General features: G+C 34.1%; 8 protein-coding genes and 1 pseudogene across 18 annotated transcripts in view; 7 read left to right on the forward strand and 2 right to left on the reverse strand.

Annotated features, from left to right (window-relative positions):
* Positions 1-3582, forward strand: part of LOC110659341 (alpha/beta hydrolase domain-containing protein VTE7) — a 4352-nt gene extending 770 nt beyond the window's left edge. For 3 of the 4 annotated variants that reach the window (XM_058153430.1, XM_021817234.2, XM_021817232.2), the window contains exons 3-11: positions 1523-1617; positions 1718-1815; positions 1943-1992; positions 2085-2180; positions 2338-2427; positions 2523-2615; positions 2686-2781; positions 2871-2936; positions 3340-3582. In XM_058153430.1, coding sequence (XP_058009413.1) covers positions 1523-1617; positions 1718-1815; positions 1943-1992; positions 2085-2180; positions 2338-2427; positions 2523-2615; positions 2686-2781; positions 2871-2936; positions 3340-3492 — 837 coding nt within the window. In that variant the 3' untranslated portion in view covers positions 3493-3582. The remainder of the gene's footprint in view (positions 1-1522; positions 1618-1717; positions 1816-1942; positions 1993-2084; positions 2181-2337; positions 2428-2522; positions 2616-2685; positions 2782-2870; positions 2937-3339) is intronic. The other variant, XM_021817233.2, reaches the window with a different exon arrangement.
* Positions 3583-11600: 8018 nt separating this feature from the next.
* LOC110659342 (ribosome biogenesis protein WDR12 homolog) lies at positions 11601-18906 on the forward strand. Of its 2 annotated transcripts, none has more exons than XM_021817237.2 (14): positions 11601-11936; positions 12185-12285; positions 12692-12798; positions 13622-13657; positions 13801-13886; positions 14684-14742; positions 14818-14928; positions 15031-15156; positions 15633-15776; positions 15927-16035; positions 16144-16280; positions 16455-16490; positions 16576-16669; positions 18305-18906. In XM_021817237.2, exons 1-13 carry the CDS (start codon positions 11786-11788, stop codon positions 16666-16668), a joined length of 1296 nt encoding a protein of 431 aa, XP_021672929.2. In that variant the 5' UTR covers positions 11601-11785; the 3' UTR covers position 16669; positions 18305-18906. The 2 variants fall into 2 exon arrangements, with proteins under 2 accessions (XP_021672929.2, XP_021672928.2); XM_021817236.2 differs by lacking the exon at positions 18305-18906 and adding an exon at positions 17202-17517.
* Positions 18907-19764: 858 nt separating this feature from the next.
* LOC110643734 (F-box protein CPR1-like) lies at positions 19765-22146 on the forward strand. 5 transcript variants are annotated; one of them, XM_058153431.1, is made up of 4 exons: positions 19765-21022; positions 21187-21264; positions 21567-21642; positions 21861-22146. In XM_058153431.1, the coding sequence occupies exons 1-2, from the start codon at positions 19887-19889 to the stop codon at positions 21248-21250; spliced, it is 1200 nt and encodes a 399-aa protein (XP_058009414.1). In that variant the 5' UTR covers positions 19765-19886; the 3' UTR covers positions 21251-21264; positions 21567-21642; positions 21861-22146. The 5 variants fall into 5 exon arrangements, with proteins under 5 accessions (XP_058009414.1, XP_058009415.1, XP_058009417.1 ...); XM_058153432.1 differs by having other exon boundaries at positions 19766-21022; positions 21187-21260; XM_058153434.1 differs by having other exon boundaries at positions 19767-21022; positions 21207-21264.
* A 2048-nt stretch (positions 22147-24194) lies between these two features.
* On the forward strand, positions 24195-31712 carry LOC110659344 (uncharacterized). 3 transcript variants are annotated; one of them, XM_058153439.1, is made up of 10 exons: positions 24195-24610; positions 25409-25715; positions 25934-27951; positions 28041-28177; positions 28467-29436; positions 29545-30236; positions 30371-30419; positions 30505-30752; positions 30892-30999; positions 31114-31712. In XM_058153439.1, the coding sequence occupies exons 2-10, from the start codon at positions 25523-25525 to the stop codon at positions 31334-31336; spliced, it is 4638 nt and encodes a 1545-aa protein (XP_058009422.1). In that variant the 5' UTR covers positions 24195-24610; positions 25409-25522; the 3' UTR covers positions 31337-31712. The 3 variants fall into 3 exon arrangements, with proteins under 3 accessions (XP_058009422.1, XP_058009421.1, XP_058009420.1); XM_058153438.1 differs by having other exon boundaries at positions 24195-24635; positions 28467-30236; XM_058153437.1 differs by having other exon boundaries at positions 28467-30236.
* A 146-nt stretch (positions 31713-31858) lies between these two features.
* Positions 31859-34242, forward strand: LOC110659302 (transcription initiation factor IIB-like). The gene has a single exon (XM_058153440.1). The coding sequence runs from the start codon at positions 33026-33028 to the stop codon at positions 33875-33877; it is 852 nt and encodes a 283-aa protein (XP_058009423.1). The 5' UTR covers positions 31859-33025; the 3' UTR covers positions 33878-34242.
* Positions 34243-36806: 2564 nt separating this feature from the next.
* On the forward strand, positions 36807-37661 carry LOC131168934 (NEP1-interacting protein-like 1). The gene has a single exon (XM_058154165.1). It carries the CDS (start codon positions 36821-36823, stop codon positions 37508-37510), a length of 690 nt encoding a protein of 229 aa, XP_058010148.1. The 5' UTR covers positions 36807-36820; the 3' UTR covers positions 37511-37661.
* Positions 37662-37888: 227 nt separating this feature from the next.
* LOC110659314 (UDP-glycosyltransferase 83A1-like) lies at positions 37889-38961 on the forward strand (annotated as a pseudogene).
* A 9027-nt stretch (positions 38962-47988) lies between these two features.
* LOC110659303 (UDP-glycosyltransferase 83A1-like) lies at positions 47989-49754 on the reverse strand. Its single transcript, XM_021817186.2, has 2 exons — positions 49274-49754; positions 47989-48869 (listed from the first exon to the last, which is right to left on the reverse strand). The coding sequence occupies exons 1-2, from the start codon at positions 49752-49754 to the stop codon at positions 47989-47991; spliced, it is 1362 nt and encodes a 453-aa protein (XP_021672878.2).
* A 1237-nt stretch (positions 49755-50991) lies between these two features.
* LOC110659315 (UDP-glycosyltransferase 83A1-like) lies at positions 50992-51853 on the reverse strand. The gene is made up of 2 exons (XM_058152177.1): positions 51790-51853; positions 50992-51698 (listed from the first exon to the last, which is right to left on the reverse strand). The coding sequence occupies exons 1-2, from the start codon at positions 51851-51853 to the stop codon at positions 50992-50994; spliced, it is 771 nt and encodes a 256-aa protein (XP_058008160.1).
* Positions 51854-60948: the final 9095 nt, after the last annotated feature.

Consider the following 60948-nt stretch of genomic DNA (forward strand, 5'->3'; position numbering starts at 1 on the left):
CATTTCTTGAAAAAAAAGGAAAAAAAACAATTTCCAATAGTTATTAAATATCTAAAATTATTATTTTTTTGATATTATTTGTTATAATTAACTTTGATTATGAATTGAATTATTATATAGGCCAATTGAAAAATAAAATATTAATTTTATTTTAATATGTCAATTTTTATTTTGGTATTCTAATTGGGTGTAATTATATTTAATTTTTAAAATCAAATTTACAATTGAACATAAAAGTCAAACAATTGCTATATTTTATAATTATATTCAAACATTTTAATTTTAAATCATAAATCTAAACCTTTAACAATTATAATCATAACTCAAAATTGATTTAGAGAAATTTAAATTTTATACGCTAAATTTACAATTATAATAATCAAACATTTTAAACTTTAAATTTTATTACTCAAATTTATAGAAATCTATTTATATATGTCTTAAATGAGCTACTGCTTTTGATTGATGTGGTCATCATTTAAATAATTAATTAATTTAATTATCAATGTATAAATTTTTTTTAAAGTGTTAAGTTATCATAATTATAAATTTAAGACATGTAGTTATGTAATTATAAATTTAATAGATAAAATTTAATTTTCTTTAAATTAATTATAAGTTTCGACTATAATAGCATCCAACCTCAAAGATTGAGGTTAATCCTATCTAAAATTACAAAATTTGATTATAATTATAAATTACTATAAATACTTAATTTTTATGTCAAATTATGAATTTAATTTTAAAAATTAAATAAAATCGTGCCCAATAAAATAGATTCAGTTAACTGACTTTTTTTAATTTATCTGTAAAATATATTTTATTTCACATTGTAATCAATTAGGTTCGGTGGACGGATTGGATTTCGGTTATAAAATCGCTTAACTGACTCTCCAAAGACTGAGGATCTAGACAGTGATTTACAGGGATGAAAATAAATGTTTATTAAATAATTAATAAATATATAAAATACTATATTTATTTATAATTTTTTTAACTAAAAATAGTATAAAAATAAAAAAGAAAATACAATTTAACTCTTTATGTTTACCTACTTTTATAATTTCTTTGTCGTATTTTTTATGACACATGGATGCCGTGTCATTATCATTCATAAAGAAATAAAGACAATTTGCTGAAATGGTTTTTTTTTATTTAAAAAAAATATATATGTCAACCATTGGATCCAAATTAAAAATAGAAAACTCTAAAATTAAAAATTTTTAAATTAGTTACATGTTTGCTAAATCTGAAACTTATACATTAATTTTATTTTTATATTTTTAAAATTTATTTATATAGTTATTGTTATTTTGATAAACTTATAAATATAAAATATATAGATGAATCTATCTATTAAATACAGAAATATAATCAACCAAATTTAGGTAAGAGTTTCCCATATTGAGAATTTTTAGACCTTAGTTTTTGAGACGTCTAAGGAAGTCTTTAACAAATTACGTGCAATATGTTAATTAAATGGTATTCTGAGATAAATTTAAAATGCTTCCCAAAATTGCAGATGGGTTTTCCAGAGAAATGTATTATGAGTAGTTGTATTAAACCAGTAATACAAAGTAAACACAGTCCAGTGGTCCTGCTTCATTGCTTTGACAGGTTAGCTATAAATTTTAACCTACAAATCAAATCCTTATTAAAAAAAAAAAAGAAAGATGGTTAATTATTTAATTACAAGCCTATGTTTTGTTATTTTCAGCTCCTGTTTAGAGTGGAGATGCTCATACCCTTTGCTTGAGGAAGCTGGTTTGGAGGCTTGGGCTGTTGATGTTCTTGGATGGGGCTTTTCTGATTTAGGTTATAAACACATAAACCTCAAATCCCTTTATGCTATACTAATTTTTCACTTATCCCTAATTTCTTTACTTCTTGTCCCTCTAAGCAATATCTGCTTAAATATGATGACTATTGTTGCTTTTAATAGAAATGCGTCCACCATGTGATGTAGCATCTAAGCGTTATCACCTCTATCAGGTAAATTTTTATGTTCTTTTCAGAATTTTGAAGTGTTGTATCAAGCCCTAATGCCCTTCTTAACAAATGATTTTGTCCTTGAAATACTATAGCTGTGGAAGTCCTACATCAAAAGACCAATGATATTAGTTGGACCAAGCCTTGGCGCTTCTGTTGCAATGGATTTTACGGTCAATTATCCGGAAGCTGTAAGTTCAATTTTCTGAAAAGTTCCAAGTTTCTTGATTTGATGCTCGTCTTCTGCCAAATTTAGCTTATGTTCTTGCTTTTGATTTTGTTCTGTTTTTTGGTTAAAACTGATGATTTTTAGCTTATAAAAAAGCCATTTTAATTTGCATTTTACAGGTTGAAAAGCTGATTCTCATCAATCCAAATGCGTATGCTGAAGGCACAAGACGCCTAGCAAAGTTACCACCAGTAATAGCCTATGCAGGGGTATGTCTCTACCGTATTATTTTTCCATTGTGACTGCATTTTGCAATAGCTGAGCCCGAGAGTAGCTCCTGACCTTGATTATTTTCTTGGACCAGGTTTCTTTGTTGAAGAGCATTCCGCTTCGCCTTTATGCAAATGCATTGGCCTTCAATGGCACTTCATTCCATACAATTTTAGATTGGACTAATGTAAGATTTCATTTTTGTGTTTGATGAAATTCACTTTTGGTCAGAATCAATTGCTAAACTATGAATGTAGGTTGGCCGATTACACTGTATGCTGCCATGGTGGAAGGATGCAACTGTTAGTTTTATGTCTAGTGGAGGATATAATGTTGGTTCCCTAATAAAACAGGTAACTAGATTAAATTTAATAAAGAAACAAATAAATAAATATTCTTGGGTTATATTTGCTTTTAACGTTTGCCATTGCTTTAATTTCAGGTAAAACAGAGAACACTTATCATCTGTGGTGAAAATGATCAGATTGTCAACTACAAGCTCGCAGTGGTATTACTTAATTACATAATTAATTATTTTTTTATATAATTAAAATAGTATTATATTTTCTCCGTCTACTTTTATTTGTTATTTTTAAAAATTATTTTATCTATAATCATCTGTCTTTTAAAAAAAAAAAAAAGCATTAATTACTTATTTCTAATTTTACCCTTACATTTATTAAATATAACAATTATTTTTATAATTTTTTAAAATTTTATTTTAATATTTTTCTCTCTCTTAATTAAGTGAGATAAATTATAATTTAATAAAATTAAGAGTATCTCATTATAATTTAAATGATTTAATTATTTTTTAATTACTATAAAAAATTTTAAATGACAGGTAAATATGGATAGAGGGAGAAAATTTAAAATTTTTTATTTATTTATAATTTTAAAATGTCTTACAGAAGCTACATTGTGAACTACCAAATGCAATTATGCGACAAGTAGCAGACTCTGGTCATCTTCCTCATGTCGATAAACCCAATTGTGTGGCAAATTTGATTGCAGGTTTTGCTCTCTGTGACCAACCGTCTAAAGGGCTTTTGATTAAAAAATAAAATATTATAAATTGTAATTAATATGTTCATTTTGACCCTATGCTGTTACAGTAATTTTTAAAGCTAATAAAGTTTTAAATTTAAATTTCACTTAAAATTTAATAAATAAATCCATCAAAATTTATAAAAGTAATAATTTATTTTTTTATAAATTGTGAAGTTTTGAATTCTCTTTTTTTTTTTTTTTTTTTTTTATGGGACAAGTGTGTAATATGACTGCCCATATTGTGACAAGCAAGCATTCTCTGTGTATGATTTAATTGGTCTTACTTTAACCATGAAAGACTTATCCTTATATATGATAGAGCCAAATATCTTTCAAGACAAACCAATTAAAGAGGATTTCCAATGAGATAAGTATACTAACATGAGTTTGTCAAGTCAATTAGAAAAGATATTACAAGTATTATATATATATATATATATATATATATATACATATATATATCATAATCGAATTATTTTTTTCATTTATATATTACAATCCATATAATTGAATTAATTATCGTTATATCATTAATAAGTTTGGATGCTAATTAATTTGTTCTTATTGTTTTTTTTTTTGTTAATATTTTGAAAATTTAATCACATATCATTATTTAAAAAAAAACACAAAATTAGTTTTTTTTTTTAATAATTTGTGGATGGTTTTATTGGTGCGTTACTTCGATATTCAAGCTGGTGGTTAGGAGTCTTTGTCTATCAACAAGGAAAAATCACTCAAATCAATCAATATGAGTGTGTACAACCAAATCAATCGAATCTTTTTTTTTATTATTAAAAAAATAGAATGTAATATATTTTATTATTTATTTATCTTAGAGACGAAATTGTGTCGGCGGAGAATATTCCGTTCTCACTTAACTCTCTTTTAACATTTCTGTTAAGTTGTTTTTTCCTAGAATTTTCTGGGAAAAATCAATCATTAAAATTGCAGAGGGGATGGTTTCACTATTATGTTTTCCCTTTGTTTCGTAAAAAATATTTTTTTATTATTTAAAAATATTATAAAATATATAATATTAATTTAATATTATAATTAAATAATAAAAAAAATTTTATAATTTTTTTTTATATAAAAATTATTTTTTATAAAATAACAGAGCTTAAACATAAAATTTTTTAGATATAATTAAGTTTATAATTAAAATATTGTAAATAGCGCAACAAAATGCTAAAAAAGATTAGTACCATTCAACTTTATTAACAAAATTTGTCATTGCTTAAAAAATCAAAGAAAAAAATATATATATATTTCAGTTAAAATCAATTATATACATAGAGAGAGACAAGTGATTACATTTAAAAATTTTATATTTAAATATAAATATAGATTTTTTTTATATATATTATATGGCTTAGATGGGTTCAAAATTATTTTTTTTTTAATTTTGATATATTGCAAAATTTAATTTAAATATGAATATTTTTTTTAGAGGAAAAGAAGGATGTCATTCAAATAATATAAAATTCACTAATTATTTAAATATAAAATTAAACTTAATGAATTATTTTGTTAATAAAATAAAATTTCAAAGACCTAATTATTTCACATTTAAAATAGAATTAAAATATTTTAACATTTTTATTATAATTAATTGTAAATTAAATGAATGAATTAATTTATTAATAAAATAAAGAGTGAGAGATTAATTTATTTATATTAAAAAATAATAGATAAATTGTTAATTTTATGAAACATCAAAGAGTGTACGATAAATAGCTCCACATACATAGAAGTAGTGATTTCAGTGGCACTAATCTAACACAAAAAGCCAATCAAATCGACGGTTTTAGTATCTCGAATTGGTAAATGTATTGTTATTAAATGGGTCTGAAGATTGATGTGGGGAAGGGACTCTGTGATTTAATTAGTAGGTTAATGATTTAATTAGTGAGTAATTAAAAATTAATTAAATATATATATAAAATAATTAAATATTGTAACACTCTAATTTTTTTTAATAATTATTTTATGTATAAATTATAATATTTTATTATATTAAATATTATGAAAATTTAAATTGAAATTTTTCTCAATTTTCAAAATTAGGTTTCGATTTTCAGGATAATTAATTTCATCGATTTTTTAAAATTAATCTAAAAATTATGTGGTAAATTTAAAAATATATTTGAACTCTATAAAATTTTTTAGATTTTCTGTAATTTTTTTAAAATTTTCAGGCTTCATTTTGGATCCAAAGACAGAGTAAAAATCGAATTTCGTGTATCTTGAATCGAACCAATCAAATCGAATCGAATCAAATTAAACAGGTTGAATCGAACCAATTCATTTCTTTTTTCTTTCCCCCTCCCCTGCATGTCTGCCTATCTTCCTTCTCTCTAATTTTTTTTTTCTCTCTCCTTCCTTTCCCCACGCTTGCCAGCCAATCCCCCCCTGCTCCTCCCACGCTGACGCCCCTCTGAGTAGCTTCCTCACTGCCAGCCGCCTCCCCTATTGGCCGAAAAAAAGTGCCAAAAACTCTCCATTGCATAGCACGCTGTTTTACTCCTCGAGAGCTTTCCAAAGACACCAATAATACAAATTGTCATCGATCGGTTTGTCCGAATCAAACCTGAGAAGTTTTAGCCTATTTCAACTTTTGGGCTAAATTTCTCAAAAACCGGGAATCCCACGATGATTCTAAAACTACCGGCATGCTTTACTCGGCAAGAGTTTCGGGGTGATATAAATTTCAAATTTTTTCGATACCGAAATTTTGGTGGGTCCCAAAAACTTTGCAGTATTTTTTCGAGCCTTTTTATTGAGTTTGTTTAGTTAAATAAAGACTATATTCTAATTTATGGTGATATGGGCTTCGCATAGGTACTTTCTTTTAGCGTAAATTTCACCGGTGTCCGGATCTGCATTTTCAGGCTTAACATATGAGCTGTCGAATCCACATATTAGTTCATCTTACTATTTTCAGACGCCCCGGATGTATTCCAACTATCAGAATTAGCGTAGGTAAGCCCGAACTCTGAATTGTCTTATTTATCTAATGTCGAGTTTATAATAAAATTCATAAAATATTCATGGGTAGTTATAAAATTGTAATTTCTTTTGTAATAGTATTACAACATTGTTATGGACTACGGGGCATAATTTTAAAATTTTTAGAGCTAATTTGGATATTTTTGCAGAATATTAGTTTTAAAGATTATAGCTGAATTATCTGAATACTTGAGTTTAATCTGATTTGGTGGGCTCAGTAGGAGCCATGTGATGTTGATAATATGTGGGCTTGAGGCTTGTGGTCTTAAAAGTGTTGTTTGAACTACTTTACAGGTTGGATAGGTTCTAAATGTAAGTAAAACTCTGTCAAATTTTCAGCATAAATTATTATGTATTTGTCTCTTTAAATTCTTGATTTGAGTTAGTACTAATAAACTCATAATATAATTATTTAGGCGATCAGGGTCAGCCATCTTCCTCCACCCAGTCCTCCAGTAGTCTCTGGTTAATCTGTGAGTAGATATTAGTTTTATTTAAAATTTCAATATTATTATATATTCAAGACATGCCCATGCATTTACTTATACGTATATATATATAGCTAAATATTAGGCATAATTTATATTGCATTTTTATTTGCTAAAATTATTATGGGTGTCGTCTTAAGGTAATTTGGAGCTGTGTGCATATGTCGGTGTGCCTGTGGTGGAATATTGGATATGGCTATAACAGATAGAATGGCTAGAGCTTGACTCGCTAGAACTCTATCCATTTTGTGAATAAGTCGGGGTGAGTGCAGCTTTGAGTTGATCTTGCTAACCCCTGCCTTTGGATTATTAAGAGAAAATCCGGCTCGAGTAGATCTTACTGACAGGTATTGGATTAAGAGAGCTGTATAGGGAATCAGCTCCCATATTTACATACATTGATGTAACACACGGGTGTGTGAGTACTCCAAATTATCTTTTGTGTGAATATTGTTTGAATTTGGTTAAATATGTTTATGTATTTCACATTTTATACTTAGAGATGCATTAGTTTTAGATAGTTATAGAAACTGTATTTAAAATCAATTGTCACGGCCCAACCTATGGGCCGGACCGGCACTAGAACCTGGGCCAGCCTAAAGCCCCCGAGGCCCGTAGTAAGCCTAACTATTCATTTAACCCAACTCTAAGGCCCATTTGGGCCCAATTTCAAGAAATCAACCGGACGGAGTCTGGCCATAAAGTGGACCTTTCAACGGGGAGTTTTTGACTCACCCGACCTGTAAACAAAATATAACATCAATTGGGGAGCTCAGCTCACCCTCCACATACTTATCATCATAAAAATAAATGGGAGCTCAGCTCCCTCATCCAATCCATCAATCATGCATAGGATATTTTTACAGGTCCAAAATAATAATTTAGTTTACAGACCCAACTCAAATAAACATTTATAACACATGCGGAAATTCTAAGATTTAACAAGTTTATACAAACATTAGTAATCGACCTGCGAGGGAGAAAGCAGGTTAACCTCAAAAATATCCTCCTGTGGCCTGGAAAAATTTTTGAACAGGAGTGAGCGTTCGACTCAGAGAGTAAAATATCAATTTTAACCATAATCTCTATAACTATCTAAAACTAATGCACCCTCTAGAGTGAAATGCAACGTCAACAACATTTTCACATCATAACATCAAAAAGGTAATTTGGAGCACTCACGCACCCTGTAGCATCAATCATAATATATGGGAGCTGATCCCCTATACAGCTCTCTTAAATCCAACCTGGTGCCAGCGAAGAACTCAAGCCGGACTTTCGCTTAATAAACCAAATCGAGGGTCCCAGCGAAGAACTCAAGCCGTGACTACCCCTCGAAGGATCGGGTCCCAGCGAAGAACTCAAGCCGTGACTACCCGTCCTATCCATAGTCCACACCACATCACACGCACGCCAACGCACGCACACTGCTCCAAATTACCACAACAACATCCATGGCACTTTAACAGTTATCAATGCAACATAAATCGTGCCTAGAGTTTAACTACATAAATATATGCATATAAGTGATGCATGGGCATACGTGAATATATAATAATAGTGAAATTACAATTAAAATTAATATTTTACTCACAGACTTGACGACAATCACTGTGGTGGCTAGGCGGAGGAAGAAGGCTGTCCCGGCTTACCTGACAATTATATTACAATTATTTAATAAATTTGACTCAATACAAATAAAAAAAAGACCAATAAGTCCTAAGTCGTGCCGAAAATCCGGCAGAGTCTCCCCTATACCTAGGACCTACCCAACCTGCAAAAGGGCTCAAAACACACTTCTATATTCACAATCCATATGTCCACAACTCAATCACATCACACAGCCCCTCCTGGGCCCACCAAATCAATCATCCATCACAACATGTAAAATTTCAATTTAGTCCCTATAATTGACCATTTTTGCAAAAACTGCCCAAATAAGCTCTAAAAATTCTAAAACTTTGCCTCGCGGTCCTTAGCAATATTACTAAGCTATTGCAAAAAGAATCATAATTTTCTAAGCTACCACGAATATTTTATGGATTTTTAATCCTATTTAAGCACTAGAAAATTACGAAAAAGCAAGGTTCGGGTTTACCTTTGCCGATTACGACTTTGGGGACGCGCTCGGGACGTCTGACAATGGGGGGCTAACCAAAACTTCGGTCCAATTCGGAGACTTTTCCGGTAACAGGTCTGTCTGGCCAGAAATTCACAGACCCAGTCAACTGTCGAATTTCCACGAATTGAGGATACCTACATGAAGCCCACAACACGGGGGTTAGTACATAAATTTTTCAGAATTTTCTAAGCTCATTTAATGCTCGGAAAAACACTGCGAAGTTCCGTGGGACCCACCGAAAAGCGGTGTCGAAAAAATTCGAAATTTATGTCGCCGCGAAGCTCTCGACGAGTGGAGCGCTCTGGTACTCTCGGTTTTCTCGTGGGATTCACGGTTTGCGAGAAATCTAGCCCGAAAGTCAAAATGGACTAAAACTTCTCGAGCAAAAATTGGACAAACCGCTCGATGGATTTCAGCGTTCTTGGTGTCTATGGAAAGCTCTCGCCGAGTAGATGATTTTAGACACAGGACCCGGTCCAATTGGTGGCCGGATCGGCCAGATTTTAGCCGGGGAAGTCGAAACGCCGTGCGCACGAGGGAGGGAATTCGCGCGCGGTTTCCGACCGTTTAGGCGGCCGGGTTGGGAGGCTGGGTGGCGCCGTCTGTGGGGTGGGGGAGGTGGTGGCCGGCGGCGAGGAGGAGAGAGAAAACGGGAGGAAGAGAGAAGGGGGAAGGGACGCGCGCGGGAGGAAGAAAAAGGGAAGGGAGCCGGTCCGATTAGACCGGTCCGATCCGATCCGGTCCGGTTCGATTTGAAATACAAAATTTTGAATTTTTACTCTGCCTCGGGACCGAAAATGAGGTCCAAAAATTCCGAAAAAAATTTCAGAAAACTCAGAAAAATACGTAGACTCCAAATATATTTTTAGTTTTGCCACGTGGTCTTTAAATTAATTTTTAAAAATCATCAAAGTTTATATTTTGGAAAAATCGAACCCGATTTTTAAAATTTGAAAAATCTCAAAAAAATTCCTAAAATTTAAATAAAATTAAAATACCAAAAATGCTCATAAAATTTAAAATGCTCATAAAATTTAAAATTTTGGGGTGTTACATCAATATCTTACTTTATGAGTCGAACGCTCACTCTTATTCATCTTATTTTTTCAGGTTACCGGAGGATCTCTTTTTTGTGAGTAACCTACCTTCTTGTTGCTTAGTAAAAAAAGTTTAATTGTGTTCTCATTTTCCTTATTTTCATTCTAGAATTCTACATGTTTCAGCATTGTAATAATTATTTGGATTTGTAATAACTAAATTCTAGAGTTGTAATATTATTTATGTGAATGTGTATGGATACATGAGATAGATTGTGTTTGGATGTGGGAGCTGAGTTCCCATTTGATTATGTAGTTTGATTGAGGATTGTGAGGGTGAGTTGAGCTCCTCAATTTTATATATTTTGTGTTCACAGGTCGAGTGAACTAAGAACTCCCCGTTGGATAGTTCAATTTATGGCTGAACTCTGTCCGTTGGACTTATTGAAATTGGACTATAGTTATGGGCTTCATGCTTGGCCAAGGAATAGTTAGGCTGGCAATGGACTTTGAGGGCTTTATGCTGTTCTAGTGCTGGTTTAGCCCATAATTTGGATTGTGATAAATATAAATTTTATTAATATAAATAAATAAAATTAATTAAATTTAATTATTTAAAATAAAATTTTAACATTTATTAAATTATAAGTAATAAATTGTAATAGAGTTTTTAAATTTTATATAAAAAATATTCAAGTAATATGATGCATAAAAATTTTTATAAATGTATAATTCTTTTTAATATTTAAAAATATTAAGTATATATTAAAAAAATAAATATATTTAAATAAAAAACCTATTATTAAGTTAACTCAATTGATTTTAATTTTAAAAATTTTTGTGAATTTTGAGTTTAATTTTTTATGCTAATAATCAAATCAATCAGGATTCAACTATTGAATTGATCAATCACATCAAATTAATTTATTTATATAATTTAATTATAAATTTAAATTAATTTAAAAATTATTTTACCGATTCATTGATTTAACCAAATTTAATAACTATAGATAAATGCACAAGAAAATGCTGCAAAAATGCTACTTTAAACAGCATTTTCTTGTGCCATCAAAACCTGCTTCACGACCTTTTTTTCAATCAAGAAAATGTCAGTGACAATGGTATTGGTATTTTCTTGATTACCTTTGTCTCCTCTAAAACCTCACATTAATTTAGTAAACTAATTTAGTAAAATATTTAAATTTTGTATTACTTTAATTAAACGTTTTTTTATATTATTTTAATAATTAATCCTAAAAATGATTTTTATTAGAATATGTTTGATAAAAGTTAAAAATTCAAAATTAAATGTTTAATTTAAAAAATTAATTTAATAATTTTTAATATTTAAATAATATGAATATAATAATAATTATTCTTATTAATCGTGTAAAAAAAAAATAATAAAGATAATGGTAAAAATTATAGTTTTCTTACATTGAATTTATATTAAACTTAAATTGTTAAATTGCATTTTACTCCCAAACCTTGTCGGCAATTACAAGCACTTCCCTAAAACCCTAGTTGCGTCTCTGATTTTCTTACTCATCAGTAACATCACAAAACCCTAACATCATTTTCCTACTGTTCTCTTTTATCTGTTTCTGGTAGTATCATTTTGCCAGTGTTTGCAATTAGAGAATTGGAGAAAATGGAAGGGGATGCAGAAGAAAGGCAGATTCAAGCACGATTCGTTACGAAACTTAAGCCCCAATTCAAAGCCCCACCCCCTGCCATTACTATCCCAGCTAATCTCACCCGTCTCGGTCTCTCCACCATCGTCAATAGCCTCCTCAAAGCCGGTACTGTAAGATTAAAATTTATGTAAAGAAGGAAATTTTGAAAAAAAATATTATCTTTAATTTTCAGAAAAGCCATTTTGTATTTCACCATTAATTTTATGTCATTTTTTGTTTTTAGCTGATCTTTATATATATATATATATATATATATATATATATATATATATATATATATATATATTGCAATTTCAATATGTTTTTAACTTTGCTCTGTGGTGGCGTTAAAGTTTGAGAGGTGATTTTGGCAGGGAATCCTGATTGGGAGAATGAGCCATTTGATTTTCTTATTGATGGAGAGCTTGTTCGTATGTCACTTGAGCAGTTTCTTCTCGCCAAGGGCATTTCTGCGGTAATTAATTCGTCACTTTATATTTTGCAGCAACCCATTTCTTCCAATAATGTGTGACTTGTTTGAAACAAAAGAGACATGAGGAGCTGCAATAGAATGCTAAATACCTGGTATAATAAGATGTGCAATGCAATTATGGAAGCTTGATTTGTTGGCTATTCATTGGAGTCTAGAGTTAATTGTGCAAGTTGATAATGTTAGCTTTCTTTAGCAAATTTCAATGGCTTGAGACCCTTTAATTCTAAGAAATGCAATTGCTTGTAGCCTAGGTTGATGGAATTTTGTCATGTTAAGCAATTGTAGCTGAGCTTTCCCTCTCCCCCACAACCTCGCTCTCCCTTCTCCCCTCCACCCCCTTCTTTTTTTTGGGCCCTAATACTTTGCCTGGAATTATGACCTATTACAGGAGAAGATCTTGGAAATTGAATACATTAAAGCAGTGGTCTCTCGGAGACAGGAGGAGCCTTCTTTGCATGATGACTGGGTCAGTGCAGTTGATGGTTCTTGTCCTTGGTAAGCATGAGTTCTTTACCTCTTGATAGTATTACATAGCTGAACCCTTTTGATATCTGGGTTTTGTTAATGACCTTTCACTATTAATCTCAGGTGTGATTGTTTTTAAAGTAAACATACATTTGTTCTGTTTCTGCTGTATTGGATAAAGACATTATAACTGATGCCAGTTTATTTAATCTGGAACTAGATGTGAGGGATTCACGTAGCTCAAATATCAAGGCTTCTTATTGAATTTCTGTTCCTAATTCCTATATTATTTGTGCCTTAAGACTGCTGAGTGCTGAATTAGTTATTGCGCTTCATTTTACTTGGGCAGATTTAGAAGTAGGACTTTGCCTATTAGAAGAAATATGATATCAATACGTTATGAATTTGTGATTCACCATCTTTGAATTCAAATTATCAGAGTCAGCTTGTGGTTAAAGGCACTTTGCAGCACGGCCTGCAAAAAGATCAAATTTTTCCAGTTCAGCATTTATTTTATACATATCGAATGGTAATATTATGTTGAAGATGCAATCGTGCAACAATTTGAAGATAGCATACATGTTCCAATAAAGGTGGCAACCTTAGTGGAAAATGTTCATTTGAGTAGCTCTCATGTATGGAGGCTTGGAGTTTCTTCCCATGCTTTTAGCATATGATACTAGGTCATGGTGCATTGAGATAAAGACAATGCATCATAATCTTAAATTTGAATATCGAGCCATGATTTAAGAATCTTGTAATTACAGTTGTAAATTTCAATGCATCATTATAAACTGCTCTAAGTTGTGTCAATGTATCACTGGAAACTGCTTTAAGTTGTGGTTTTTGGCAGGTTCATTTTGACAGGGTGCTATGATGGTCTTGGAAGGTGAAGTGCAAACAGAGGCTTTATGTATCCTGTCTTGACATTGAACTTCAAAATGTTTTGTTATTGCATTTTCTTGATTTTGTTCTTCATCATAATGTATGAGGAAACCGATTTATGCCAGGTTTTTTGTTCATATTCTTTAGGGTATGGAAAACTGCTGGGCTGTGTACACATATACTAGAGGGACACAGTGATGCAATTACTTCTGTTAGTATCATTAGCCCCGTAGGTATGAACTAGAACTATTTATTCTTGCTGAAAGTGGCTTTATTAGCTGTTTTACTGCTACTTGTTTAAACATCATATAGTTGCTTTTCTATCTAATATTCTAATGTCAAACTCAAGGATCAATACACAGATTCTTTATAAACTATTTAATGTTAACCAACCTGTGATCGCTCATATATATTGTATACACAATTTCTTTCGAAGTTTCAATGAACCTACTTGCAACTCCATTCTGATGATCAAATGTCTTTCTAATAATTAACATCAAAGAATTGTTTACAAGAAAGAATCTAAAATATGAAGTTTGTTAAAGCTGGGGAAATAATTTTGTCATCATGCTAAAGTGGACTTGTACTTTAGTGCCTTAGATGTGGGCAGCTAATTCTTTTCCTTTTACTGTTTCTTCTCCATTAGATTTTTTTTAATCAAAATTTCTTTGTGACATCATTGATTCTTTTCATTTCTAGGTTCATTTTAATTTTCTTTTTGGCTGTCTAAATGTAGCTTTGTTTTATAACAAAAAGGAAAAAATTGCATTGACACATGTTTCGATATGTTGTTGTAAAACCTTTTACTGGGAATTCTGATCTTGAATCTTCTGCATGTTTCAAACACGAAGGGTTATATTCTGGTTAAAACACCACGTACATTTGTCTTTATTTGCTTGTTTATTGAGTGTGTACTTAATTATTTGTTTTATTCATGTAGTGGTTGACTGAAAGCTGTTCCTTTGTTGCTTCAAATTGTCGGTGTTAATCATTTATTCCTCCATTTATTAGACTGTATCTTAATTTGCAGGTGAGGATAGTGTTACAGTGGCCACTGGCTCAAAAGATCAAACACTCAGGCTTTGGAAGGTAATTGGACCAAAATTACTGTTTTATAATGCTGAAGTTGTCCCGTGACTTAGTGCATTCCCTTTCTCCTGAAAGTTTCATACAGAAGAACCTGAAAAATCTCCTGCAAAGATTAGGGCCTTCAAAATTTTGCGTGGACATAATGCATCTGTGCAAAGTGTTGCAGCTGAAACTTCTGGAAGCATGGTCTTTTCTATCACGTTTTTTCTTGTTGATGCTAATATTTACGTGGTTGACATTAAAACTTAAGCTCATTTCTTCCTTATTTATGGTTAATTGAAAGCTTAGATTTGTTCGGGCTCCTGGGATTGTACGATCAATTTATGGCGGACAAATGAGTCTGAAACAGAAGGTGATTTAGTGTCAGTTAAGAAGAGAAAAGTGAAAAACAAAGCTGAGGAATCTCAATTGGAGGTATTGGTTGCTTCTTTACTCTACGCTTCCATTTGTTTGCTTACATAATTGTGGTTTTCTCACCTGTTCCCAAAGCTTTTGATAACAAGTGAAATTTCAGTGGTCATTAACAATGTGAGTAGTTCAAGTCTGAAACAAGATGATGTTGAAAAGTATGATGTGTGTTACTTACTGAACTCATGTTTCTTAATTTGTTTTACCTTGCAAACACTTTAAAAAGTTCTGTTTATGAGACAAAATACTTCTCATGCTGTGAAAAAGGAAATGGGCTACTTTAGTGGTTTCATTTTGGAACCGTTACAGAAAAAGTATTTCCCGTTGAAGAGAACTTGAATGATTATTTCATCTTTTGGGTGAGGGCATGCTGTCAGTTACTTGTCTTCTTTCTTGCATTTGTGAGCATGAGATGTAGCATAAGAATTTATTTTTCCCCTCCAATTAATTTTGTTGTTATTCATGGCATCCATTGCATTCAGGGGGAGGCTATGTCTACACTTGTGGGCCATACACAACGTGTATCTTCTGTTGTTTGGCCAGAACGTGAAACAATGTACTCTGCATCATGGGATCATTCTATTAGACATTGGGATGTCGAGACAGGCAAAGATTCAATGAAAATAGTATGTGCAGATAATCTTACACTGCCTCTCTCTCTCTCTCTCTCTCTCTCCCAAAAAACAAGAAAAAAAACACTGATTTGCATGTTTGTCTTCATCTTTATGAAACTCCTATTAATGTTTTAAGAACTTAAATTTGTCCTTCTTATGCAGTTTTGTGGGAAAGCTCTCAACTGTGTACATGTTGGAGGTGAAGGTTCGGCTCTCATTGCTGCAGGAGGCTCTGATCCCATCCTTAGGATATGGGATCCACGAAAACCAGGTATTTTTAATTATGAAATTATCATCCCTTTCTCTCTCTCTCTCTCTCTCTCTCTCTCTCTCTCTCTCTCTCATATTCTCATTTGCATTTTTGTAAATATTCTTGTAGGAACTTCTGCCCCTATTTATCAGTTCTCTTCTCACACTTCTTGGATTTCGGGTTGCAAGTGGCATGATAAATCGTGGTTTCATTTACTTTCTGCATCCTATGATGGGAAGGTTATGTTGTGGGATCTAAGAACTGCGGTATTGTATACTCTTGCTCTTTTACTTTTAACTCTCCCTTTGGCTTTGCGTATACCAAATAAACAAGTAAAAGTGATTTAGGTGCACTCAATTGCATTCTGTTCTGAATAGCATAGACCTAGTAAAAAAAGCAGAGAGAGAAGTGGTGTTCTGAATAGTTTGTTGTTGTTGCAGTGGCCTCTGTCTGTTATTGAATCACATGAGGACAAGGTATGATACTCTGTTACACCTTTTTATATCTTTATCTTGGAATTTTTCAAATTTTATTTATGTGGGAGAATGTGCTATAATTCAGGTGCTGTGTGCTGACTGGTGGAAAGGGGACAGCGTGGTCAGTGGTGGGGTTGACTGCAAGCTATGCATTTCTTCTGACATTGGTGTTGTGTAAGGTAAGAATTGTAATACATATAATTGGCTATATTTATGTTATAAATTTAGTTTAAAACTGGCTTCCCATCCCATCCATAGGATCTGATGTTTTCTCCACTCTTATCTTCGCTTTCTCTGCATAAGGAGTGTGACAGTATTTGTGCCTCTGGTATAGTTTGGAAGAGGTCAGGCTATTAGAAGCTTTTTTTTTTCCTCCTCACTCTTAGAAAGAAAGAGTTAAAGCATTTTACTTGTTTTCCTTTGTGTTTTGAAAATATTGTTTGAAACCAGTCACCTGTGGCACACAGCGAGCTTTGTGTATGCGTAAGATACAACATGATCATTTTAGGTTTATTATTACATTATCTATCTATTGCTCAGTTCTTGATGAGTGTAGTTACAATCTCTAGATTGATAACTCCAGCAACTGAATCCATTGATTGCATACTGGAGTATGCTTATTTTTGAGACTGAAACTTTTATATTAGATGACTGAATAATGTTTAAATACATTTGGGGAATGACTAATTCGTTACCCACCAATGACTACAGTACCTGTGTCTTTTTCTAAAGTGGAAAATTATGGAGAAAGATGGAAGCAACTTCTGGAGAACATGGTTTTGCTACTGCAAGGAACATTTTCTAGGTCAGCCTTGAAAACTCTATAATCGGCAGTGAGATGGGAGAAACTTAATTCTCTCTATTAAATAAGGAGCTGAAGCTGATTGAAGGGCCCAAGTCAATTTTGCTCAAGACATTTTGTTGTAATGTGCATGCTGAATAGTGGCATTTCTTATATGAGTCGTTTCTGGGAGGATACTGCATAGAGAAATTTTTTTATAAAATTATTATATATTCTGAGAGAAAATTGATTTGCCCTTTTCCCTCTCTTTTTACCTGACTGAAACGTATGCCTTTCATGATGACGAAGTAGTTAACTCTTAAAAATATATTTTTTTAATGTAATAATTTTATTTATTTTGAAAATGACTTTTAATATTAGGGAATTAAAGTTCATTGATTTAAGAATATTTTTAATGATCAAGGTTTTGAATTTTAAATTAAATAATTATTATTAAAACTAAAAAAAAGTTACAATTAATTACATTTTTTTTCATTGTCAAGTATTTAAATTTTTTTATAAAAAATATTTAAAATTAATTTATGAATTATATAGGCCTCTTTTATAATTAATCAATAACATAAAAAAAAATTAATTAAATTATCATATAATTATATTTAATTTTTTTTTTAAAAATAAAAATTATTTTAAATTAAAGAAAATAAAATTTTTTATTTTAAATATAAAATCGATGAAAATGGATCAATTAAATTAAATTAATAAAACTGTAAAACAAAGCTCTCTTCTTTTGCTTCTCCAAGGTTAAGCCTCTGGTTTTCTGCCATTTTTCTATAGCCTTCCTCTGCCTCGTTCCAGTAGGGGAGGGGTTTCTCCTTGCCGCTTGGAGAGTGGGTTCACCCTTCTCACCTTTGGGTGGTTGCAAATAGCTTTTGTTTTCTTGTTTGCCGATAGATTGTGCTAAGGGAGGGGTTCTTTATGGTTCTGTTGTGGTTGTCCAAGTGCTAACTTCTCTGAAACTCGTTTGCTACTGGGGTTCTTTATGTTGTTCTTATATGGATCTACACGTCTGCAGATGTTTTCAAGAAAGCAAACTGACTGTTGGTTTGAGCTTCGGCTATGTATGGAGTGAGGACGAGATGCCTTGGTGGTGGTTTGCTCGTGGGATGTCGATAAAAGGTTGATCCGAAAGGAGCGAATGGGACGCCAAAGAGCCCCTCCTCCACCTCTGTTCTCGGCCATTCTTGATACTGACTTAATGCTTTCTACATGCTCTTGGCCGGGACTCTGTGCTTTGAGTATGATTGTGCTATGGGGGTGTTGTTTGCCTTGTCTATTAGAAAATGCTTCTGACCAAGCTAGAGTGTTCTTGTGTGCGGCGGTGCAGGGCTCTTTGCATCTGCTATGTTTGTGGTTCTTGACTGGTAGTGGAAGATTGGTAGCAGATCTGATGGGGGCTTCTCCTCTTGGTTAGGCAGTAGAGTTTGATTGTATTTTGGGTCTATGGGCTTTCCTTTGATTGCTTGTAGATAGGCATCGATACCCCTTTTTTAGCTAGTCTATTATATATGGGTCTGGGTCTTGACCTTTTACTGTATTGTGTGGGCTTTAAGCCCGTCTATATTCAACTTTTATATCTGACAAAAAAAATTTCATACAAAATTCTATTTGTCAAAAGGTGGATAATGAGATCTCTATATTTTTAATTTAGGTAGGTAAAAAATAAAAATAAAGCTTTTACATGACTATAGGGGCACAAATGTCCTTAAGGAGAAAAGGTCAACTGTCTGTCAAAATGATTCTCCGATCCCAAGGTTCAGTGCTTCACCGAGAGCTATAAATTAAGCGCGCTGATTACATCTCCGTCAAGCTTGCTTCAACATGCAAATCCAAGCACATTTTTGACTTTCTTAATGACAAACCTAAACCACGATGCTCCTTCCACCAATTTAATCCATTTGGGTAATTGGGTTCATTTTCCATTTAAAGCGATAGTGTTAGGTTGCTCATTTTCGTTCATCTACATGCACTCACGCATCTTCATTCATGTGCTTAGGATGGTGATGCAAGGTATTACTGATATTGTTGTACTCCTAAGCAATTGTCTTCTGTTCTGTTCAGGTTGTGTACTACTATATATTGTTCTAAATTTGCATATCATGTACATTAATGTTTCAAAAAAATTACTAATAAAATTTGATTGTTAATTCATCAACATAAAAAGTAAAAAAATTCTATAAATTTTATTGATTAACGTTCAAGTTATTATACGTCTTCAGACCTAGAACTTAGATATAGTTCTATGGAAGAACTGGAATAATGTAAACAGGAAATGCATTCCCATGATCTTCTTGTAAGTTTCAATTGCAGACTTTTGGCAAAATATAGGCACAAGTCCAAAATTTTTCGTTTTAACTTTACACATCTTGGCAATTAACAATAATTGTCTACATTTTAGTACTCAAAACATTTTAGTATTCATATATATATACATATACATAAATAGTTGGTGCTAGTAAATTAGGGTTAATTCCGTAAATACAATCACAGTATCACCTACGAGGCTACGAGCTTTAGTAAAGTAAAATCTCTCCCTCGAAATTTTAACCGGCCACCACGATCGCTTGAAGCGCCAAAACCCTCCACAAAACTCAACAATGCTCGACCGATTTCCCCCGGAAATAAAATCTGATATTCTAAGTCGACTTCCTGTCGATGACCTCCTGCGATTCCGATGCATATCCAAGTCATGGTGTGCCCAAATCGACGACGGTGCATTTATCAAAACCCATTTGAAAAAATTCTTCAACGTCTACTCTAGTCTCAATCTCATTTTCTCAGGCTGCTTCTACTTGGCAAGCTTTGAGTCGCTTGGCACAGCCGTTGAACTCGATAACCCTTTGAAGGGTCCCTCTGATGCACATCACGATATCAAGTTGGTGGATTCTTGTAATGGGTTGGTATGCTTTGGTGATGCTGTTGGAACCATTGCTTTGCTGAACCCATTAACCAGAAAGCACCACATTCTACCCTTTTTGCCCCTTGATTTCCAGCTTGAGGGAAAATCTACATGGGCTGCTTGGGCTTTTGGATTTGGGTATGACCCCATTAGTGATGATTACAAGGTGGTGAGGCTTGGGCAGTATCTTAGCTTGTCTGATCAGTTCTTTGACACAGAAACTAATGTTTACAATCTTAAAGCAAACACATGGAGGAAGATTCAAGGTATGTCTTATGTGCTTGGTTTTGATCAGAAGATGGGTGTACTTGCAGGAAATGCGTTGCATTGGCTAGTGGGTCGAAATCGGATCATGCGTAACCCCAACCTGATTGTTGCTTTTAATCTTGAGGTTGAGGACTTTAGGGAGGTGCCAGCGCCTGAGAGTATTGGTGAAAATCTTTCTATCGATTTGGGGGTCGTAGGAAAATGGCTATCGCTGACTGCAAATTATGAGTGTATGCGCCTGGATGTTTGGGTGATGAAGGAATATGGAGTGGAAGAATCTTGGACTAGACTCTTTGTGATCACACCCAACGAAGTAGCACCTTTAAAATGTTTGAGAACCTTAGCTTTCTCAAAGAATGGTGATGAACTTCTACTGGGTGTGCAGGCTGGAAACCTTGTCTGGTATAACCTGAAAGAAAAGAGTGTCAAGAGGGTGGAGAAACCTATTTCTGTGACTCCTTTTGCAGTGAAGGCTTTTCGTGGAAGCCTTGTTTCTCCCTGTGTTAGCAAAGAAAAAACTGATGCGAAGAAAGCCAGACCACGGAAGGGAAGGAAGAATAGGAAGAGGTATCTACAATGCAAAATATGCCAAGTTTACTCAATTTCGCATAATTTGCTTCTTTAGTTTCTTAGATTTGTTTATATTGATGCATGTAACTGGATACACAATTTAGCGTTCAAGTGTATTGTAGATTAGTGTTAATGCCATGATATTTATCTTGGTTGCTTAGGGCATGCCCTTGTTTCTCAGGGACGAATTCCTATCAGAGGGGTTTAAGTTGGCTTTGTAGGTAAATGGAACAGAGTAGGTAATCTGATTGACTTTCCTATAATACTAGATTATTGCTTTTGCATTTGGTTTGTTTCTCTTGATTTTAAAGTTGGTTGCATTGATTGATTTTGGCACAATTGTAATTTTTATATGCATAAATGTGAAGATTTTTCATTGTACACCTGACAACAAGCTTCATCTTAACTAAGTCGAATTTACCTTTTCTTTCATTTTTGTGCAATTTTGTATAATTTGCTTCTTTAGTTTCTTAGATTTGTTTATATTGATGCATGTAACTGGATACAACTTGGTTGCTTATGGTATGCCCTTGTTTCTCAGGGACGAATTCCTATCAGAGGGGTTTAAGTTGGCTTTGTAGGTAAATGGAGCAGAGTAGGATCAAGGATAGGTAGAGGTAATCTAATTGACTTTCCTATAATACTAGATTATTACTTTTGCATTTGGTTTGTTTCTCTTGATTTTAAAGTGGGTTGCATTGATTGATTTTGGCACAATTGTAATTTTTATATGCATAAATGGGAAGATTTTTTCATTGTACACCTGACAACAAGCTTCATCTTAACTAAATCGAATTTACCTTTTCTTTCATTTTTGTGCCTTTCTTTCTCTCAGTCCTCATACTGGTGGAATAAAGCTGTATTAGCACATGAGATGCTCTGATGGTGGAAGGAAGTGGGGTTAGACTTTGGCCATCTCTCTGCTTTGTAAAAAAATCTTTCTACATATGAATATCTGCTTTTTGTATAGCCAAAGACCTTTTTACTTGCAAGTTGTCCTGAAAGTAAAGGTTAGCATACACACTTGAAGGTTGTAAAAAAATGGTATGAATTGATAGTTTGAAGTTTGAACATTTTGCTTATATCCCATTATGCTAGTGCAAATTGAGGCTGTTTTGAAAGGGTGTGTTATTTTCTAATGAGTTATAGTGTAGAACAAACTTCTGCTTCTTTAGATGCCAGAATTTTGTTATGTCTTTAAGCTGCTGTGGATTAACAAACATCTATTATGTTTTGGATTTTGCATATGATTTTGTAAGTGCCATAGAGCTTGTGCTTGTTACATGTGCTGTTATGTGCACTTGTCAATGAAATTAATTAAGTGTCACTGTTGGTATTTGTGCTAAAATACAGAGAAAAATTAATAGCAGATGTCCAAGTCACAAAAATAAATGTAAGTCTTCCATCTTTCTCAAGCAAGTCTTTGCATGAGTCAATGTTTGTCCTTTAATGCATAAAAGCATTCATTCATGTGCTTTCCTTTCACCTGCTTTTTACTCTTAAGTCAAATCTCTCTCATTATTTTCTTTTATTTCCTTTGGAATTAGCCCAATAATTTGATAAAAGATTCAAGATTTGCAGAAGATATTACCTTTTTAGTACTATATATATATATATATATATATATATATATATATATATATATATATATATATATATATATATAAGAATATCTCATGCTTAGGCATGTAGGAATACTCCCAAAAGGGAATTTGATGTGCAATATATTCTATATACATACTATGTTCACATGCAAAAGTTCATTGACCTTAACCAATCCCGCTATAAAAATTATTTAATTTGAGATTTTATGGTTAGTTTAAGTTGGAGCTTGAAAATGACTAAAAATATTAAATTTCAATATTTGATTTACACTAAAATATTACATTCTTGAAAAATTTTCAATTCCTAAGTCTATGGATCTCAATTCTACTTTTCCATATACATACAAAATTACTTTTTTCACATAAAGTTGTGAAAAATTACTTTTTCATTAGTGGGAAATTATATATATATATATATATATATATATATATATATATATATATATATATATATATATATATATATATATATATATATATATATTTCATCATATTATTCTAATGCATTTAAAATTATTATTTAAAATAAATAATTATTGCATAAAGAATTTCCATTTGCTGCTCTTTAACTTTCATTAATTTGATATATGAAATAGCTATTCCTTTCATTTATGGATATGTAGATTAAGCATTCATAAACTTGAATTCATATATTTTTCCCATTAAAATAACTTAATTAAATGAACTTTTGATTAAAAAAAAAAAATCAAACATTAGATAAGATCATAAATGGCACCATTTAAAGCAACTATGAATGTTTTTAAAATTAGATTAAGGCCAAACCAATTCCATGATTATTTTGCTCTCATGTGGTTTCAATGCATTTATTTTCTAAAATATTATTTCTTTATTAAAATTTTTTTATTTTTAAAAAAATTATCTATTTCAATATTCAATTTCCATTTTTTCCCTCCAAAATTATATTAATTATTTTGGTTCACTCACTAATTATCATTCTTATTCTTTAATATCATCAATTGATCAATCATTTAAAGAGCTGATTTTGGGCCAATGGATTAAGCGCCCAGCCCAGTGTTATAAAATCATATTTTTTACTCTTTTATTCAATTTAAAAATAAAAAAAAATAAAATAAAATCCCTCTGCTATCTACAGAATTATGAAAAAAAAAAACTCCCATTAAAGCCAGCACAGAGAAAGCTCAGGCACGGAAAACTTAAAAAAAAATAAAAAATAGAAATTAAAATTAAAAAAAAAAAAGCCCACAAAAAGTTACTTAAAAAAAAAGGTATGTCACGCCACGCTTGACTAAAAGCGCGTGGAATCCGCATATCCCTTTTCCACTTTTTCTACGCCTTTGTCTGATACCCACCCGCTAAAGCGTTCCTCCGTCCTCAGATCTCTATTGTCCAACACACTAAATATCTCCATCCAACGATCCAAAACTAACAAATACATACACCCGAGAGAGTACGTAAAATTATCACCATCCGAGGCTAACTCCGCACCTGAGACACTCTGGTCCGAGCCTAAGGTTTGGAAAGAGAATTCTTTTTTTTTTTCCTCATTTTTCCTGCACATTTTAAAAGCTTATAATATGGAAATTATAATTTTTGGACAGCCACTGTGTCTATCGATCGCTCCGCTCCGCTGCTCTATCTTCGGCTCTCTGGTCCGACTTTCCAAATTTTCTCTTACTACTGTGTGCTTGCGTTTCTAGAGAGAGAAAGAAGGTGTTCAGCTGAGAGTTTTTTTTTTCTTTTTTTTCTTTGGAGAAAAAAGGGACTGAAAAATTGATCTTAAAAGCCAAAAGAAAATAAACATATCACACATCAAGTTTTGCGGTTTTTGGCTTCCTTTAATTGATCAGTCCGTTAAAAAACGGCTCGCCGTTTGCTTCATTGGTCGTCTATGCTCTTCTTTGCTTCAAAAGAACCCTAAATTCCTGCTTACTTAGATCACGCTGTGTCAAGTTTGGTAAACACTTTTGATGCTTCTGCTTGGGAGCCCTTTGGGTTTTTGGTAATTATACTTCTTTTAGCTGGAAGTGAGTGATTTTAGTGTTAATTCTGTATTTTTCTTCTTAATTGTACTGAAATTAGCTTGGAAATGGTTTCTTTTGCATGGTTGTTTCTGAGGAGGGGGGCGAGGGGTTGTTTGGTTGGTTGGTTTGTTTAGGGTTTTCTAAAGTTTAGGAGTTCGGTTTTAGTTTGCTTTAGTTTTATATTATTATGCTATGAATTTGTTTCTGTGTATTTTGTTAATTTACACGTGTTTATCTTCAATTCCTTAGCTTGGATTAGTTTACGAACTTCTGAATTGACCCTTTTTCTTTTTCATTGCTTTTGTGGTTTTGGGTGTGTGTCTGGTTTTTGGTTAGATTTTTATTTTTAATTTTATTTCTGCGCGAGTAGTTGCGTTGAATACTTTACTTATACAGTATCTTCAAAGGTCTCTGTGCAATTAAAGGGAAAAAAGGTTGAAACTGAGTTAGTATGTTGTTCCTTTGGTTAACAACAATTAACCTGAGTTCTTTTAAGATTCCAACGGTATTATTTTGTCTACTAAGCACTCAAATCGAGATATTTTGGATTCTTTAGAGCACTCGTAGATGGAATGCTTGACTGTGATACTGCAAAGGGTTTGTTTGTGTTATGTTTGTTATAAATGCTGTCTATTAACTTGCATTTTAGGAAGTTTTAATGAATGTTGTTGTTCAATTTATCCAGTATGCACATTTATGGCCTCGAAGTGTTTCTAGTTTTTTCATGTATATGTTTCTAGTTTTCTAGCTTCATTCATTTGAATGAACTTTTGCAGGATATCAATTTGAGGCGCCATATGGAGTGGTCTGACTAAATATTGATCATTTGTATGGATAGACCTAAAATTTACACAAAAAATTAGCTGGAAAGTTTTTATTTTTTATTTTTAATGCCTGGTAACAAACCTGAAGAGGGGATCTGCAATCTATACAAGCTAGACAACTCTTCCCAGGGTCGGCATCTATCTCAAGCCGTTGGTGGCAGTTGGCCAGTACTTGATTACGATCAGTGGGTTGGAAAGCCAACACGGATTGGGGCAACACAGTATTTCAATCGCAAGAACTACAACTTACGGCAATTAGGTATCAATGATATACACTGCTTATGATATTCTTTTAGCACATCTTCTCAATCACTAAAATGTTTACACTGCTTCCTGATATAGCATAAGTGCTTTCCCTTCTCTGTCGCAAAATGAGAAAAATAAACTTTTTTTATGAAACTCCGTTATTAATTGCAGTTTGAGACACTTCTTTCGTGCTTATGCGAACTCATGCTATACTTGTTTTGGTATTTGCAGATTGTTTGAAAGGAAATGATGTTGAGTCTCTAAATGTGGCATTTGACCCAAACTATATGCAATTGACTCCAAGACCAGAGTATTCCAGAAGTCTTACCATCAACAATCCACTGGATGCAAATGAATTTTTGCGTGGATACCATAACTTCCAGTCAAATCAGAATCAGCCTGGAATTTTCAGTGAAAGCACCTGTTATGACCAGCGAATTTTGACTTCAAAAGGTTTTTCTGTCTTTAAATCACAGCCAGAAAATGAGTGTGCAGACAGTCCCACCTTGACAACAAATTCAGAAAAGTCAGAGATTACTGAAGCTTCTAGTGATTTCAACTTTCTCAGAGGGCAGCATCAATTTGTGAAGGACCAACAGCTGAGTTCTCCACAGACTCACCCAATGCAGCAGCCTGGGTTTAATGACTTGCAGTTGTTGCAGCAACACATAATGTTCAAGCAGCTGCAAGAATTTCAGAGACAGCAGCAGCTTCAGCAGCTAGGTGATTTGAGGCAACAGAGCTCCTTAAACCAGTTTTCTGCTGTTTCAAGACCGGCAGCTGGGGGTCAGTTTTCACCTCTCATCAGTGGAACACCTGTTCCTGATGCGTCGCAAATGCTTAAGAACTGGATGCAGCGTGGGGCATCTCCTGCTGTGCAAGGAGCATCAAATAAAGTCGTGTTCTCCCAAGAGCAAGTTCAGGCTTTGCGTTCCACAGGTCTTACTCCTCAGCTGCTTGATGTCTCTTTATATGGTACTCCTATTTCTAACACAAGAGGCAACATGGGTCAATATCCTCATCTCCAAGGAACATCTCATGATTCTGTCAATTTGTTGGCCCAGGCTAGCGGTCAAGTACAAAAATCAGTAATGCGGTCATCTGGGTTTGGCAATCCCTTTGTAGGAGATCAGCCTGCTGTTCCTCTAGACCTGGCAGGCTTATCCCAAGGAGCTTTGATATCCAAGCAGGAACTTCAGACGAAAAATAGTTTTGGACAAGTTCCCATTCAGGGTTTAAATAGTGGAGTTTTTCCTGGAAATCTTCTGGAGGGTAATACTCCACAGGGCAATACAGCTGTGAAGGAATTTAATGGGAGACAAGAACAAGCTGATTGGCCTACAAGGCAGCAAACAAAACAACTTGGCCCTTCTCAAGGTTTGGTTCCTCTAGATCCAATGGAAGCAAAGATATTGTATAATATGGATGACAACATTTGGGATGCTTTTGGAAGTCGCCCTGAGGCAAGTGCTGGAGGCTTGGGCAACACATTGGAACATCCAGACTCATCTTATGCTTTTCCTTCTATTCAGAGTGGGAGCTGGAGTGCACTTATGCAGTCTGCTGTGGCAGAGGCTTCTAGCAGTGATACTGGCGTACAGGAGGAGTGGAGTAGTTTGACTTTTCAAAACACAGAGCACTCAACTGATAACCAAATTTCAAACTTCGTTGACAGTGAGAAGCAACATGCTGGCTGGGTTGATAACAACTTGCAGAGTGCCTCCTCCTTTAGTTCAAAACCTTTTCCTATGATTACTGATTCTAGCATGAGCTCTAGCTTCCCTGGCTTCCAGCTGCCAGGAATTCAGTTATCAGTTGAACAGAGAGAGGATATTTGCCATGGTGGTTCTCATGAGTCCATTGAGAATTACAACTCTCAGCAGAAGACATCAATTGACAATGGTCAAAAGGTTCTAACATTTATGCATTCAGACAATGCATGGCCTAGACAAATGTTTGAGCACCCACAAAGTGCTGCACAGCATCAGAAAATAGCCTCAAGTAATAATATATCTATGGAAAAGGGCAGTGAGAGCATTGTAAAAAGTCAACATCAGATGAGTAATGGCCCTAAAGTTGCTCTCAACTCTTACGAGGGAGCCAATGACACACATGAAAAGAAGCAAAATTGCCACCAAAAGGAAAATTCTAGTGACTTCTTAAAAGGCTCAGGTGGTCATGAGCAAGGACATCTTGAGCAGTTAAAGTTTTTGGGTGATATTTCCAGCAGCTTAATGAATGTAGATAAGGTGAATGAGCTTCCAGTGTTCATCAAGGATACTTATTGTGGTTGCTTTTTACCAGTCATTAATTAGTGATACACTCTGTTTATTCCCAGGCATCCTTACCCAATTTTCAAGGAAATTCAAGAATATCAGAGGAGGTACCTTCTGGAGTTGATTGTGTCTCTAACACGTCTACTACCTTTCATGGATCAGTTCTCCCTGATGGCTCAAATGTTTCTACTCAGACAAGGTAGTTGGTTATGAATACTTTTGATGAATTGGAAGCTTAGAATTTGTGTTTAATCTTGTTATTATTACTGATTATCATGTTGCTTTACTCTGTCAAAATTGTCCGTATAGTCAATGAATTTTTTACAGAACTGTGAAGGCCTGCATTGTTTTCTGGCTTTCTGCATATTTTCTTTCCAATTTTTTAGCAAAACTTTATACTAAAAGTTGTTACTTTGAGTCAGAAGCTGCTCCTATGTCCCATTTATTCAAGTGCTGCATATTTACTTTGACTAACATAAACATGGCAGTGAACATATGCTTGAGCTGCTTCACAAGGTTGACCAATCAAAGGATGATAGCTCCACAAAACAGTTTGGATCTGCTGATGGTAGTCCTTTGACTGAAATGCCTGGAGCAGATTCACATGATACATCTGTCTCTCAACTTTATACTCAGCCTTCTGATTCCCAAGGTTTTGGTTTGAGGTTGGCTCCTCCTACTCAAAGGCTGGCCAATTCAAACAGTTTTCTCTTTGCTTCAGGTTTACCACAGACTATAAACAATTTGAATCCTAGGCAAGTTAATCCTGAACTGGGAGAGAAAAATCAAGCTTGGTTAACTCCATCTTCATTTCAGTCTTCACCTCAATCACATGAGCTGCCTCAAAGAGCACACTGGGAAAACAAATCTGGTACTCTGGGACCCAAAAGTTCCTCTCCATATGTGAATATGCTCGGAAACTCTGCTGCATCATTTTCACCGAGTCCTTCACAAACAAGAAATCAACTTCTAATGCATCCCTTATCCAATGTACCTGTATCAACTCAATCTTTGCAGGCAACCTTACCTGCTGGAAATGGCAGATTCCCACCTTTTAACCAAGCCCCTTCTCAAGATACTTCCCAACAGATGCACACCAATCTGGTCGGTCAACAATTTCCAGTTTTGGAGGCTGCCCCTGTGTCTCGGCCTTCAGTCATGTCTCAACAGGGTGAGAATTCAGCAAGGCCATATAATGTTTGGAGAAACGTACCAACTCAGCGACAATCATTTGTTGGATATAAGTCATCAGAAGTTGGTGCTTCTTCTAATTCACAAGGCTTTGGACATGGGGAAGACAATCCTGGAAAAGAGGTGTTGCAACAACGAATGTCATCTAAGATGCTTGATACTTCTCAGTCAGGTGGCGTGTCTCTAGGGCCACAACCTGTTTCTGATGAAACTGCTCTCACATCTGGCTCATTGATGTCTCATGCTCAGTGGCAGGACCTTGTTAAAGTAAGGCATAGCAACGACCTTGCTCAAGCTTCTTCTCAAAGAAATATTGAATCCTTCAGCCATTCACATAATGATCACCACAATTACTCTCTTTTGCAACAAGTGCAGGGGATGACGACGAATAATGGTGCCGACAGTGCTTTGGATGTTCAACATGCTACTGCCTTGGGGGGACAGCAGCTACATGAGAACATTTCAAGGTTCAGACACCTTGTGGATGGTACGCCAAATTCAACATCTCAAACCAGTTCATTTCCATCTGGGGATAACCAAATGCTTAGTTTATTGGGAGAAGCAAGAGATGGTCCAACTGTAAAAGCTCCTCAGCAACCTGCCCTTCAATGTAGAAGTTCTCAGGAAATGGTCACATTTGCTTGTACTGACCCTCATACTCAATCTAGCAGCAGCAATGTGCTATCTAATCATACAGATCTTGGCCATGGTAATCAGCATATGGCATCCTCCTGGCCCAAGCAATACGGAGCTCTTAGAAATGGACAGATGGTGCCAATTTTTGATGCTAGACTCGCAAAATCTGTTGCCTCACAGTTCTCTCTTGGAAAGCCTTCTCAGAATGTGCATATGCATAGCTCTTCGGAACAGTTAGATGCTGCTGATGCTGGTCAGGGTGGCAGGGTTTGGCCAAGTAGTCAGCAGTTGTCATCCCCCTATATGTTGCCTTCAGAAGTCACCAATCAAGAGGCTATTATGAGACCAAAGAAGCGAAAAATCACATCATCTGAGCTTCTACCGTGGCATAAAGAGGTGACTCAAGATTCCAACAGGCTTCAGAATATCAGGTGCTTGCTTAATATCCATGGCTGTGGGTTGTAGATTTTTCCCCCCTGCTTTTCCTTGGATTTATATTACCTAAACTGGGATGTTAGTTTCTTTTACTGTTTGATCTGTTGATGACAAGGTATTGTCTTTGCAGTGTCACAGAACAAGACTGGGCAAAAGCCTTAAACCGACTGACTGAGAAGGTGTGCTTCTAGTAAAAACAATCTCTATGATTAAACTTTGTATCACTGTCAATTGTTTTTAATTTCCTTAACTTTAAATCAGCAGGTGGAAGATGAGGTTGAAATGATTGATGATTTGCAGCCAATGCATCGATCAAAGAGAAGGCTTATATTGACAACACAGCTTCTACAGCAATTGTTTCATCCTGCACCAGCATCCATTTTATCTGTAGATGCGGCTTCAAGCTATGATATCATATCATACTTCTCTTCTAGGTTGTCACTGGGAGACGCATGTAGCCTTGCTTACAGCATGAGAAATGGGTTTCTTGCACCTGTAAACAATAGTGATGTGTGAGTATTATTCTTCAATCTGTAAGAAACTAAGTTAAGCAAAAAAATAAAGAATGTTCTTTTTTACTTATGAAGTAGTATGGTTTTGACTTGGATGTTTTTCACAATCCAAAACTTATTATCCATTGATATTGTCCAGGAATTCTCAAAAGCTAAAAAACTCTGAAAGAAGTGGTAACCGACAATTTTTGGCAGTTGTGGAAGAGTTCATTGATAGAGCAAAGAAGCTGGAGAATGACTTCCAAAGGTATCAACAAGTTTTTGCTAGTCAGAAGAACATTTTGATCCTTTTGGATATAAATTGTTGATATTAACTCCATGTGCACAATTTCCTCTAAAATTATTCTATTTGATAATGCAGATTGGACAAGACAGCATCAGTTGTAGACGTAAGAGCGGAGTTTCAAGAGTTGGAAAGGTTTGCTGTCATTAATCGTTTTGCGAAGTTTCATGTTCGGGGACAAATAGATGCCTCTGGAACCTCAACCTCCTCTGCTTCTCCAAAACCAATTCCACAGAGACACATCACAGCATTTCCTATGCCTCGAAATCTACCGGAGGGAGTACAATGTCTTTCACTATGACTATCAACTATTTATCACAAACTGAATCCTCTTTCTGCTTCATTCTGCATTCTATAGTGTTGCCTGTGCCCCTACCAATATGACACTTTATTAACTTGAAACACTGGCATGCAAGAAAGGAGTAATGCAAAATGGAACGGACAGATCAACTCCAAGTAACCACGGCCGCTTATTCATTTTGAATTGGGGCCAATTATTATCATTTTTGAGGAAGTATATATTGTTTCTTGTATATGTTAATGAATTTCCAAGGAGAATAGGGAGTAATTAACTTTTTATAGAGCAAGAGGATCAGTAGTGTGGATGTTCTTTAGTGCTTGTTACATAAATTAGTTGAATTTAGCTTATATAATCTGTGGCTGCAATTCTTTTGCAACATCTTGGTGGTATTATCTCCCCTTTCCCTGTTCTTTTTTTTTTCTTCTTCTTTTTTATTTAACCTCCCTTTCAGGTCTCTCCTGAGTTGAGAGTTGAAGATTTATATTTAACTGAAATTACACGGCCTGGGATTTCTCACAGGAGCTTCCACTGAGGGATTGGTTATTGGATTTTGATGATGGTGGGGCAAAAGCCATCAATGACTTGGACATTTGTTAAAGATATCTTGCCCTCTTTGTCACATGTGTGTGTTGTCATCTTGACTTTTCCATTTTATTGGGGGCATCAAAAGATCTCACTGAAAAGGATGCAGAAACTTCTATAATAACTTTATAACCATTTGTTTTCTTTGAAAAGTACAAGGTATCAAACATTGATTCTATTGACCTTCGATGTCCCCAAAGGATATAATGCATATGATGTAGTAAAAGACAAGAGAAGCCTTTTTATGACAAAAAGAAAGCAGGTTGTTAGTGGGTTGGAAGAATTCTAGGTGCTCACTATATATTTATTTATTTATTTTTGCATAAATTTGACTGAAAGAAGCAGTGACACGTCAGTTGTTTTCTGATACTGTCGTCTTAATAACCAACTTGTATCCACCCTGTCTGTCAGTATCAGCATCTGGTTCCCCTTGCATGATTTGGAAAGTGATGTGAGAGGGCATCATAACTGAAAATTCTTTTCTTATGTAGACGCTGAATCAATAAAGGAGGAAACAATAACTGGTCAATTTTTATACATAAATAATAAATAACCCCTTTGTGGGGTTAGCTACATATGTGCCACATGACTTCCAATTGGACTTGGCGCCCACACAACAAGCCCTGGCTGGCAATATCAGGTGTGGGTGTGTTCATGTTTTCAAACATCCAAATATTCTTTAATGAAAATTAATAATAACAAAACAAAAGATTTTTTTTTTTCTCATGTAATTCCACCGTCATCACACGACCTTTTACCCTCAGCGTAGGTGGGTCCCAGCAGAAATCACCCTGGCCAATGAAAGGGCAAGTCTTGATATATTGATTTTTTAAATATTTTATTCTTCCCCTTTGGATTTTGCAATTATGACGGTGCACTTGTTGTTTGCTGAGTGGATCTTTAATTTGTTCCTATGCAGTGGTGTTTTCCTTCTATAACTTGGAACTAAATTCTGAGTCCTTGTCAAGAAAGGATTCCTTGACTTAATTGCCTTCCCATCTCTATATAAAGACGGAGACCACTCTGGCTTTCCTTGCTCATATTCTTTAACACAATCGCTAACAAGAGAAAAAGAAGTCTCACAACAACTCCAAGAAATCCAAGAAGATGGATAATCTCAACTATTGCACGGATTGCAAGGGGAACACTGAAGTTATTCTCGATCACACAACAGGGGACTCAATCTGCTCCCAATGTGGATTAGTTCTGGAAGATCACTTCATCGATGAGAGGTCTGAATGGCGAACTTTTGCCGACAATGATGACGACGAAGATCCCAATCGTGTTGGCGCTGCCTCTGATCCTCTCTTAACCTGTGGAAACCTGTCAACCATAGTTTCCTATAAGACTAGTGGTGGTGGAGGTGGTGCTAAGTCTGAGGGTATGGGCATAAATTGGAGGACACATTCGCTGATAAACCCAGATAGGGCTCTCACCAAAGGCTTTGAAGCGATAGCTTCTATGGCAGATGGTCTAAGCATTGTCCAACCGGTGAAGATTAGGGCTAATGAGATATACAAGAATGTGGTTGAACAAAAATCTTGCAAAGGCAGGAACCTGAACGTTATATTGGCTGCTTGCTTGTTCATTGCCTGCAGAGAGAGTAAATCTCCGAGGACATTAAAGGAGATATGCAGTGTTGCGGATAGGGTTTCAAGGAAGGAACTTAATAGAACTATAGAGACTATAAAAAAGCATCTGGAGATTGGTACTGGGACTTTGCACGCTAGTGAACTTGTGAGACGTTTCTGTTCCCATCTTGGCATGAAAAATCAAGCCATGAAAGCTGTTCAAGAAGCTGTTGAAAACTCTGAAGAGATTGATATCAGGAGAAACCCAAAATCCATCTTGGCAGCCATTATTTACATAGTCGCTCAACTTTCAAACGAGAAAATACCTCTTCGAGGTCTGAATTTCTCTCTGACATTTACTTTTTATACAGAAATTTTCACAAATTAACCACTTGCCTATCGCTGATTTTAGAAAAGACCCTTTTTTTGAACACAGGAAATTTACCAAACGAAATCTTTCTTGAATCATTACAAATAGAACTTTGCTTGAATTGGGATTTCTCTTTTTTCCTTTTTTTTTGTGTATATTCTTTGACATAATTGATAGACCATCTGATTTTGAAGATGAGAATTTCCCAAAAGAAATCTTTTCTTGAATCATTACAAATTGAACATTCCTTGTATTGCGATTTCTTTTTATATACTCAAAAAGCTTGTATCTTTGACAATTGATAGAAAATTATTGTTTTCAAGTCATAATATGTTAGATTTTTCACATAATTAAAAAAAGGCAAGAGAGAGAGAGAGAGAGAGAGAGAGAGAGAGAGAGAGAGGGGAATGCATGTAACTCTTAAGTTATATATATGGCATGTATATGGGAGGTGTGATCCTTGATGGATTTAACTGAAAGTAGTGAGGATGCAGATATTGCAATGGTTGCTGAAGTTGCAGAAGAAACAATCAAGAAGGCATATAGAGATATTCATCCCCATGCTTCGAGGCTCATACCCAATTGGTATGCCAAGGAGGAGGACATCCACAAACTCTGCCAACCTTCAATTTGTGGTGCCAAACAAAGCAATATCAAACAAATTTCTGTTTCGGCTCAAGCCTAATTAATTAGGATTAAAATTCCATAGTTGAGGACCATTTGTAATTTTTTATTCAAATCTCTATTTTTTTTTTTTTTTTTGTGCCAAGGTAATCACTCTAATTGAACAGGGATTTTGTTGTTTGAAGGAGTAGTTCAGGCATAAGGTGGATTCTTGTCTTTCAATTACAATTTGAATCTTGCAGTGTTGCCACCTCTGAGCTGCTTTAATCAACAAGCTTCAAGCCCATACTATTTCTACCAATATAAATATTGAATAGTAAGCTTTCAAGTTATAATTAGCCTTTTCTTTTTAATTTTTTTTTTATCAATAACCGTTTAATTATTAATTTTAAATAATACTCTTTCTACATATCTATAAAGTATGAACTTCCCTCCATGCTTTTTTTCAAGGAAAAATTGGCCTGCATTAATTAAGATGAATAAATTTAAAATTATAAATAAAAATACAAGATGAATTTAATGAATCATAAAGGATAATTTAGTCTAATAATTAAAATAATATTGAAGAAGTTATGATATTATCATTATAATTGTGAGAATAGACTCACCCAAAATTCTATTAATTATATGTTTTGTAATAATTATTATGATTATTGGCATGTATTGTAGTCTCTCATGTACACTAACTATATGAAATTGCCTATATTTTTGCAAGTAGCTGATAATAATTTTAATATATAAATAATTTTAATTTAATATTTTAATTTTAATATAAGAAATAAAATAATATTTTAAATTTATTATTAATTACTCCATATTTTATTTTTATTACTTTTAGTGCAAACTAAACTTTTTATCTCTCAATTTTTTTTAATAAAAATTTCGTAATAAAAATAATTTAAAAATATAACAATATAATAGAATAAAGATAAGGAAAATTTTTTAAATTGGTTAAGATCTTTAAAATATCAAAATTTTTTATATATTCTTAATATATTAAAATATTATATTTATTTAATAATATTAAAATAATATTGATAATATGAAAAATATAAAAGCATTGCAAAACAGGGAAAAAAAAATTATATATATATACTGTAAATAAAATTATCTGTATAAAACTCAAATTCAAATTTGAGCTCATTTCAAATTCAATTACATACTCGGCAAATCCTATTTTATTAGGATTGGATCGGATCAAACATCTAAAAATACTTTAATCTATTACCATTTCTAATTTTGGGAATACTATATATATATAGTATGAAATATATATAGTTATAGGTATCCTCTACAAGCGATTTTAAAACACACTATCTCATTTCTGCTATGTTTATCCAGAACTTTTGGAATAATCTCATAGTGATTTCAAAAAGAGTCCAATCCTGATTATTAGAATTGTTGATGACAATGGATAATTTATTAAAAAAATTGAATTAATTGGAGATCAGAACCATTTCGCTACTTCCATAAAACAATTAAACATTGCCTTTTTCCGTTTTAGATGATAAAATCAATTTTTTAGGATCTGCAAATTTGAATATATAAATATTTTAAGTTGGGTGGTTTTGTATCATGATATAAGAACCCTAATTATTAATGAAATTTCAGTAGAAATTAAGTCACTTCTCTGTAATTGGGAAGGAGGAGAAGATAGTTTGTGGGTAGACATGGGCCTAATCCAGTCTGTAACTGGATTGGAATAGGAATTGGTCAACAGTTACTGGAAACAAATTGGACCCAACCGTAGTAGCATAGGGCCAATTATGGTTTGGGGTTTCGTAAATTTTGAACTGGACCAGATCCAAATTGTTGATTTGACCTATTAGTTCAATTTGATTCGAGCTAAAAAAAAAAAGTAACTTTTATTCTTTCCTCAAATGATTGATTAGTTGCTTAAGTTAACTTGAAGGTTTTTTTTTTTTTTTTTTTTTTGAAAGAAGTTCGTTAAAAAGTTAAGAGTGTTCAATGATTTCTCCTATTAAAATATTTTGATAATTTAAATTAATTAGGATATTTCATTAATGAAGTTAGGCTAGAATTATAATGGGACAATAATTCTATATTATTTTAATATTTAATTATATGTTTTTAATTTTTTTAAATCTTTTAAGTTAATTACTTTTATAACCTTTAAATTATATATATTTATATTATTAATTTATTATGCAAATTAGAATTCAATTTCTAATAGGAAAAGATTATAACACTAATCCTTTGGTAGTTAGGATCGTCTAACATAGCCGACTGGCTTGCTTATATATAGAATTAATCTTCAATTACGTAAAACCATAATTTTCTTCTGATTTTTAGAGACTTTGAATTCAGGATTCAATCATGTGTGAAGAAGTAAGATACCAATTGCAAGGGATATCGGAACTGAATCAGAATAACCAACTCCCAGAACCAGCAGCTATTAGGGTGACTTTCCGCCGAAATGATGTTCAGCAGCTGTGCGTACGACGTCATGATGGACGGTTTTTTGAATGGGAATCTCTGCAGTCCAGTCAACAGTTATCTATCTGGATGCCTACAGGTGATTCTGTGAGCATCCGTACGTTAGCAAGGACGCTGGAGTATTGGACAATGACTGTCATGGGAATTCCAGACTGCGTCCATGAAGAGATTGTGGAACAAATTGCTTCTATTGCTAGCGGCTATTATACTCGGATTTATGTTGAGATAGAGATGGTAAGGAGGATAGAAATTGATTTTGATGATTTACGTTTACTTATGCGGATGGAACGGATTGAAGCTGAAGCTGCTAGCCTTGGATTTATTGGAGAAGGAAGGGATATGATTCCTGCAACAGAATCATCCATTGACGCCTTGGAAAGATTAGTGTTTCTCGATGATCTTGGTGGAGCTACCACATGCACGGTGTGTATGGAAGAGCTTCAGGTTGGGGTTCAGGCAATTCGGCTGCCATGCTTCCATCTTTATCACCAGGATTGCATTGTTAAGTGGCTGCAGACTAGCCACTTCTGTCCAGTTTGCCGCCATGAGATGCCTGCTAATCATCAATAGGATTTTTTTTACGCATTTATTTTCATCATTATTTTTGAACATATTAAACAATTATATATATCTAGGGTTTGCAAGCAGTTTGCTTGCGACATCAAGATTTTGTTGCAGAATCTTTTGCTTCTGGTTGGATTGGATGTTTCGCATCCTTAGCCGTGACACTAATATTGCATTGTTGTTTTGGCCCTGCTCTTTGTATTTGGTCCCTATTTTGCTGTGTTTCACGCACATTGTTTACTGCCATGAGATGCAATCTGATTATCTATATGTTGTTTTGAAAACAAAAAATAAAATTATTTGCTATGTATAAACATTCGACTGATAACTACTTGATGAGCGATGAATTACATTGTCCCTTTTTCTTTTAATTTACCATAGTACATGGTCCACAGGATGCAACAATTGGGGAAAAGTAAGCGCGATGAGACATTGAAGTGACGTAGAAGAAATTCCTAAATACTTATTTAATAGATTCATGGCAATAACTTACACTGGTAATAATAGTGCAAGAATAAGAATAACATGCCAAAAAACAAAGGCATTATAAGTCAATGACATGATACTAATGTAGAGAAAGCTAATGATAAAAATATAAATTTAATTTATTTAATGTGAAATTCAATAACTAAATTTGTTACCACCTTCTCCAATATTATTTCTAGCAATTTGCTTCAGCTCCAAGGCCTTTTTTCTTATACTTTCATCGCCAAGCAATATGCTTGTCCAATCCCACGCCAATCTTCCAATGCTTGGCCAAATATGGCTTCAAAATCACATTTGTAAACACGGAGTGTAATCATGAGTTAATCAAGAATGTCTCCACATCAAAGGGTATTATTAGGGGATCAAATTAATCTAGTTTCAGTTCCAGATGGGCTTCAATCTTCAGAAGATAAAAACAAGCCTGGGAAGAAGTCTTCTGAGGCAATCTTGAGGGTTATGCCAGGCAAAGTAGAGGAGATCATTGAAAAATTAATGCATCAGACATTGATAAGAACAACTTCATCCTCTCTGATCAGAGTTTTGGATGGGCGTTGGCAATTGCAGAAAAGAAGGGAATTCAACGAGCTGCCTTCTGTCCTGCAGCAGCTGCACAGTTGGTCCTGGGGTTCAGCATCCCAAAGCTGATAGAAGATGGAATCATAGTTCATAGATGAGCATGGCGGGGTGTTCAAGTATTTCTAACTTTCATATTAGTTAAAAATCTTCTTTAATTTGTCCAATTAAAGAAGTAAATACAAAGTAATTGAGAATTTATTTGCAATTCCAGGAACCCCAACAAAAAATAAGGAGAGTTCAGATTTCACCAACAATGCCAGCCATTTACATTGCCAACTTTGTGTGGGCCTGCTTGCCTTGGCAACGAGGAAGCACATAAGAATATTTTTGGACTGATGATAACGAACAACAAATCTGTCCAGTTGACAGACTGGCTGCTTTACAACTCAACTTAGGACCTTGAGTCTGGGTTGAGGTTGTGCATTATTTAGTTATAATTAAATAATTAAATTAAATAAAATTAAAATTAATTTTATTTAATTTAATTATTTTTAATTTAATTATTTTTAATTTAATAATTAAATTACTTGAAATAACTGAATTTTTATAATTAATATATTAGTTATAATTTTATTAATAATATATATATTATAATTTTATTAATAATATATATATTATTTAACTTATAATTATTCTCTTATTAATATTAAATTATATTTATTATTTTTTATAAATTAAAAAATTATAAATATTTTTATTAATATTTAATTAATTAATAATATAAAATCTATTTTTTATTTTTTTTAATTTAATTATAACCTATAATTGATTAAATATTTTTTTGTTTCTTTTAATTTTAGTTTCTTTTAATTTTAATTTAGTTCCGTTAATAAATTAACAATTCGGATCCGTTAATCCAATGCTGACCCGAACCTGAGAGCCTTTAACTTGGCTCCGCAGTTACTTCCTATAGGCTCACCTTCAGCAAGCAAAGACAGAAAGATTCAGTAGGAAATTTCTGGTCAGAGGACCAGCTTGTCTGAACTGGCTCCATCGGCTGCTACCAGATTTTGTCATCTACGTTGCATTTGGAAGTTTCACTGTTTTTTATCCAACCCACTTTCAAGAATTGGCTTTAGGATTGGAACCCTGCAACGGACTTGTCCTGTAGGTAACAAGGTCAGATATAAGGAAAGGGACGCATGATGCCTTCCTCAAAGAATTTCAAGACAGAGTCGGCACGCGGAGCAAGGTGGTTGATTGGCCACCTCAATGGAAAGTTGTGGCTCATCCATGTAAGTCATTTTAACTAGAAATCTACTATGGAATGTGTAAGCAATGGGATCCCTTCCTTGTGTTGGCCTTACTTTGCTGACCAGTTTTTGAACCAGAGCTACATTTGTGACATTTGGAAGATTGGATTAGGACTTGACAGAGATGAAAATTGGAGGATTATGCAAGGAGGTGTCAAGAGTCAGGTGGAGCAACTATTCAGCGACGGGGGAATTAAAGCAAGAGCTTTGGACCTTATGGAAATGGCTAGAAAAAAGTGCTAAGAAGGTCAAATAAAATGGTATGATGTTTTTTGTGGAGAACGGCGTCGTTAACTCATCTTTATCAAGAAGAAGGCTTCAAATTATTATTATTATATATATATATATATATATATATATATATATATATATATATATATATTACTAAAACAAACAAGATTTTTACTGTTCCTAAGGAACAGCAAGATTATTACAATTTTACCCTTTTTTTATTATCCAGCATGCTGCAACGGGAGGATATATGAACACGTGGGCAAATCTAAGGGTAGAGATATTCTCATTCTCACATAAAAACTCATCTCATATTTTAATGTGAATAATATATTTTAAAATATAAAAATAATATTATATTATTAATTTTATTTTAAATAAATAAATAAGTCATGATAAATGAAAATTAAAACTCTATACTATAAAATAATAATAAAATTATAGAATATACAGTGTGAAAATTATATACAAAAAATATTAAATTATAGATAAACATTAATATTTTTAGATGTCATATAATTTAGTGGACCACATCTAGCATTTATCTCATGATTTCAAAGTAAAAAAAAATATATTGGCATAGGGATAGCGCTTTAAAATATTAATTCATTAGCCAATATGATACGATATGCCTTTATCATATTTGCATGCTTTCAAAAAAAAATTAATGATATATACTCTACCGATTGATTCATATTTAAGTTAATATGTTTTAAAGCTGGGAACATATTTAATCAACTTATATTGTAATCATTGTATTAAATATTTATATTTTTTAATTTAAACTCTCAATCATTCATTTTGGATATTTTTAAAGTAATGAATCACGAAAAAAGGCAACCACATTCACTGTATGTTCAAAAATTAAAACTATGAAATTACATCTATTTATTTAAATATAAATTTATCTATACCAAAATAACTATATTATTAATGTCATATAATATGATTATATACGATAAAAAATTATAATACAACTAATGCCTTTATCTTAGTTATTTAGAGCTGTTTAAGTCTCGAGTTAGAATCTCAATTAGACTCAATTGTACCAAAAAAAATATAATACAAAATAAATCATGAATGAGTTGATAAAAAATATTTAAAAGATTTTACATTTTAAAAATAATAACTAAATTTTAACAAAATTAAAATAAAATAAGTATTTAATCAAATTTTTATATCTCTAACAATATTTGTAACACTGAAAAAGTTTATATTATTGTTTTTAATTAATTTTATATTTAATAATAAAAAAGGAGGAAAGATGTTCTTAAAAATAAAAGTAGAGATTCTGTCAAATCTAAACTAAAAAAATAGTTAACCCAAAATTCAACAAAATTAGTCACTCTCATTTATTATTTTTTTTTGTTTTTCTGATTTTTATATATTAATTTAAGAGAATTTATTTTATTTTTAGTATCATCATCTATTATAATATAATTATAAGTATTTTCATATTTATAATATATATATATATATATATATATATATATATATATATGTATTGTGTTAACGCACGACATGCCGCTGTTATTTGCGCTTGTCAAAAACTAAAACAATGATTCGCTGTATTAAACAGTAATGGGTTCCAATTTCAAGCTACATAATCCTTCTGCTTAGCTCTACCCAATTGGGCCCTCAGTAAACCCAGTCTTCATTTCACATTTCACCCGCAAATTTACATGCATTTTCAAATCATGTGCATAAAATCCAGATTAAAAAAATTATAAATATTTCATGCATTTTCAAGAGCTGGGAATGGGTTGAAACACTTTTGAATGAAATTGGTGGTGTGGACCCAACAAGAAATGAAGGAGATAAGATTCAACGATGGAAAATAAGAAAAGGAAAAAAGAAACAAAAAATTAAAGATCCCAAAGGAGAAGTGTAGCAAGTTAGACAAAACAAGTGGGTCATTGCATGGGCTGCCAAACCAAAAAGGGTTAAGAGACCCATGTTTATTATCTCACCTTCTACCGACCAAAAAACCGATGGAATAAAGCTATTTCCACCACATGACTCCCACTCCCCATTTCTCTACCGTCTACCGACGACTTCCCTTTTTCTTGTATTATTATTATTATTGTTATTATAAATATATAAAAGATGTTAGATCACATCTCTTGTAATTTGTAACCATGACCATTTTATCATTTTGTCTCTCACTTTGATACATCGATCTTTATCATATTTTACCTAGAGAGAGAATATCTATCACCTTCCAAAAATGGGTAATTTTTTGTTTATTTTTTATAAATAATGTAAAAGTTAATTATTATTGAAATTCAAACTTTCTCATTGACTATTTAAGCAAATATTTCACCTTTTAAAAGAAGGTATGAATATTTATTTGCCATTGGCCTTTTATTAATCTACCTTTTTTTGGATCCAAGCATTTCTAAGAAAAAGTTGTGTTTGAACAATTAAGGACTTACCAATATATTTGACTAATATGCAATATTATAAAAATTAAAAAAAATAAATGGAAATAAATTTTTATTAAATAGAAACTTATTTATATTTAAAAAAATTAATAAGTATAATAAAATTATTATACATATCTATATAGATATATGATCTTTATATGATAATGCAAAGAGCAGAATTAATTATATAACAAAAAAAAAAATCATATAATAACTATGTTAAATGAGGCAACTTTGAAGAGCAAATGTATATAGAATGGTGAAAAGACAGCTTTCTAGACAACAAAAGAGGTCCTAATTAATCATCCACTTTCAGCAACAAATAAAATCACATGCAGTAGTAGCAGTGTTAGTGCCACACACACACACACATGCAAGGGTGGAGGCCATGAGGTGGCTTCAAAATCAAGGTTAAACATGTGTATCAGATCACAAAATAATAAATATATATCCAATTAGATGATGATTATTAGTATATGTAATTGATGGGAGGATAGAGATAGAAAGAAAAAGGGGTGCTGCCAATTGATCAATTCCATGCAGGGAATGTGCAGAACATGCTGTACATTTCATGCTGCTTCACTGTCTCACCCTTTGTCACATGTCTCTCTCTCCCTCGTTCCTTCTTTCCTTCCTTATTCCTCATCAGAGCTCAGAGCTATTCACTCTTCAATCCAAATCCCTCTCTCTCTCTCTCTCTCTCTCTCTGTCTCTCGCCATGTGCCCACCCCATGTGCTCTCTTTCCCTCTCTTTCTCTTCCAATCGAGGCTTTGCTGGCCCATGTCACCTTCACATGCACCCTCTGGGGAAGCCACTCTCCCAAATCTAACATGCTCGCTGCCCTTTTTCTCCTCTTGAATTGACTCTTTTGCCCCTTCCATTTCTGGGTTCATTTTTCCTTTTTTCATTTTCTTTTTTGGATTGCTTTGAATGATGATTTGTCTCTCAGTTGTCAATTAAATTACTAATCTTTGCTTGTCGGTTCAGTTCAGTCCGTACTTGACTTACATGACCAATCTGATATTATATTATTAAGGCAATCTCATCATCTCTGATCTTTCTCCATGTCTATCCACAAACCTGCCCCCAACACAGTATCATCAATTACAGGGACTTTCATTTTCAATTTGTTAGGCTCAAATGTTTTGTCTTATTTTAACTTTGTCAACTATAAGTTGTGGATTGAAAGCAACTCCCCACTTCAATTAAAACTTAGCCTATATTTTAATATAATTTTAAACTTTATTTACCAGTTGGTAATATTGATAAGAAGAGAAGGGCAACAATGGGAATGAAGAAATTGAAACTATCAAGTGTGGGAAGCTTGGCCATCTGCTATTCCAGATGGGCAGGCTTTTGCTGCAAGAGAGTCCTCGTGGCTCGCAAGTTGTGCCCTCCTTCCCGCTTTTAACCTTCCAAGTGAAATACGAAATCGGTGTCGTTTTCCTTGTGATATTACAATAACAACCTTCACTTGATACAAAAATATCCGTGTAAGTAGGATCCCCACTAAGATCAGGACCCCCCCAATAAAGTTATTATCACGTGGCCCATCAATGACAATTTGCGTGTTAAATGATCTGGGCCACTGAAATCTGCCCACCTTGTAGATTTCTTTGTTCCCGTCTCCTCCTGCTTCGCCTTCCACACGCTTTTATATATGAATAAGTTTGCAATTTACAAGCTAAAATTATGTAATTTTATTCATTTTATTGACAAATGGAGTATCACTTTTTCCTTCCCTAAACATTCGGTTATGTTCATTCAATTATTCTCCTCATTTAAGGTCTCTCATTTTAGGTTTCGATGTAATTAATAAATTAAATTATTGAATTTATAATTCAATCTTATATTAGAATATAAAAGTCAAAGATAATGCTTTCTTTTTTTAAAATAATATATATTAAATTATACATGAGATAATGAGACATTTCATAGATGAGTATTTAATAATTTAATTAAATATATGACAATTTATTTTGTAAAAAAAAATTCATGCATTAAAAAATAATTTTTTTTTCAAGATTTTTTTTCCAAGAATATGAACATAGAAATCACGCTCCTATGAAAATGCGACAGAAAGAAGCGCAATAAATGGAGAAAGTAAGATAGAGACAAATGAAACGACAAAGTGGCAATTTTGTAGTAATCTGGGAACCAAAGGGCAATATCCAAATCCCCTACTGCATAAACGACGAGTCCCTTCTTCCTTTTAACAGACTCGGCATTTTCTCTCCTTCTCCATCTCTCAAACGCTCAACTACAACATGAGCTCAATCTCAAAGAATTCCAAGATTTCACTCAGAAAGACACCAAGAAGAAGAAGAAGAAACACCCCAATCTCTCAAAGAAGAAGAAGACTACATCTACGTGCCTGCAAAGCTCAAAGAAGCACCTCCAATGGTGGACGCTCTTGCTCCAAGGTCTCAGACAAGCTGGAGGCCCTCAAGAACCTCATTCCTCCCCACAGTCGAGAGATTGTAAAAGATGACCAGTTGTTTCAAGAAACTGCAAATTACATTCTCCTCTTGAGGACCCAAGTCTTTGTTTTGCAGAGATTGATTGAGTTCTATGGATCTAATACAACTGACCCAAACACTAATGCTGTATTATAGTATCTTGCTGCTAGCTAATTTATTAATGAAAAAAGAGAGGATCTCTTCTTGGTCGTTTAGATTTTCTACATGGGTTTGTTGAGGAGAAAGTGGAGGGAAATGGGAAGGAAAAAAAAGTTTTTGGAGCTTATATTATCATTCATACATGAATCACAACCCTTAGAGAAGCTGCTGTGTTTCTGGGTTTTCCAAGATTTTCTATTTTCTTTCACTTTCTCTTCATGTTATTTATTATTTTCTTTAATTTTCTGGTATTGTAATTTTCTTTAGTTAGCTTCTATCATTTCTGGGTTATTGTTGTGACAATAAGAAGAATCCCAGTTTCTATAGCATTGGGATTTGAAAGTTTAGAATTTTGGCCTCGTAGATTTCAATCAAGTTACTTATTTCAGGAAGAGAAAGAAAGATCAAAAGAAAAGAAAAAGATATCCTATATCCAACACCAGAATTCTCTTTCTATATTTCTAACCTGGAGTGTGACTGTGTACTAGCTAGTGCAGAGAAGAAGGCTGGAAATAGCCTGTTCTGCATGATTTGTTTTTCTCCCAAAATGGATTGGAGTAAAATGAGGTTGGGGGCTGCTTGGGCAGACATATTAGCACCAAAAATTGCAGAATGTAGGAGTATGGGTGGGAGGTAAGCATGGTGAGTACAGTCACAGCAAAAAAGTGGGTGCATTCTGATAAATTAGCATAATATCTCAGTGAAATGGGCAGCTTTGCCCTTGTCTCTCTTGCCATACTGTCATTGCGATGATAGTGTCTACTTACTCCTGCTGCCAAAGAAAACCCATGTGCTAAAGCCAAATTTTAAGGGCCTTTTTTGCCTTCTTTCTTTTTTTTGGATTTGTGATTCAGACTTCAGAGTGCCTGGTTCTGTAGATTACTGTAATTAATCATCTCCTAATATTAAGGAATCATCACAACTAATGTCCTTTAGTTCTTGCTTTTTGTGCAGTACAAGAATCCACTTTATGGTGGAAGGGTTAATTAATAGGCATTTGATTTCCTTCTATGTATTTCTGTAATATATTACTGCTAATTGATGGTTTCTTTCACTTTTTTAGATTATTGTGTTAGTAGATAGACAAAGATGATCTTTTTAACACTGAATTTCAAAATATATGGAATAAAGCTGCATTTCCAAGCAACGCAACTTAATTAGATCTTCCACTCACCCAAAAGTGATGAGGTATGAGAAATGTAAAATCTCCATTAAGGTTGATTTTAATATGGTAGAATAGCAGCAGGGTACAATTATTAAAAATTCAAAGTTTAGATATTTAAAAAAAAAAAATTAGGATAGAATTATTAAAAATTTCAAAGTTTTTTTGACATTATTCCAAAAAATTAACATTATTAAAATTTGAATTTAATAATTTATAATTTTAGAGACATTTTAATATTATTAAATTAAAACTCATTAATTATTAACTTTATTTAAGTGCTCCGCACATTCCTTCTTTGACCTTTTTTTTTATTTTTTTTACAATCTCTACTTTAAAAATAAAAGCTCTGAAAGGTACAGCCAAAGGAACAAAAGTTGAAATTTCGAATTTAAATATTTTCAAAGAGAATGTATCCATTATGGTAAAATTTTAATAAGTTATGTTTTTATTAATTTTTTGGAATTAAACTCTTTGTTAATTACGGACACGGCATCCAGATATTTGAATTAATTGATTTATTTTTTAGTTTATTTATTTTTGACTGAATTTTAAATTTAAGAGACTAAATTTTAAAAATAATAGTAATATTATTGAATTAAATTGAGTTAATTTATGTGTTATTTATATATCTGTTATGCATGCTTGGATGTGCTCTTTCTTTAAAAAAAAAAAAACATATTATTCAGGGTGCCCCCAACACTTTGAAGTTTGAACTGATGGGAGGGGCAAATTTATCCTTCAATTGGAGAACTGAGTGATTGAGAGTGGGAGAGATTAGACGGACAGCCTAATCGAATTATTGGTTTCAATCCGATTCGAATTATTGGCGTTTATCTTTCTTATCTTGCTTTTGAGTACTTGAGGTATTGAGCCATACAGGTTCAGCACACTGCATGATCAACAAGAAAGAGGTGAACAAGTCTTGATAGCTTCATACTTCCTGCTTGTTAATTATTTATAATTGAATGTTTCTTGAATTCTAACGGTTTGGTTGGTTCACTGGGTTGAATCTATGGTTTATTTGAATAAAGAAATTGAAATTAATCCTAGGATTTGATTTGTTTTGTTTTGTTTTTTGTTTCGAAGTTAAGATTTAGACTTGCAGAGGTGAAATTTTACTATGTAGTTAGTATGATTAGCTACTGCAATTTCAACTTATCCAATAATCTTACCATAAAGATTACATGAGATCTCATTATTGACCCCTGAATTTTTCCTTTTAATTATGTTCTCTTGCAAGCTGTAATGGATGACCTATGAGATTGCTTCTGTCAACTATTTTTGCTGAATTTTATTATCAACTCTTTTTACTATTGTGATAAGATGAATTTGAAAACCTCCATCATCTTTTCTCTGATGCATTCATGACTTGCTCTACTTGTGATTACAGTCAGAGTTTTAAAATTATGACATTTGAGAACTGACGCTTCCCATTGTTAAGTTATGACCAGAAGATGTGAACTTCTGTACAAAATCAGCACTTACGTGGATGTGGAATTTATACTTATATGATGCCTGAGAATGCTGGCTGAGAAGACATAGCCCAATTCGCTCTCTTCATGTGCTGTGAATTTACATCATTCTTGATTCTCTCTGGACACTTCTGTATATTTTAACTTGGTTCAGCACAACACAAAAGAAAAACAAGAAATGGATTTCAACGAAGTTATTTTGTTGTTGTGAGTATATAAAAAGATTTTAGTTTACAAGAAGCAATGAATTACATCCTTAAGCCTTCATCCAGTCAATAAAATTCTTGAAAATCTTGCTAGAATAACCATCTTCTCTGACATTTCTCATTGCTATCTCCTTGAGTTCTGAAGCCCTTGCCTTCAATTTTTCATTTCCCAGGACTTGCTCCACCTTGTTCTTAATTTCTTCTTGCGTGATGATCCCACTCTTGTCCCGGTTTAACTTCAATCCCACTTTCCAAACATCACAAATGTAGCCTTCGTTAAGGAATTGATCGGCAAAGTATGGCCAGCACAAGAAAGGGAACCCATTGCATACACCTTCCAAAGTGGAGTTCCAACCACAGTGGCTCAGGAAGCAGGCAATAGAAGGGTGACTAAGAACCTTTTGTTGAGATGTCCAACCAACCAGCCGCCCGCGGGTGCCTATTCTTTCTTGAAATCCATCTGGATAGGCATTTGTCTCGTTGACAATATCTGGTCTCACAACCCACAGGAATGGCCTACAAGAGATTTCAAGCCCCAGTGCTAATTCTTGGAATTGAGTTTTGTCAAAAACAGTGAAGCTACCAAATGCAACATAAATGACTGATTTAGGTGGCTGTTGGTCCAGCCATTTCAAGCAACTTGAGTCCTCTGGCCAGAAGTGTCCTACTGTGTCTCCGAGTCGGTTGCTTGCCAGAAGTGGCCCTATTGGCAGAACATTTGGGGCAAAAGTGAATGCTCCAGGCTCAAGATCATATACTGAGTTACAAACTATCCAATCTGCCGCTTTAACAATCTCATTGGTTTCAACCATATAATCAAATACAATTTTCTGAGTGGTAAAGTCACCAACGCAGGCCCATATTAAATTTGCAGTGTTCACAGCAGGCATTGCTGGAGTCAACTGAAACATCTGGTTCTTCAATGGAGTTCCTTAAGAGAATAAAAAATTCAAAAGGGTAAGTCATTGCATGTCCTGCAAAACTATTTATGTTTTGTAGCAGTTATAATCCAAACATGCCATTCCTTTTTATCGGTGTTCAATTAATCATCAGAGTGAAGCTATAAGATTTTCCATTCATATACCACACTTCTAAACGTGTCCTGCTTTTACTTACATTACTTTGATCAAAATGCAGAGTGACTATGCTTTCGGATCATTTTGATTATCAGAACTATCGTATTCTGTACCCTTTATTTTGATATTAATCAGAATAATATATAAGCATTATTTTGTTCTAAGGGTGGGTGCACTGTGATCTTACCTATGAAATTATCCTAGTTAATGTATCATATTGCAATAAAACAGTTAACAGGTTTATAATGAAGGATCTCACCATCATTGTCAATAATTCCATCATCAATTAGATTCTGGATACTCGATATCATGGACAATTGTGCGGCTGCCGCAGGCCAAAAGGCTGCTCGAGGAATTTTCATCTTCTCTGCCAATCCAATAGCCCATCCCATACTCCTATCAGCAATAACACACGTAATCTTTTCATCTTCTGAAGTATTGATTCTGTTAATGAGATCCTCTACCTTTCCAGGCATGACCTGAAAAATTGCTTTTGTTAACTTCCCTAGATGATTCCTATCCTCCCAGTATTCCATTCCATCTGGAATTGAAACTAGACTGATTTGATCCGCTAGATGATCCTTTTCTGCCAATGCATTCAAGACCCTCTCATGATTATACTCTGTGTTAACAAATGTGACTCTGAATCCTTGTTTTACTAAGCACTGTGACAGTTCCATGAAGGGAATCACATGGCCTTGTGCTGGATAAGGTATGACTAAAATATGTGGCCTACCCATGTGTCTGTTTATTGGTCTTTTTCCTCCTCGCTTTCTGCTGGTGTTAGATGTTATTTCATAACTCTCATTTACTTTATAAAGGAGTAATGGCTGAATTGATGAGCCAAATGCCGCTAAATTTGTCTCCTAGTTTGTTGGTGAGCATTTTAATGTTAAAGCTAGGAATCTAGCATCGTTGTCTTTCTAACTAGGTAATTAATTTACTTGTTCTTTTCTAATTGACTTATTTGACACCGTAAAGCTTATGTATTCGTTTCTATACTGGTTCCTAAGTTTCATTTTGTTGTTTTTTCTGTTCATTTCATTCGTAATGTCTATATCAATCATTTTGTTAGATTATTACAAAGATACATTGGAGAACTTGCTGCTTAAAATAAAATTGATTTGGCTCCTTTCGAGTAATACCTTTCATTGTGGAGTTTACCAAGGACATTCTGTCATTTACGTTAATTTTTGGATGCTAGCATCAAAATTTCGGCCTGCCATTGGAAACATTCCTATGCTGTAAACTTGACATGGCAACACTTCACTGGTTAATGATCTTGAAGTCAGCATTATAGTAGGCACTTGTACATATACCTGGCCATGGGCCAGAACTGGAACCGGTCAAACCCGTAGTTGACTTCAGCCATGAAACCAGATATTTTTATTGAAAAGATTTGCATTAGATTTTATTAGAATCAGATCGAACTAAAAACAGAACCTTGAAGTGTTTCAAGGGCTGGTTCAGGTTCACACTTACAGTAAACCTGAACCAGTGGTTTTGGGCTAGTTCGAACCAGAAACAGGCCCGATGGCCAAGTCTACTTGTACAACTGTTGTTAGATGGTTGAGCCTATATTTGAGGAAATATTGAATACACCCTGAAATAGTGCAATAGGGAAAACTGGCCAAGAAGCCAATGCTCGCAAGGTGTTGGCTTCAAGTACTTGAATCATATGTAGTAGTAGTTTTTTTTTAGCCACTTCTGTACATTTTGACTTTGTTTGAATTTGTCTTCCTATATCATGTCAATAGCATTGTATTGCACAGATTAGGGCCCCAATGTTGCTGTTGACGACATTCTGTTAACAATGGCCTCTGACTATTTTCTTTGATATTGAAATTACTGAAGAAAACGCATTTTATTTGTTTGTACTGAGACGATGCATGGTTAATGTCATCAGGTTGCACAGTTATTGAAGTTAACAAAATAGACAGAAATGAAAAGAAAAGGTTTCAAGCATGAGCTACATGCTCAAGCCTTCATCCATCCAATGAAATTATTAAAATTCTTGCTGGACTGACCTCCTTCTCCAGCACTTTTCATTGCTCTTTCTTTGAATTCTGAAGCCCTTGCAACTATATTTTCACCACTCAGAACTTGCTCCTCCTTATTCTTAATTTCTTCTCGGGTGATTATCCCACTTTCACTGCGGTTAAACTTCAACCCCACCTTCCAAACCTCAGTAATGTAACTTTCATTAAGGAATTGGTCTGCAAAGTATGGCCGGCACAAGAAAGGGGCTCCATTAGCTACACCTTCCATGGTGGAGTTCCAACCACAATGGCTCAAGAAACAGGCTATAGAAGGGTGACTGAGAACCTTCTGCTGAGGTGCCCATCCAACCATTTGCCCACGGTTGGCCAGTCTCTCTTGAAATCCTTCTGGGTAGGCATTTGTGTAGGTGGTAATATCTGGCCTTACGACGCACAAGAATGGTCTACAGGAGAGTTCAAGTTCTAATGCTAATTCTTGGAATTGGGTTTTGTCAAAAATAGTGAAGCTGCCAAATGCAACATGTATGACTGATTTGGGTGGTTGTTGGTCCAGCCATTTCGAACAATTTAAGTCTTCTGGCCAGAAGCATCCAACTGAATCTCCTTCTCGACTGCCTGCTAGAAGTGCTCCTATAGGTAGAATCTTTGGGGCCAAAGTAAATGCTCCAGTCTCAAAGTCATGTACTGAATTACAAATGATCCAATCTGCCACTTCCACTGTCTTGTTGTTTTTTAATTAAGACATCAAATATAATTTTCTGCGAGGTAAAGTCACCAATGCAAGTCCATACCAAATTTGCAGCGTCCATGGCTGGCATTGCTGGAGCCAACTGAATCATCAGGTTCTTCAGTGGAGTTCCTTAAAATAATGAAAATTTAAAATTTGATAATAGAAATAGATTGCTGAATGGCTTACCAGTGAGCCCCAGTCCTACTTTACAAGGTCTTCGTATTGGAAGATAAGAAATATAAGTTAATGTCTTAGTTTGCTTTAAATATTTTCAACTCAACTAAACTAAACTAAGCCCTTTATCCCAAAAATTTGGGATTTGCTATGTGGATTCTCTTTTTCCACTCTAAACGATTTTGGGTTAAATTTTCAGAAATGTGTAATGTTTTTAGATCATGTTGTATTAATTTCCTCCAAGTCAGTTTAGGTTTACCCATTCTTTTCTTTCTATCCTGTACTCTACTTTACATGACCAAACTACCTCTGTGACGGTCCTTATCCGTCTACAGTGTAGCCCGAGTAAAGCATGTCACATTCGGTGCCGGAGCACCCTATCTTATCTTGTCCTGTTCATTGAGAAAACATGTGGTAAATTTTTTTCTATCACAAATTATTTCTGTGAAAACTCGGGTAAATTTTTTTTTTATCACAAATTATTTCTGTGGAAACCCGGGCAGAGTCTCGTCTATTTTATTAGCATCTAACGGGTTCCAATATTTACCTGTTAAAAATAATTTCATATTTATCTCATATTTCCAAGTACATCATATCATATCATATCATTCACAACTTTTCATATAATTTCAAGAAAATAATATAACTCATTCATATTAAAATTTATATACAAAAGCTTACAAGCTTTATTTACAATCCAAAATATAATTACAATTTATTTACAAAGTTCAAAATAAGTTACACTGTATCTATTTATATACAATAAACAAAATACAAAATCTAATAACATGGGCCCTAATAAAATAAATACTACTGAGGTGACTAGCAGACACTATTAGATCTGATCAAATCTCTGTCAGGACACTATTGTTGTTGTTACTGCTATGGCTGTGTTTGGTCTCTATTACATACGCGATGGAAAACCAACGTGCTAAACGAATTGCTTAGTGGTGCATAACTTTAAAAGAAAATAACTGAATAATTAAAAATAATATCTCTATGCTTAGTTTCATAAATCTAAGTCATTTATAAATTTTATGCACTTTGGAATCAATTTATTTATCAGGATCTTATCTATACATTTATTTCATTTTCAGTCTCTTTAAAATCATATCAGTGCCCAAGTAACCTATAACAAACTATAAGGCTGGATACAAGGGAGTATACTGGTTAGACCTCCATGTGTCTACCTTGTATACAACTGTCATGTCATACACAAGGTCAGTGGGCAGGCTTTCAAAGCCAGAAATGAAATTAGGTACAATGGCCAACGGGCAGGCATATAGCCTGTAGAACAATCATATCAGACATATTTTGTCGATCAATGATTATTCATGTAGGCAGTACTGCTATCTGTAGTCCCTAATTAGTATACCAATCGATTCAAACTATATACATAAGCCTAGGTTTACTTTGAGTAATTAAGCATTATTAATTACTTATTATAAATTTCATGTCACTTTGTAGTGAGAAAATGGGTCTCACATACCTATTTCATGTAATTTAGTGTTTAGCAATATATTAGGGTTAAAACCCTACCATAAACTAATTTGTCTCATGAACCTTTATTTAGGTTTAGTTTTAGTATCTTGACTTTGCCTATCAATTTCAGCAATTTTTGGCTACTGTTTGGACATACTTCTTTCATGGAAGTTGTTTCTCTAACTCTGGTCTTTATTTTTCTTTTTGAATCATGTTACTTGGATTTATGGAACTCAAGTTATGGTCAAGTAACCATAACTGGTTCATTTCCTAATTCTGACTCTTTAACTAGGTAGATTTTGGAGTTATACTTTACCAATTTAATTGGACATGTTGTAGTCACTTTTAGGCTTAGTATTCTTCATAGAGTTTGTTGCCTATGTCTTATGGTCACTCAGAATTTTGGATTGCAATCTTTTAAGTTTTGTAGAATTACTTATAGCCAAATCACTGGCCTGGACTTAAGTATCCTGTGCCAACAGGATCCTAGTTCAGGTCAGTAGCTTTGACTTAACTTTTGGGATTCTTACATTTAAAATTTCAGGAAAGTGTTTAAAATAAAGTTGGAGCTCTATTTCTCAGGTTTCCGGAATAATATGGGTCATCCCAATTGAAGTTTCCTAATGAGAGATATGACTAAAAGACTAAAAGAATTTGCATACTAACTTGATCTAGCAAATTGACCTAGTTTCTTTGATTTTTGAGTTTTAGTCAAAATACCAATATTGTAGATTGATGTCTTTTGGACATTTTGCCACTGGTTTCATTGCGTTTAGATTTCTGTAAACCAAGTTATGGCCTCTTTGCCAAAACTGATCAAGTAAGCTTATATCTAGCAATTTCTGAGCAATATGGTTCTTGGCAGTTTTGTGACCTAATTTGGGCCAACAATTTGGATTGGTTTAAGGCATTTTTGGGCTTTGTGATTTTCATAAAAGTTGTAGTCCTATATCTAAGCTTTCTAATAGTATAAAATTCAAGTCATTTTGACCTGTCTAGTGGGAGTTATGGCCAAATGAATATGTATTGTTCATTTGGTCAATTTTCTGGGTTCCTTATATGGTCGGTAGGATTGGGGCAATAATATTTCACTTTGTGCATAGAATTTTGATGCGTCCCAACCGCAAGTGCACGGGTCGTACAAGTAGTATAGAAAAATATCGATCCCACGAGGAGTTGTGTTAATGATTGAATTTTCGATATAAAAGTTGACTAAATTGAAGTATTTATGAGATTAAAATGATGAATTAATGGGTAATGGAGTGTGAAATCTAATTGTGCAAAATTAATATTCTATTCAACAATGTATTAATTAAACTAAAATTGCATCAAATAGAAATAAGCAAGTTCAAATATGGCAATATTTAAATTGGCAAATGATTAAATTCGATTAGAAATTAACAATGGTAAAAAGTCGATTACGGATTTCTTGATTTCATATTCGAGCTATTTTGGGATTTTAAATTGGTTATCCAATCTTGTGAAACTAATGGGTTTTAAGGAGATTAATTCTTAAATCCTTTGAATTCCCTTTCGAGTGAGACAAAGAGTGCCTTAATCAAACTAATCCTACTTTCGTGGAGTTAGAATTAATTAAGACCCATTAAGTTCTTTAATTAATCTATGAATCCTCTTAATCCTTAGCCTATTTCTAGGTCTAAGTTAATTAAGTCCAATTTCCTGATTATCTATCACAAGGCCTTCTCCTTTCGGTGCTTCAACCATGGATTAAGAACATTACTCAATGGGATCCTACATTAAGCATGTCATTAAGCATACAAGAAATGAATAAAACTCATTAAGACCACAAAATATAGATTACCCAATCAAAATCCACAAAATATCCCAAATATTACAACCCTTACTCCAGAATCAAAAGTAAACTACTCACTATCCATAATGCTTACAAGATATGATGAGTTTAAATGGAAATAAAGCTTTAATCTAGGCTAAGAAGTAAGTAATTAAACACTAGAAGTGTAGAAAAGTGTAAAGAAAGAAAGAAATCTGCAAATCTTAGTTGAAAATGGTGTGGAAGGTGAAATGACTCCTCAAATTGCTTAGCCTCCTCCTTTCTTCCTTTGCTCCTTGCCTCCTCCTTCTAAAATGAGAAAATGGGACTATTTATATGATTTTTCTGACATGTAGACCTAAAATATTATGTTCTAGGAGGAATACATTAAGGAATCTTCACGACTCATTAATGAGCTCTTTTGGGATCGCATAAGTGGACTGCCTAAGTTATGCAGTCCCTTAGGCACATTTCGGCTGATTCTGGGTTACTGATGCGAAGCTGCATGACTTGGTGCATAGCGTATGCACATTTTCGTGACTCTGCATAAGTGATGTGAGAAAGGGCATAAGTCGTGCGCCTCCTTATGCACATTTCTGGTTCTGAGCAGTGTTCTTCCTCCTTATGCAGAATCGCATAGCTTATGCAAGTTATGCACAGCCATCAATGCATATTTCAGCTTGAAAACTTGTTTTTGGCATCTTTTGTAGAAGACACTCCTCAATGGCAAAATTCTCTTTAGTCCTTCAAAAACACCATTTTTTCCTACAATACAAAGCAAAAATTACAAATTAATCCAAAGTTGACAATTATGGAAAACTAACTAAATAACTAATGAAATTAGCTAAAAATGACTAATAACCAAATAAAATGATTGTGAAATTAGACCTAAATGACTATGCAAAATATGTGCATCAAATACCCCCAAACTCAAGCTTTTGCTTGTCCTCAAGCAAACTTTAAAATGTGATGCAAAGTTTTTAGGGGTGCCTTATCCAAAGAGTTATGAAAATCACTCATTAAGGTAACTTAACACACCTTTAGCCATACCAACAATCCATATACCCATCCTTCAAAATGCAAAGAATTTAATGCTTATCCAAGCTTTCACCGCTTAGCCATCAAGTCAATTATCATTCAAATCCCCAAACCAACTAGTCAAAAGAGAGAGTCATGCTCAAAAGGAATTCTAGGACAATTGATAACCAAAGTATCTCAACATGGAATGATAGAATTGAATGAATAGATGAATAGTTTTCCAATCCCATAGGCAAATTCCCTACTCCTATCTCCACTAATGTAGCAAGTACTATCAAGAGATCAAAGGTCTTTTTAGGGATGTAGTGGGGCCATGGGGTTCAAAATGAGACTAAGAAGAAAGATAGGTAAAAAGGATTCAAAGCATGAGAATATTTTCAATTTTGAAACATAAGGTACACTTTATTATATATATATATTTTTTATATGGGAGAGAAGAATACACAATGAGGACTGTCAAGTGCTAGCATAGTTTACAAAACACATAAAATGGAGGGACATTTTGATACTTTAACTTGTATTTTGTATTTTCTTTTGATGATTGTCCCTAAAATTGCCACCCCAAACTCATTTCTTTTGATACTTTGGGTGGATTTCTTTCATTTTGAATGGCAATAGTGAAAAGCACATATACTAGCACTTTTACAAGGTGACAAGTATTTCTTCTCCCTTTTATTGTATTTTTTTTTCTTTTCTTTTCTTTTTCTCTCTTTTTTTTTTTTTTTTTTTTGAATTTACCTAATATTGTAAATAATTATTCTCATGAAAAGGGTTGGAGTGTTTGGTTCATTGGCTAGGTAACAATAAGGATTTCAAGAAAAATTAGAGGTAAAAAGGCTCAAAGGGGTTTGCAAGGGTCAATTTTAATTAGGAAAAGGGCCAAAGGTTTAAAATGAGAAGGTTTAAATCAATGAATGCCTAATCATCTCTCTTTTCAAGTACAAGCTGGTATTTCGCCTTGAAAGGTTTAGAAAATTTGTTCTAGGATTGGTGAGACATCATTTGACTACCTTATATCCAATAATTCCCTCTAAACACTTCCATCTCCAAATGACTAATTGGGTGGCTTTTGGCTAAGAAGATATAGGCAAGAGATAGACACTTCAAAACTTTGCACCTCTTAGGAAACTTTCAATCCACAAACCCAACTAAAGGTAAGTCAAATCACTCTCATAGGCAACTTTTCAATACTCAAGGATTTGGCAAAAGATTTTAATGCATGATGCATGAGTCCTAAACTGAGTAATGCATGAACTTAATGGAGTAAGTCTATGTGTATGCAATTTGTATAATTTCTAAGTGATGTATAATGTGTGTTTAGATGTGTTATGTATATTTATGTATGGATGTATATGTAAAATATTTACAATATATGTAAATGAAATGGGATGAGATGTTCCTATACTCAAAATGTAAAAAAATGAAGCAAAAATCAAAATGAATGTGCACCCCCAAACTCAAAATTGGACATTGTCCTCAATGTCTCAAGTAGTGCATTATCAAAATTCAAAGTACAGAGAAATTACAGGAATTGTGAAATTTAAGAGCAAAAGGAAAGAGTTACAGTATAGAGCATTCAAGGTAAAGGGATGCATAAGAAGCTGCACAGGTTATGCGGAGTTAAGTGCTGTCCAGAACATGTGCATAGGTAAGGTGCATAAGCCATGCAGTGCTGCATAAGAGGCAATAGATGTGGCATAGGCTATGCAGGACAGTTGCATAAGGGAAATACAACACATGCGATTCTAGCAGAAAGGGTTGCACAGGCTATGCAAAGGTTATGCATGAGGAAATTCATAGCTGTGCAGGGTATACAAAAACTGCTGCATGGGAATTGGCAAGGGGAAATGTACAACCAGCAGTAAAAGTATGGGAATATAGACAGAGTATGGGCAAATATGTACAAAAAGGCAATAAGTGCAATAAAAATCAAAGAAGACGAATGTAATAGCTATTCAATAAAACTTCAAAGGAAACAGAATTTAAAAGAAACTAATTCAGAGCAAATCAACAAAATCCAAAACAAAGTATAAATGTTTGAACATATTTACAAAGAAAAGGTCCTACAAGATTGAACAAAAGTAAACTAAACACTAATCTATGTCTATTGTTTTTCCTTTGTCCAAGGATGTTGCTAAGGGGCTGGTGGCTGCTGCCGGCTGTCGAAATGATGGTGCAGGAGGAGGTGATGGAGGTGGGGGTGGCATGCCCAGGAAAATCATGAGTTGCTTCACCATTTCCTTCAGTTCTTTCTGTTTGTCCCTGGTTTCCATGACAAGGTCAAACAGTTGCTCATGACGATCCTTTAGTGTATCAAGACCATCACAAGCTTCCTATCCACAAAGTAGATATCATCACTAAGCCTGTCGAGGTAGGTGAATAAGGCTTTAGTGTTGAATGGAGGAGGTGCTGTGGATGAGGTAGGTTCAGCTGTAGGAGGAATGGGCTGAGCAGAGGTAGCTGGAGTGTCCTGAGTAGGCTGAGGGGGTGGGGTAGGGGTAGTAGGGTGCTGTGGGGCTGGTGTGAAAGGTTGGGTTTCTGGTTGTGCAATAGGCTCAGTTTCGGCTGCAGGGTGGCCAGTGTCATCAAAATATGATAAATGGAACCCTGTTTTGGTTAAGTGTGCAGTATCAAAATAGGAAGTGTCCTCAAGTCTTTGGGATTGAGTGCTCTGCAGATTAAAGCCAAAATGTTTGGCTATGATGATGATGAGTCCACCCAAAACAATATCACCAATGGATTTGGTGGCAATATGCAGACATGTTCGCAAAAGAAGTAACATGGAGACACCTTAACTTTGTGAAATGCACACCATAACATAAAAAGTTCAGATTTGCCCACAGCACCAGAACTAGTCCCTCTGCCCAATATGGTGCTAGCCATCAACCTATGAATAAACCTAAGTGCAGGGTCAAGGATTTGGGATGTTTTGGACCTACCAGCAGAGAAGGTTTGGGGTTGATTTGTTATGATTCTCCAAAATTGGGCAGGATTCCAGATGCCTTTATTGGCTACCTCTACTCCAGTATGTGGTACTCTAAAGAACCCATCAATTGCAAAACCAAAATGCTATGAAATTGATCCAATGACAGCTCTCTATGTTGCCCCAAGCATCTAAATGTCATAATTGGCTTATGGTCTACATCATGCAAGTTGAGGGTAGCAGAGAATGAAGAAATAAACTCCAAAACTAGAATTGGATAAACTACCTCTTGCTTATGCACAAATTCTGTCCAACCCATACCGTCAAGAAATGCAACTACATTATCAAATAAACCCAGAGATTGTAGAGCATCAGCAGATATATACCTAGTAGGTTGTACTTTCCTATCCTTGAGTCTTTTGAAAGCGGCTTTTTGAATTGTATCAGGGAGAGGCCAAGGCAGTTTGGATACAAATGGGGTTGCTGAAACTGTCCTTCTACTGGAAGAAGGTGTAGAGGCTGGAGCCTTTGGTTTTTTAGGAGGTGGTTCCGAAAATGGGGTGGGTGGGTCTTTGCGTTTGGACAGAGGAGGAGCAGAGGGCATGGGTCGCACGGATTTGGACCTAATTTTGCGTTTGTATGTGGTTGATGGTGGTGGTGGTGGTGTGTTTTGTGTTGTCGTATTGGACGGGGTATTTATCTAAGACATTGGTGTGACTTAAAGAGGTGCGGGGGGGCGGGAATGGGGAGGGGAATCCATGGTCGATTGGAGAAGAGATGGAAATGTAGGGGGATTTAGGGTTTTTGTGATTAGAGCGCTGGAGAAGATGGGGAGAGAGACGGCGAGAATGCCGGAAACAAATGGAGGTTGAAGTGAGTTCGTCGGGTTCAAGAGAAGGGAAGTGGAGGTGTTGGGAATGGCTATTTCTCAAAATCAATTTGACTCGGGTTGTATGAGATTGCATAAGGAGAAAATGATTTATGCATAACTTGTGCGTGTTTCAAAAGGATTTATATTTCAGAAAGTGCTTATGCACAAGTGCATAGGTTATGCAATCCTTATGCATGTTTGGTGACCACTGAAATGGTGAGGAGCGAAGTCATGCGGGAGTGCATAAGTTATGCACTCCCCTTATGCATCTCTCGGCAATAATTGTTTTTCAGAAACTTGGGTCATGCAGATGTGCATAAGCTATGCACTCTGCTTATGCACTCTGCGGCAATTTTTGGGATTCAGAAATTTTGGTTATGCAGAAGTGCATAGGCTATGCACATTCCTTATGCAGGTCTCGGCAACTTTTGGGATTTTCATTTCTGGTTATGCAGGAGTGCATAGGCTATGCACTCTGCTTATGCACTCTTCGGCTGAATTGATTTTTTTTGGAGATCTTGGTTATGCAGAGGTGCATAGGCTATGCACCTTCCTTATGCACCCCTCGGCAAGGATGATTTTTCTGGGTTTTTGGTCATGCAGAAGTGCATAGGTTATGCACTCTGCTTATGCAACCTTCGGCTGAATTGGAGCTGTGGGATTTTGGTTATGCAGAAGTGCATAGCTTATGCACCTTCCTTATGCAAACTTCGGCAGAGAGAGAAAATGAAGGATTTGAAGTTATGCAATTGTGCATAGGTCATGCACTCACCTTATGCAAGTTTTGAGAGATATGAATTTTGTCAAAATGAGGTTATGCGAGGTTGCATAAGCTATGCACTCTCCTTATGCACTTGCAATAAAGGTGAAAAATGGCAAGAATTTTGGTCATGCGAGATTGCATAAGCTATCTGATTGCTTATG

This window comes from Hevea brasiliensis, chromosome 9 (genome assembly GCF_030052815.1).
Source record: "Hevea brasiliensis isolate MT/VB/25A 57/8 chromosome 9, ASM3005281v1, whole genome shotgun sequence".
Lineage (NCBI taxonomy): Eukaryota > Viridiplantae > Streptophyta > Magnoliopsida > Malpighiales > Euphorbiaceae > Hevea > Hevea brasiliensis.

What these genes read in the sequence shown, in the direction of transcription:
- LOC110659342 (XM_021817237.2), top strand. Translation starts at nt 11,786, where the DNA reads ATGGAAGGGGATGCAGAAGAAAGGCAGATTCAAGCACGATTCGTTACG. An exon ending in GTTGATGGTTCTTGTCCTTG is followed by an intron (nt 12,799 to 13,621) that starts GTAAGCATGAGT and finishes GGTTTTTGGCAG; the next exon opens with GTTCATTTTGACAGGGTGCT. An exon ending in GCAAAGATTCAATGAAAATA is followed by an intron (nt 15,777 to 15,926) that starts GTATGTGCAGAT and finishes CTTCTTATGCAG; the next exon opens with TTTTGTGGGAAAGCTCTCAA.
- LOC110643734 (XM_058153431.1), top strand. Translation starts at nt 19,887, where the DNA reads ATGCTCGACCGATTTCCCCCGGAAATAAAATCTGATATTCTAAGTCGA. An exon ending in GGAAGGAAGAATAGGAAGAG is followed by an intron (nt 21,023 to 21,186) that starts GTATCTACAATG and finishes TTGGTTGCTTAG; the next exon opens with GGCATGCCCTTGTTTCTCAG.
- LOC110659344 (XM_058153438.1), top strand. Translation starts at nt 25,523, where the DNA reads ATGCCTGGTAACAAACCTGAAGAGGGGATCTGCAATCTATACAAGCTA. An exon ending in AATGTTTCTACTCAGACAAG is followed by an intron (nt 28,178 to 28,466) that starts GTAGTTGGTTAT and finishes TAAACATGGCAG; the next exon opens with TGAACATATGCTTGAGCTGC. An exon ending in TAAACCGACTGACTGAGAAG is followed by an intron (nt 30,420 to 30,504) that starts GTGTGCTTCTAG and finishes TTAAATCAGCAG; the next exon opens with GTGGAAGATGAGGTTGAAAT.
- LOC110659302 (XM_058153440.1), top strand. Translation starts at nt 33,026, where the DNA reads ATGGATAATCTCAACTATTGCACGGATTGCAAGGGGAACACTGAAGTT.
- LOC131168934 (XM_058154165.1), top strand. Translation starts at nt 36,821, where the DNA reads ATGTGTGAAGAAGTAAGATACCAATTGCAAGGGATATCGGAACTGAAT.
- LOC110659303 (XM_021817186.2), bottom strand. Translation starts at nt 49,754, where the DNA reads ATGGGTAGGCCACATATTTTAGTCATACCTTATCCAGCACAAGGCCAT. An exon ending in TGGAATTATTGACAATGATG is followed by an intron (nt 48,870 to 49,273) that starts GTGAGATCCTTC and finishes TATTCTCTTAAG; the next exon opens with GAACTCCATTGAAGAACCAG.
- LOC110659315 (XM_058152177.1), bottom strand. Translation starts at nt 51,853, where the DNA reads ATGATTCAGTTGGCTCCAGCAATGCCAGCCATGGACGCTGCAAATTTG. An exon ending in TTTGGTATGGACTTGCATTG is followed by an intron (nt 51,699 to 51,789) that starts GTGACTTTACCT and finishes TTTGTAATTCAG; the next exon opens with TACATGACTTTGAGACTGGA.